General features: G+C 41.5%; 1 protein-coding gene and 2 pseudogenes across 1 annotated transcript; all 3 read right to left on the bottom strand.

Moving 5' to 3' along the window:
- Positions 1-18,434: 18,434 nt before the first annotated feature.
- On the bottom strand, positions 18,435-21,592 carry LOC117720437 (zinc finger and SCAN domain containing protein 4C-like). The gene is made up of 3 exons (XM_034518930.2): positions 21,179-21,592; positions 19,502-19,649; positions 18,435-19,432 (listed from the first exon to the last, which is right to left on the bottom strand). Exons 1-3 carry the CDS (start codon positions 21,572-21,574, stop codon positions 18,435-18,437), a joined length of 1,542 nt encoding a protein of 513 aa, XP_034374821.1. The 5' UTR covers positions 21,575-21,592.
- Positions 21,593-63,303: 41,711 nt separating this feature from the next.
- Positions 63,304-63,853, bottom strand: LOC117720966 (ATP synthase peripheral stalk subunit OSCP, mitochondrial pseudogene; annotated as a pseudogene).
- A 2,608-nt stretch (positions 63,854-66,461) lies between these two features.
- LOC117720802 (peptidyl-prolyl cis-trans isomerase A pseudogene) lies at positions 66,462-67,036 on the bottom strand (annotated as a pseudogene).
- Between the last annotated feature and the right edge of the window lie 274 nt (positions 67,037-67,310).

Below are 67,310 nucleotides of genomic sequence, written 5' to 3'. Positions count from 1 at the left end.
GAGAGAGAGAGAGAGAGAGAAGAGAGAGAGAGAGAGAGAGAGAGAGAGAGAGAGAAAATGGGCTTGGCATGGGCTTTTGAAACCTCAGGGCTTACCCCAGGAATACACTTCCTCTAAAAGGTCACATTGTTGTGTTTTATAAAATGATAAGGAAAAGTTAACAGGTTGGCAAGCCAAGGACGGGTAAGATTCTGCACAGAGCCTTACCTAAGACAGAAGTGCATTGCTTTGGATAATGCATATTCCATGATGGGTAAGGAAGGCATTCTTCAGAATGACCTAAGACAGGCTCAGTCTTGTTAATAAAATAAAAATGGGGGAGGCAGAGAGCCTTGGGGCTGCTTGGCAAGAATTTGACATGGGCCAGGACAAAGAAATGGGCTGCTTGGCAGGAATCTGACATTGGCCAAGGACAAGGAAGTAGGCTTCAGGCAGGAATCTGACATTAGGTTAGAACAAAGTAGTAATTTCAAATAGGAATCTAAATTTTAGGCTAGAACAAGGAAGTAGGCTTCAGACATGAAAATGATTTGGGGCTAGGACAGGGAAGTAGGCTCAGATACTTCGGTCATCCTGATAAGCCCTTAGAAACAGTGATAATGGAGTGTTCACATAATTGGGTTTAATGCCTTGATTGTTCTTTGACTATTTGTGTTTATGTATTGCTTGTTCTTGATTATTTGCATCTATTTTATTGCTAGACCCTCAACCTAGAAATTACCTTAATACATGCTGAAGATAGAAAAAATCATAAGTGATCCCCTGAACCCTACTCTTAAAAGCAAAGACATAAAAACCTATAACTCAAACACTGTGTTGCCTCAGTCCCAGGAAATTAGCTGACCATTTGAACAGATGGCCCTAACTAAACAAACCTTAAGATTCATGGTGTCAGGATGCTATGGGCCCGAGATTAGCCTGCCGGGCTTGAACTAACAGCCCTGAGACAGTTGGTGCAGGATGGCTAAAAGTTTGAGATAAGCCTGACCCCCTTGAACTGGAGTCATGATATATAGTGAAACTAGTTCGTAATAGGCAATTATTAAGTGACACACCATCCATCTTAAGAATTGAGATCAAATGTATCGATGACCTAGTGACCTGTCCCCCTCCTTCCCCCTTCCCTAACTCCACTCTCAGCCTTCCCCCTTCCTAACTCCACCCCCACCTGGTTTGTAGATGCCCCCTTAAAAGCTGTAAACTTCTTTGGTTCTGGCTGAATTCCGCTGCCCCTGCTCGGGCTTGAAGGAAAGACAGCCCTGGCTAGCCAGTAAACATCCTTGAAACAGTGATCACTTTCTTGTTTGTCTTGGCGATTTGCATGTTTGTTTCTGTGAGTGATTTGCGTCTAGTTCTCCACAGATCGGTGAGGTCCTTTCATTTGGGTTTTACAATGCATGTAATCAAAATGGTATAAAACATAAAGGAGGAGGGGGGATGGGATAGGGAGTTCTAGGAGGGGAAATGGGGGGATGACATCTGTATTGCAAATAAATAAAATATCTAATAATAAAAAATGATAAAGAGAGAAGAAATATGTTTGGTGGATGTGTAGTTAGATGTGGGGAAAGGAGTGCCTCTGCAGGCCATGCTGAGGCATCCCTTCCCCCTGAAAAACAGCCACACAATGGTATAGTAGAGTTTATTCAGGGCTTGTGGAGGGGAGTTGAGAGGGTAGTAGAGACAGAGAAAGGCAGAGAGAAAGAGAAGTAGAGGCCAGCCATGAGCATGTGGAGGGAGAGAGGGGAGGTAGATGGGAGAGAGGAAGAAGGAGCAAAAGGAGATAGCAGGGGCAAGAAGGCAAGAAAGCAAGAGAGAGCAGAGAGGCAAGCAGCCCCTTTTATAGTGAGTCAGGCACACCTGGCTGTCGCCAGATAACTGTGGGTGGAGCTTAGGCAAAATGCTAACACACATCACACCTTCTAATTCTGAAACAGTTCCATCAATTGTCAAGGAAGCATTTAAATCCAATAACCTATAGGGGTCATTGTCATTCAGACTGCCACTCACATGCTCACCAAGGCATGTATAAGCTCTCACATGAAACATGTGCGTGCACGCGCACAAACAAGCACGCACGTGCGCACGCGCGCGTACACACACAACACACACACACACACACACACACACACACACACACACTAATTGTACATACATGCATACACAACACCAACCACCCTAAACCATTTATTTAATTCATAAATTCATTTAGTAATACTAAAATGAAAAGCACTAAAGTTGTTTTTAGTGCTTTTCATTTTAGTATTACTACCTGGTTTGTTATTCAAGACTTCTTGACCTTCTTCAGTCCTTTTTGATATTCAAACTGTTATCCTGTTGTATATAATTAGACAATAGCTCCTTCATGTTGCTTAGTCACTCAGTTTCCCATCATTTCTGTTAAAATCATTGTGGCTCATTTACCCGTCTAGCTCATCTCCTACAGTGAGCTTTCTTTCTCCCCAAACTCCTGCCTTAAGAATCTTCTTAACTGTAATTTTTCCTCTGGAAAAGTTTGGTCTCTGCTCTTCTCTACTAACTCCCACTCATCATTCAAATCGAAATGCAAATAGTCCTTCCTAAAGGGGAAATGCATCAGTCAGGGTTTGCATTTATAAGCAACAAGAGCTTCTCCTGATACAAACAGGAAAATTAGAGGCTGCATTAAAAGGAAATTTGCAACAAAGAGATGAGATATTTGTGCAGCTGCTGAAGCAAGCATTAGCATGATAAGTCAGCCTGACCCCATCATGGGCTTGAAATTCATCTTATAGTAAAGACAAACTACATTCATTCTTTTTTATGATTAAATCTGTTTTTCAAGGAATGGGTTATATGCCCCATTTATAACCTTAACTACAAATTGTTCTGTATTGCCTGTTCCAGGAAATAACCACCACATCTTTGTTTCAAAGGGTTATGACCATTTGTGATGACCATGTTGTGATAACTACCTTGTTATAACCACCATGTTATGATCACCTTGATTGGGTGGGTAGTCTTTCTTCTGGCCTCTGTGGGACTAACGGCATTCAGAAATATGTTAGCCACACTCAGAAGCTGGTCTAGAGCAGAAACTGCTATCACAGTTACTATGTGCTACTTGCTGGAGTCTCCCCACCTCTGAGTTCTGTAACTCTCCAATGAGAGCAGCTATGAGGCACCACTTCCCATCTGGAGGGAAGCTGGGAAAGAAGTGTCAGACATTTGCATCATCAAATGTCAGACATTTGATGGGAGGCAGTTTTTAATTCCCACTAAAGCCTGGAATATCAGAAATTCTCTGACTGTTTGGTGTGAACTCAGATGTTGTTTAAAGAAAAAAACAAAACAAACAAACAAAACAAAACCTTTACCATAAGATTTTCCCCGATCTCCTTGGCAGGTCCAGTTCCATTACCAACTGATTGCCATGTGCCATTCTTACAACCTTTTCAACACTGGGAATTTTTATTTGTATTTATTATGCCACAATTCACAGTCCTTATTTCCTTTAATACCCCTGCCTGTCCACTCTGTAGCAGAGAACTGGGCATGTGCTCATTTACCTGTTTATTTTTAATGTTTAGCATAATTCAGATGCTCCAATATCACTTCAAAGAATATTATTGAACTAGAAAAGTCTTCATATAAATAATAGATTAAGTACGTACATATAACAAGCCGGGCATTGGTTTAATCCCATCACCCCTAGCACTCAGGAGGTAGATGGCAAGTGGATCTCTACAATTTCAAGGCCTCATGGTCTACAGAGTGACTTCTAGGACAGCCAAGGTCACACAGAGAAACCTCCTCTTAAAAAGCAAACAACAACAACAACAACTACTACCTTCTTTATTCCACCAGTGGGTATTTGTCATATGCCTTCTCTATTTACAGATCCTAGCTAGGAAAACTCTCCTACTGCTAATTATACAAGGAACAGAATGTATTTGTTTTGTATGTTTGTATGTAGTCACTCCTTAATAGGGTGCAAGACACTTGGTAAACTTTGAAATGTCTTTCACACTGAGCCAGACCGTATCTGTTTGTTCAGTTTTTAATCACTGAAGTAAATACAGTAGTAATCCAAACATAAAAAAAAAATAATAAATAAAAAATAATAATAAAAAAAAAAACCTCTCCTAGCCATGACTCCATTATGCTCCGAATATAACTGTGGTATTCCCTTCTAGGCAGTGCATAAGAGAAGAAAGCCTAGCCAAAATGGTCTGGGAGAAGTACTGGGAGCCTCAATAGACAGATGCTAATATAAGTAAAATTTAGTAGTCATGGTTTCAAGATTTAAAAAAAAAAAAATATGTGTCTGTGTGTGGTATGTACACGTGAGTGCAGGTTCCTCCCAGCAGAGGCCTGATGAGGCCATCAAAACCTCTAGAGCTGGAGTTACAGGCAGTTATGAACGTCCCTATGTGGTGAGTGGAATCCAGGTCTTCTGTAAGAAGTGGTACCTACTCTTAATTGCTGAGCCACCTCTCTAGTCTCAAGTTACTGTCTTGTTTGTTGTTAGATTATTTTTATTTTATTTGTATGGGTGTCTTGCCTGTCTGGGAGCACCATATGCATGCTGGGATTGAGAAATGGGTGCTGTATCCTCTGGGACTGGAATGAAATAAGATTGTAAGCCACTAATTAGGTCCTGGGAATGAAACTCTAGTCCTCTGGATAGCAGTGAATGCTTTTAACCATGGAGTGATCTCTCCATGACCCTTTATTTTTTTTCTCCTTCCCCACTTTCTTTCTTCCTTCCCCCCTCTCTCCTCTCTGTCTCTGTCTGTCTCTGTTTCTGTCTCTGTCTCTGTCTCTGTCTGTTTGTTTCTCTCTCTGTCTCAGTATGCAGCCCTGGCTGGCCTTGAACTAACTACGTAGACGATGATGAAGTCCTTGAACTCACAGATATCAACCTCGTTCTGTCTCCTGAGTGCTGGAGTTAAAGGTAAGCATCACCATGCCTGGCAAGTCCCCTCCCCTCCAAACACACTTAGTGGTCACATATATTAGACTGTAGGTGTTGTTTCCTAAAGACATAAGAATCCTGGACACACTTTAGGTTGAAGGTCTGAGACACTTTAGTCTTATAGTAGTTTTTCTGTGGAAATACACTGTATATTCTTTTGTGAGCCCTGCCACCACTATGTCACAAATGATTTACATGGCTGGAATTGTTGTGTTCAGGGTTCTAGGGGACAGGATCTGAGGTCACATGACCACAAGACTACTCTGTCTAAGCCTACTGTTTCTCTCTTATCTGCTGATAGGCTCAGGCATTCAGATAACAAATCCAGGTCTTCTTTGTATCTTTTCTTGGAGTGACTGGCTCTGTCAACTTTCCCTTTTTTGGGAGGACACCAGTCAGACAGGATTAGGGCAGACCCCAGTGATCTCATTTTTACTTAATTACTTCTATAAAAGCTTTATATCCAGATAAAGGCATATTTTCAGGATGAGGAGGCTGAGATTCCACCTTATCTTTTGAGAGGAAAGACAGGATTGAATACATAACATACCCTAACCTGGAGGCTGGCAGCAGCTGAAAAGACTATCCAAAATTCGGTCTACCGGATGGGATGATTTGTGGGAGCCAAGAAGCTGGCCAGTGACTATCAAGAAAGAATAGCACAGACAGGCTAAGCTCGGCCAGGGGAGCGTCAAACAAAGGAAGAATTGTACCCAGAGCAAAGACTGAGCCTCAGACTGCCCAGCTTTGCTGCACTCCCCCCCTACTGCACATAGAAAGCACCACTGAAAATGTGCCAATTTTCAGACAAGGAACAAACCATTACTCTAATCTTGTGAGATTAGATCTGATACCCATTGGTAAGAAATTAAACAACAGGGACATAGTTAAGTGAACTCAAATATAGTTTAACTCTTTCCTTTCTGAAGACCTTTTAAAGATGAAGTTGTATCTCTGGCTCCATGGGAAACAGACTCGAAAATATCCTAACACGTTGCAATCACACACATTGTGCAATCTTTTAGCCCCATGTGTCTTCATAAGTTAGCACCTGTGAAGGATGAAATTTTATACTTACTTGTATCTGTCCTGTTAAAGTATTATCTATGGACAAGAAATACTTTTGTTATTTGATTTTCAAAGCCCAACATATTTATTTAAAAAAAAAGTATGTGTATGTGTGTGTCTGAATGAGTTTATGCACGTCATAGGCATGCAGGTACCTGTAAAGGACAGAGAACATTGAACGCTCTGGATCTGGAGTTACACGTGCCTGTGAGCCATTTGATTATGGGTTCTGGGAACAGAATTCAAATCATTTCCAGGAGCACTAAGCATTGCTAACCACTGAGCCATCATCTCTCTACCCCATGTTTGATTGTTTCTTGTTTCCAGAAATGATCACAGGGGTTGGGATACAGTATGGTTCCAATAAATGTTTGTTTGTTGTAGGGAAATAATGAGGTTACAGTGCAATAAACTGGCATGTCATCTAGACAAATCCTCATCCAACCATTTATACCTAATAATACACATTAAACTCCAGATACTATGGTTTCAATATGATATGTTTCCCCTAAAAGCTTATGTATTGAAAATTTGATATCCATCTAGTGATGCTACTTTGAGAGGTTCTGGAAACCTTTCGAGGGACTCGGGAAGGACGTCACTGGAGGAAGATATCTGGGGTTGTATTGCTCTTGGCCCCTGTCTGTAGCCCTCCTTGTTTTTTTGTCTGCACTTGCATGAATAGCTTTCCTCTCCCACATGCTTCCAGTGTCATAATGTTTTGCTCCAGCATATGCACTAAGTCATGTGGAGGAAACCCTCTGAGCCAAACAAGTCTCCCGCTTGTAGGCTGCTTATGGCAGTTACTTTGGTTACAGTAACTCAAAAGTAGTTAGTGCAAGTAGGTATAAGGTATAGCTTAAGAAGTTTTTTCTTAAAACCTCCCAAGAAATTTTCCCCTCCCAAGAAGTTCTAAGGGACAGCACATATGCACCTAGATTGCCAGCATTCAGGAGGCAGGTGCAGGCAGATCTCTGTGAGTTTGAGGCCAGCCTGGTCTACACAGAGAGTTTCAGCCAGGAGTATGTAGAAAGACTGTGTCTCAGAAAACAAAACAAAACAAAACAAAATTCTAAAGAGGTTTTAGTAGTAAAAACAAAGAATCATTTCATCACAAAGAACTCAAAGTTTGTTTGTTTAGTATATTATCATTGTTGTCATTGTTACTTTGTTTTCCAAGAACTCATGGTTTATATGGAGAATCAATCAATATTTTTGTATTTTGTATTTTGACTCAAATTCAATACATAAATATAAAAGAATAAGGGCACTGGGGCTATAGAGATGGCTCAGTGGTTAAGAGCACTGTTTGCTCTTCCAAAGGTCCTGAGTTCAATTCCAAGCACTGCATGGTTCTCAACCTCTATGTGATCTGATGCCCTCTTCTGGCCTGCAGGAATACATGCAGATAGAGCACTCATAGACATAAAATTAATAAATAAATCTTTTTAAAAAACGAGTAAGCGCAGTCAGCCACATAACATAAACATAAGTTTCCCCTGTCAGCAGATGGGAACAAATGTAGAGACCCAAAGAGAGTGAGAAACCTTGGAACATTCAGCCTTAACCAAGTGTATCCATCAAAGTCCTCTCCTCTGGGCTCAGGGAACTTTGCAGAAGAGGAGCAGAAAGAGTTTAAGAATCAGAAGGGACAGCTGGGCAGTGGTGGTGCACGCCTTTAATCCCAGCACTTGGGAGGCAGAGGCAGGCAGATTTCTGAGTTCAAGGCCAGCCTGGTCTACAGAGTGAGTTCCAGGACAGCCAGAGCTACACAGAGAAAACCCTGTCTCAAAAAAAAAAAAAAAAAAAAAAATTATCAGAGGGGACAGAGGATACCAAGAAAACAAGGTCCTCTACGCATGATCAACAGACATGAACTCACAGAAACTGAGGCAACATGCAGAGGGCCTGCATGGGTCTGCACCAGGAGTCCTAGAGCTGAAAGAAGTGAAGAGGCAGACCTCCCTCCCCCATCCTTAACCCAGAAGCAATCTCCCATTGATAACTACTTGCTAAGGAAAATTTGGCTTCTTCCAAGGGAGTCTCTGTGTAAACAAACTATGCTTAAGGTTAGGCTGCACTCCCTGAGGTACAACAAAGAACAAAGCCCTTTTTTTTAAATTTAATTTTATTTATTTATTTTTTTATTGGTCCAATTCCAGTGTGATGGGTTTTTGTTTTTATCTTATTGTATTTTATTATTATGTCACTGAAGCCTATTACTTTTCTGATGAGAGACAGAAAGGGGGTGGATCAGGATGGGAGAGGAGATGTGGAGGATCTGAGAGCAGTAGAGGGAGGGGAAGCCATACTCAGGATATTGTTCGTAAGAGAAAAAAGTCGAATTTCAAAAAAAAAGGAAAAAAGTCATTGAACACAAATACAATAACAATAGATGAAAAAAGTGGCTATGAATTTGGAAAAGAATGGGGAGAGGTGTCTGGGAGGGTTTAAAGGGACAGAGGGAAGGGAGAAATGTAATTAAAATAGAATTTTAAAAGTAAACAAAGATGTAATTGACTATTAAAAAAATTAAAAGAATGAGGGCAGAGCAGAAGTGCCCCAGGCAACAGAAGGTCAGAGCAACGTGTGAAGAAAGTGTGGGAAAGAAACATTCGAGGGGCTGAAGAGATGGCTCAGGGGTTAGTAGCACTAGCTGCTGTTGCAAAAGATCTGAGCTCAGTTCTCAGCACTTAACATGGTGGTTCACAACCATCTACGACTCCAGTTCCAGAGGATCTCAGTCCCTCTTTTGACCTCTGCAGGCACCAGGACACATGTGGCACAAGTCCATACATGCAGACAAAACACACATGAAATAGATAAATGTGCTGAGGCAGATCTCCACACCTCTGCCCACCACAGCCTAAGGACTTCTTTGCAGAGTCCTCAGCGCCAGATGAAGATGGGATTACTTCCCTGCCCTAGCCCAAAGTCATTTTCCTGTCTGAAGCCTACTTCCTTGTTCTAGCCTAAAATTTAGATTTCTGTCTGAAATTACTTCTTTGTTCTAGCCTAATGTCAGATTCCTGTCTGAAATTACTTCTTTGTTCTAGCCTAATGTCACGATTTCTGCCTGAGCCTACGTCCTTGTCCTTGGCCCATGTCATATTCCTGCCAAGCAGGCCCATTTCTTGTCCCATGTCAGACTTAAGCTACATTTTTGTTAACTACCTCTTCCCATTGTAAGTGATATAACTATCTACAGAGAGAACAGAAAGATGCATGTTCTGACTAATTGTAGTTGTGCAGAAAATTAACCACTTCTTCTGCTCAAACACCATAAGCAATATGGAAGCTTTTATGACTAGAAAAAGACATGGGATTTTTCTCCACAGCAAGTAGGAAATCCACTTAGCAGGAGAAGCCGACTGAGTGTACTCAGATTTAATTCTGACACAGCCTGAAGATAGAGTCAGATCCCAAAGGAGCCGAATCTCACCACTCTACTGCTCTCATTTCAGATGCCAGCCTAAAGCCTCAAGTTGGTTTTACCTGTGCTTCAGAATTCAGTGCCACAAAATAGCCATCTTAAATGAAAGAATAAGGAGGCTGGAGAAATGACTTAGTAATTAAGAGTACTTGCTGTTCCTTCAGAGGACCTAGGTTTAGTTCTCAGCATCCACACGGCAGCTTCACAGTCAACTATAATTGCAGTCCTAGGGGATCCTATGGCATTTGACCTCCTTTGGCTCCAGGCTTGCACATGGTACACAAACACACATGCCGTTTAAACACTCAAAATTTTAAAAAGAATAAAAAGAGTGTTTATAAATTTGCATATGACACATTATTAAATATGCTCTGGACAAGATGGAACTTTTTTTTGACGAGTCATTAAGAACCAAATCTAAAATTATTTTTAGAACCAAAAAAAACTTTTTGGTGTGTGTGTGTGTGTGTGTGTGTATGTGTTGGAGACAGCATCTTGCTATATCCCCTAAAGCTATTCTGAAACTCTTTGTATAGCCCAGGTTGGCCTAGAATTCAGGACCATCCTTCATCAGGTTCCCATACTATTATAGACTGGAGCATGACCAGGCTCGCCCAAATCTTTTATTGCTACCTTTATACATTTAAAATACACATTAAAATTGAAAGAATGTTTTCCAAACAAATTTCTGATTCCAAACCTTCAGATATTGTTTCTCCTTATCTAATCTGGCCCATGCTGAAAGCCTAAGGCCTGTTCATATGAGGAAATGTGTAGGGTTATGTGGTCCCGTATCTGCTCACCACAGGGCTCAACCACTTGGGGAGGCAGGACGAGGAAGTGACCTCACTTACCCCATGTCAATGGGCCAGGCTGTAGGGCAGCCCCGGGACACTGCTCTAGGAGTGGGGAAGCACAATCTGAGGTGAGAGACAGCTGGATCTGGCTTCGGGGGTGCCCCAGGCCTGCAAGGGGGCGGGGGCCATCTGGTTCTCAGGCTCTCAGACACCCAGGTGCTGCTGGAAGCCATGGAGAATCGAGAAGGAGTGGGGGCCCACTGACTGGATCTAGCCTGGGGTGGGGAGTGGAAGAGGGGGGAAACTCTGTCTGGTCCTAGGAGAGGAGGTCTTGGTCAACAGTGGTGGTGGCTTGAGCTGTGTGATGGCCATGGCTAGGAGAGGGGCAGAGAGGCTTTTGCTAAGGGAGATTAAATAGCGGCTCTGTAGGCGAAAGCCTTCTCTATGGCTCTCCACAATGGATCTTATGAAAAGAGGTCGCCCATGGTTTTAAGGCATTTATTGTCATAGTGTAAAGTGGATGAGTAAAACTGTGCCCCTCTTCTCAGATGGGCCTGAGATTAAATAACTTTTGCAGGAGGAATGTCTGGAAAGGAGGAAATCTTATTGGCTAAGCCCTCCAGTTCTTTAGGTAATCATGTACAATGGAGATCTGTCTTGAGCCTCCATGACTATAGGTCATTAAGTGGAGGGGCTTGGGACCTTGCCCTTAAGTGACGATGGGCCACAAATCTGGGGGGGAGGGGGTGTGTGTGCAGCTGTGGCTAGTGACAGCGGTCTGGTGCCAGGACTTAGCAAAATGCCTACCGTCCCTTCAGGGTCATCAGGGTTTCAAGCCTTAGCTCAACCGGGAACCATGGTGCCTTTCACAGTTCCACAGAAATGACCTTTGCATTGTGCCTCAGACTGGCCAAATCAGCAAAGCAGTCAATAGGTAGAGTCCTGAAAATCATTCCTCCATCACAGGGACTAGAAATTGTTATGAGTCTGGGGATCATTCAGAGATTTACCAGTCTGATTGTGAACAAGTTTTAACAAAGAAGTTTTTATTAAATACATTCCAGGGCCATGAATACTGGCCAAGTCCACACCCGAGACTCTGTTCAGAGAATTGGGCCAAACTACATCAATTGTGGGCTTATAAAAGCAAAACTCATAAGGTTACCTTCTTCGCCTTTCTTCAATCAGAGGTAAACACATACACTGACATACTTCCTGCCTACATGTGACCAAACACATATCCTGTGCACTTGGAGGGCAATCAAGCTTGCTTACAGAAGTGAAAATTCATGGCTTGTTATCTTACATAAAACAATAGTCCTTAGGATTCCAGGAAGTCATCTGTCTGTGGGCAAATAGGGTGTACAGGTTAGAGGTGTTTTTGTGTTATAGAAATCTTAAGCACATTACTTTAAATTTAAAGCATAGCTTTAGGCATTACAAAATACATTAGCTATGCAAGGAAGTGACTATAAACCACTTTAGAACACTATGCTATGCCCATGGTATCTCCAACTTATTGTATTACACAATTTCTGTTAATTCTAAGGACACCCATTCAAGAAGCTTCTCAGAGTGTGGTGGAAGGAAATCTGAAGTGGAGACATGTAGTGATTGATATGGTTTTGTCTTTGAATGGCCCAAAGTCAATGTGTTGAAGTTGCCAACACCTGTTGCTTTTGAGAGATGGTAGAACCTTTAGGTATCTTCTAATAAAAGGGAATTAAGTAAGTAGGGGCAGGACTTTGAAGGGGATATTGGGACCCTGACTCATCCTTTTTCTCTCTTTGCTTCCAGTTGTCATGAGGTGAAAACTTTCTTGTCACATAATCCTTGGCTTGGTGTATTAACCTTATCACAGTCCTAAAAGCTGCATATCCAAGAGACCAAGATTGGAAATCTTTGAAAGTAGGGTCAACATTGATGAGAACATACATCCTATTTAATAATAATTTGACTTTCAAAATACAACTGATCATCTCATTAATAATAAATGGAAATAGTATATGTATTATGACATTTTCATTGTGAGTGAGAAATAATATTTTGCCCAATATTTAGAGTATTTTTCCTTTTGCAAATGTTTTATGCTACACCGAATTGACTTCAACCAAACAATTCATTAACAGATATCATTTGCAAATCATCTCAAATTAGCTATCAGAAAGGACATAGAGATATGGTTTCTGCCTTAATCTGGATTTTTTTTTGTTGTGTCAGAGAAAAAGTCATTTTGTCCAGTGACTATATTTCTGGCACTGAAGTGAGGATTTTGTTTTGTTTTGTTTGTTTGTTTTGTTTTTCGAGACAGGGTTTTTCTGTGTAGCCCTGGCTGTCCTGGAACTCACTCTGTAGACCAGGCTGGCCTCGAACACAGAAATCCGCCTGCCTCTGCCTCCCAAGTGCTGGGATTAAAGGCGTGTGCCACCACCACCAGGCTGAAGTGAGGATTTTATCTAGATTCAAGGAAGATGACATTTGGGGAAACATTTCTAGCTGAATATTGAGCCATCCTAGAACTAATAAGTCCTTGTGAACACAGTGGTGTGAGTGTGGCTTACAATGGGATCTCAAGGATCATAAAGGAATGATAAAGAGACAGAAATGTTAACTCTGATTAAATCAGTACCCATGGTACAAAGATATTATTGAAATGTTATACCTTACTTCAGAAGTATGTATAACTGCTATTGAAGACCCCCAAACTCGGGAGACCATTCCTCAAGTCTCAGGAAATCACGACCATCCCAAAATCACAAGAAACCATACCTGGATGCAATCAGCAGAGGTTTATTGGGGAGAGTTGGCTAGTCAACGGTTAAAACTGCTCATTCAAGCAGGAACAGAATTTTGACAAAAGGCCCACAAGCTGAGGGTTTTGTTTGTTTGTTTGTTTGTTTTGTTTTTTTTTTTTTTTAAATATAGCATAGGTTGGGGAAAGGAAGGCATTTTCTCTCCGTTACACATGATTGGTTATTTTACAAATTTTGAAGAAGAAGACCAAGAGAGGGAGGGGTAACCAAGAACAGTGGAACATTCTAGAGGAATCTAGCCCAAATGATCCAGAGTCATGTGAAAATCACTCTGCACACTCATTTCTCTCAAGAATGTAGCTTTACCACGGTCACTGTGCCCCACCCTGTCATTTACCAACTATTTCAGATTAACTATTTTTCTTCCCTGAGGCTTGAGGAATGTTAATCTAGCAAGTGTCCTCTGATTCAGGGATAATGTCCTCCACCTGGAATGTGTCCCGGGGCAGTGAAGGCCTGAAATCTTATTTTCAGTTCCGAGTTCTGGAACTTACACTCTTTCTGCTCAGGTCTAAGGCAAAGAAAAAGCCTGCATATTTTTTCACAAAATGGTCTTTATAATTTTTCACTCTACATCCCCACTTTTTCTTATTAGGTTATGATTTTCATCATAAAAACTCAATTATTAATAAGTCTATTCTCACCACACTTTTTCTGATGTGGATCTTTAGAAAAGTTTAAATTCTAGTGTCATCATAATTATCATTTTTTGACCTAAAGCTCTATATTGATGGCGCAACACAAAGAGGTGAATAGCACTTATCCTTCCTCTAACAAAAGTTACTAATTTATTTAAAATGTAAGGACCCATGGTTCACAAGTGGTTCAGCAAGGGAGGATAATAAGGTTGTCAACCAAGGGGACTTATTGAATGAACTCTCGAATCAACTTTGCTGCACCTCTCTATCTTTCTGTCTCTGGTCTAACCTTAGCAGCACACAGACTTCCTTCTTTAAGAAACAGCAAGTCTAAACTGCTTTGTTGGCCATAGCTACTCTTCTGCCCATAGCTGTTCTGCTGAAATTAACTGCTCTAATTATAATTACTTGGCTATGAAGAGAAGAAACTGGTAGGACGATGTGATGGAGGTGCAGTAACTGGATGCCTGGGGTAGCTCTCAGGGATAACTTTAGTTAATCTGTCCATAGCCTAGGTTGGGATGATAATAACACCACTGTGCTAGATTGAGATTGAATAGTCTCTCTGCACTTGTTACCATCCTGTGGTCTTGTAGGTGTAGTGGTTGCTGGCTGCTGGACATAGGCTGGGTAGGAAGGCTGGGTGCAATATGCAGACGGAGCCGCATAAAAAGCCTACGTTTTGGTGACTGTAGCAGTGGTAGAATCATAAGAACCAGACAAAAGAAACAACACCTTACTTCCGAGTTATAGATGTCTTCTGCCCACTGCACACTGGAACTCTGGGTTGGAATAAACCCTAAACTGTCTGCCTGAAGGTCTTTTGCTGGTGTATTGTGCTTAAAGGATCCTCTAAACCGTGAAGCCATTTTGGTGACAATGGTCAGAAAGAGTCAACGATGACAGTTTAGTATCTGCTGTGTGACTTTAGGGTCAATACAAACAGTGGATGGATGTACTGTAAAAGCTGTGAATTTCAAAAACGAGGAAACACATAATTAATGTTAAGACAAAGAGACATAAAACAACTGAGATGTGGGTCAGAGTTGGTTCTATGGGTTCTTGACAATATATGTTTCACTGTAGTCCTACAAAGCTGCTTGCTGGGAAGGGGAAATGGACAAAACACCAGAAAAGAACTTGAGGCTATCAAGAAAGTCCTGTGTCTAGGATGGATAAGACCTGTCATAAGATCATGAAAGGCACAGCAATACAACCCGGCTCCCTCTTGGAAAAGCTGGAGTTATTTTGCTTTTTCTCAACTTTTAAGTTTCACCCTGGTGTCTCATTTTACAGTCCCAGAGAATACTACTTTCATGAGAAAATATTTAAAATGAATGACAAGTAATATCAAACTCACAGGGAAGCAATCAAATATCCATACAAGTACCTTGAGGGTTACCTGTTGTGGCTCGAGCTGCTCCAGGTTTGAGGGCCAAAAATGTCTAGGACCTGTTCTGTCAATGTTGGGACCTGCACTGCCAAAACCTTGGGGGCTAAGTGGTTAGAGCTTGCACTGCCCCAAACTGCTCTGGTCCACGGGTCAGAGTTCAGCAAGAGAGAGAGAGAGTGAGGACAACTCGAAGAATGGAGACCAGACAGAGTGTGATCCAATCCCGATTATTCTTCAGTCTCTCTTCTTCTCTCCAAGTCCCTAGTTCCTAGTCCCTAGTGCCTCCAAGTTCCAAGTTATTTCTTCCAAGTACCTTATTCCTACTGACTCCAAGTTGTACTCCAAGTTGTAGTAATGTCTAAGAACTAACTCCAAGTTGTACTCCAAGTTGTACTGTGTCCAAGTTCTTGCTCCAAGTGCCAAGTGCCTAATACCTAAGAACTAACTCCAAGTTCTCTAGCTCAAGTATCTGTTTCCTCAATGCCTAATTCCTACTACAAATGTCTGAATCTCTGTTACTCCAAATTGTTCTGAACTCTCCTGTCTGCCTCTTGCCTTTTATATGTCTCACTTCTAAGCCACGCCTCTAAGTCACGCCTTTAATCATGCCCTTAGGTCTTGTCTCTGAATCTGATCTCTAAATCACACCCTTAAGTCACACACCTTTAATCTCACACAGCCAAGGGAAGATCCTGGGTATCTAAAACATGATGCTATCAGAGTGTGCTCAGCTGTTGTAGGCTGATGTCATCAAATCTCTTTTCAGGGTATATGGCTCAATATGGCTGCAAGGATATATCTGCCTTCTGTCGGCTCCCCACACTTCATAATTGTGCAAATTTTATCAAACATAATGTAATGTCTGACATTTAACCCTATGAACATGTCATGTAGTCAAAATGGGGTTTCATCACACAGGTTCAGAAGCCTACTGTTGAAAGTTGGCCACAGAGTCAAAGATCTGTTCTTTCCCCTGTCCCTGTCCTTGCCTCTGTTTCTGCCTTTGCCTATATACACTGCTGGGATTAAAGGATTGTATCTCCATTTCCTGAGGTTTGTGTGGGTTGGTTTTTTGTTTGTATGTTTGTTTTCCTTTGCTTTGTTTTATTTTTTGTTGGTGATGGATGTGGTGTTTGTTTGTTTGTTTGTTTGTTTGTTGTTTGTCCTTAGGAAAGGTGTCATATGAGCTATGTTGGCATTGTAAACTTCCAGTACCAGGATATGATTGAACTTCTAAGGTTCCTGCTGACAGATTCCATGTGCAAGTATTAAGGAATGCTCCATGACATCCACAATCACACTACTATCAGCTGAATTCTACCTCCAATGCTTACCTGTTCAGGGCTTAAACACTAGCCTAAGAATGGAACTTTATTTGTAAAAGGCACTGAACCTAGTCTACAATTCTGTAGTCATATAAAGGGTAGAATCTCAAAGGATAAAAGGGTAAAATATGTCGATCCCTGGAAAGATATCTTGGTACTTGGGTGGGCATGGGCCTTTGAACCCCGACTCCCCATTGGAGAAAAGGCAGGCTTTCAGCCATGCCCCTAAAATCCAGGTCCCTATGGACAGTCCACATCTCTCATTAACTTGTGCCTTGCAGACATGTTTGGCTCAGTAGCTCCTCCCAGAAAGGTTTTATGTCACCATCTATGGCTACAGATGGAGGGTGTGACTAACAGGCCTCAGCCTGGAGATTTCTATAGTCATGAGTTATCTAAAGGCCTGGGGTATAGCTCAATTAAGTTCCTTTTCTTTCCTCCTCCCTATTTAAGCCAGCTCCCTCTGGCTTTTATGGGAGGGGGCACACCATCCTGACCCATCCACATTTGCCATGAACAATAAAGTTTTGAACTCTTGGACTCCACGTGTCTTCTGGGGCCTGTCACCGAGTTTCCAGCCTTTGGAACCGGACTGTCTAGAATCTATTGGGACCCGAAGTCATGTGGCCAGCATGGAAGACTTCCCGACCCAGCCGCTGGTCCCTCACCAAGGCTGTGTGTATGTGGGACCCAATGGCATGGAAATCCCACCTGGGACCCTGCTGTAGTCCTCCACAGAGCTTGTTCCCACAAAATGATATCCCAAACTACAGTTCAAGAAGTGTTAATGTTGAAACCATGAGAACCTAAATCACCCAATATCACTAGGACAAGAAAGACCACAGACCATGCCATATCCAAAGGGGTTAGAGAACCAAATAATGGGGACTGTGTCCACAAACGGCTTGTTAAAAATAAAATCCTCAGTGAGTAAATGCATAACTTGTGTTGGCATTCAGGCCACCTGAGGAAATTCTAGACAATCAAAACTGAAGCCTTCTGATCGCCTGCTGAAAGGCTGCACCAGGTCCATCAAGGCAAAGTCATAAGGCATCCTCAACATTTCTACCTGATATGGGAACTTAGCTAACTCAGAAAAATCACAAACACATACTCAGACCCCAACAACTCAGTGAGCCTATGCAGCTGTCTTCAAATTTGCACAGAATCCTGTTTCTCAACAGGACTCTTATTCCACTTGACATTCTTAATATATTATTTTTCTGGGAGTTATTCATGAAAAAGACTTGATTTTGTCAGATAGGTTTTGTCATGTGAGGCAAGCTTTCATAAAACCTGCTCCATGACACAAGTGACCAAGATTGGAAATTCTTCAGGTGATGGTGGTATGTGGGTGATTGGTTCTGAAACCAGAGCTATGCAGTGTGTTGAGAAAACCATAAAGGAGTGGGTAGGGGAGGCTCCTCGAAACCACTGTGAGTGACTGCTGATTTTTTATTTTTGATTCTACTTGGGAATTCTTTCTACTAATGTGGAGAAATAGTCTTGAACTGTAAGCAATACACATGAGATGGGAGATGTCTAAGAGGGCATTGCATTCAACTTCCAAGCCTCAGACTTGGGATTGAAATCCCACAGGTAGAGAAATTTAGAAGAAATGGCAGGCTTCTGTCAGGACCACTATACAGAAAGCAGGTAGAGACCAGAGAATGTTTGGAAACTCTAGTGCCAGAAAGACTGGTGCATAAAGCTGGCAATAAGAAGGACACTGGCTACCAGCAAGAACTAACTCAAGAATTAATAGCAAAGAATGCTATTGTCAACTTATGCTGTGGAACTAAAGAAATACAGACAAAAATCACACACACACACACACACACACACACACACACACAGAAACTATAAAATGACATCTAAAAATGTCAACCCACAAGTTGTATGTTATATCTTTATTGGATAAGAACAGTTTAGTAGCTACACTCTTTTTTATTTGCAGATGACATACAGAGGCAGAAACCCTACCAGCCTCTGGTGAGGATGTTCCATAGTTCAGTCAGATTTGTGGATTTTCCTCAGGTGACGGTGGTATGTAGATGATTGGCAGAAACACTTGCTACATAGGGGACAGGCATAAGGCTTCTCTCCTGTGTGAGTCCTCTCATGAGCCTTCAGGTTGGTCTTGTGGCTGAAGGACTTGTTGCATGTGCTGCATATGAAAGGCTTCTCTGGCTTGTGTATGATCTCATGAATTCGGAGGTCGGAGAATCGTTTGAATATTTTCTGACAGGTGACACAGACGAATGACTTCTTATTCAGGTGAGTTCTCTGGTGGGATGACAGGCTACGGGCATATTTGAACGTCCTAGGGCATTTGTCACACTTGTATGGTTTGGGACCTCTACGGAATCTCTTTGGATGACTTTCACGTGGTGAGTTTGCCTCATGATTCTGACAAAGAAGGACAGGCTCAGAGGTAGAGGCAGACTGCTCTGGCCTAGAGAGAAACCCTGTTACCTCCTTAGGGTTTTCTTCAGAAAAAGCTTCCTCAAGTGACTCTGGCTGGCATGTGGATGTTCCTTGACTTTTAGAATCCTGAGGAACCCCATAAGAAACATCTGCCATCTCAGACTCAGGAGGATGCATTCTCTGCCTAATGAAAAGGGAGTCCATCTTGTTCCTGGGAATATCATCACCACTGTTTAATTGAGTATCACTTCTGGAAGTGTTATAGCAATCCATCCTGTCTTCAGAGATGTTTCTTCTGCAGAAAACCATTGGATGTGCCTGCATGGGGACATCTGCAGTAGTAGCAGTACTCAGGAACTCTACATGATGGCTGGAGTTGCCTTGACTTGCTCTTGTGCCACCTTGAGGGAATTGAGAAACAACACATCCCTCTTCACACTCAGGATACTGCTCTTTCTGGATAATAAGAAGGGAGTTGTTCTCATTTCCTGTACAGCCATCACCAACAGTTACTTCAGTAACATTCCAAGAAGTATTGCACTCATTTTCACTGCTTTCTTGTCCTTTGGAAAGAAGACAATCTATGAAAATGTACCTAAAAAAGGATCCCCTGGAAGCATGCCTCTTCTGTTCTGTTGTTACCTACTAACCTGTGGTCAGTGTGATGTCCACTGGCATCCTTGCATTCTCTGGTGTTGGCCTTGTTGCTGATTGCTGTTGTTTTAAAAGCTCGATGACTTCTTTTAGTGACATGTTTTCAGAAAACAAGGCCTCTTGTCCTTGCATGGAGACATGGACCTGCAAACAAAGCCAGGTTCCCCTTGTCCATGAGTCTGTGGATTGAGATACCTACCCACAGCCTGCTAGCACAGGGAGACTGGACCATTGATTAGCCCATTTGTCTAGCCCTCATGTCTAATCACCTTTTCCTGACACTCATAAATTCTGATTTCTAAAGTCACTATAGATACTGCGTTTTCAAATGTTGAGTCACTGTCCCTAGAAAAATACAAAGTTGTGTTCCTGTGAGCTCTGCCTTCCATAGATTCCTCAACTGGTCAACACACTGAAGGAGGAGAAGCATTTTTAAAAGTGGCTATCCCATGGTTTCAGATTGGCCTAATTTTACACTGGTTTGTGTGTGTATGTGTGTGTGTGTGTGTGTGTGTGTGTGTGTGTGTGTGTGTAGTGTCTCAAAGAAGCACAAGGCCTGCTCTCAGGAACATGACTGGATATGAGTGTTGTACTCAGTATGTACTTCCCATCATGACATTTTAAACTTAAAGTAAAACTCAATGGCTACATACAGTATAATGTTTACCTTACAAGGTGTGCTTAAAACATTTAACCTAGCACTTGAGAAGAAGAGGGTGGGTAGTTCCTCTGATTCCAAGGCCAAGGAGGACTACTTAAGGAAACCATGTTGCAAATCACAAATACAAGCAAGCAAGCAAGCAAGCATGAAATGAACCATACAACTAATCCTATAAAAATCCAAACAAACAAAATATCTGAAAGAATAAAAAGGACTTTTAATTGATGTGTAGGAATGTGTATATGGTGTGGTTGAATATTTTCAGCTACTTAGCCATTTCTTTCAATGACTAAAAATTATGCAGATCAGACAAGGCTTTGAGAAAATATCCAACATAATTTTAAATCTATATTAACTCTGTCCAAATTTGAATATTTGGACTGAAGCACCATTATTCATCAAGGAAATTCTTATGGTTATGGCAGTGTTTAATGTACATGTGCCAACCATATTTCAATATCAGAACTTTACCATTCTGACACCTCATTTTATTAGACAGAGAATCATATGATATGTGATAGACAATTTGGGAATTCATCTAGTCTATTTAATCCCCAGTGTTTTGCCATTTAGTTCCTGGGAACCCAGGCTAGTGCTCCAAACCTCCAAACCTTGTTTGCAAGTGTGTGGGACAGGATCTAACCTAATAATCGTGATGACACTGTAAGCAACCTCCTGAACAGGTCATGCCCCCAACACAAGTTTTCTCTTTTACATCATTAACTTCTCCATATATCAATTTCTCAGTCTCTCTGCTAACATGTAAATAAAGGAGGTGTGTTTATGATGATCAAATCTAATAGGTTCCTTTCTGCTGTATGCATGGTAATTTGGAGCTATAAATTTTCTTCATTATACATAGCTTTTGTTCTGAAAATGCAATCTCACTGGAAAAGAAAAACCAAAACCCACAATCGAGCAATGAGTGAAAGACAAAAACAACAACCCCTTACTTTCCCCCAAACACAAATGATTCTGCCTTAACACCCCAGTAAGCCCCCCATGTACTCACCATGACAGGAGGCTTCAAGCACTCATCAGTCACATTCTCCATGAATCTCTCCATGTTGCTACCACTAGCTTTCCACTTCTCCATCAAGGCAAACTTGTCCTTGCAGTGCCCAGTGAGGAGAAACTGCTTCAAGACCAGTTGAGAAATCATCTGCTTCTTAGTCTGCTTTTTTGGTTGCAACCATGAGGTAAACATCTCCCAGAGATTCTGCAGCTCCTGCTTTGCCCAGCAGCCATTGTTGCTTGTTGAAAAGATGGGCTGAGTACTTGGCGAGTTATAGATGTCTTCTGCCCACTGCACACTGGAACTCTGGGTTGGAATAAACCCTAAACTGTCTGCCTGAAGGTCTTTTGCTGGTGTATTGTGCTTAAAGGATCCTCTAAACCGTGAAGCCATTTTGGTGACAATGGTCAGAAAGAGTCAACGATGACAGTTTAGTATCTGCTGTGTGACTTTAGGGTCAATACAAACAGTGGATGGATGTACTGCAAAAGCTGTGAATTTCAAAAACGAGGAAACACATAATTAATGTTAAGACAAAGAGACATAAAACAACTGAGATGTGGGTCAGAGTTGGTTCTATGGGTTCTTGACAATATATGTTTCACTGTAGTCCTACAAAGCTGCTTGCTGGGAAGGGGAAATGGACAAAACACCAGAAAAGAACTTGAGGCTATCAAGAAAGTCCTGTGTCTAGGATGGATAGACCTGTCATAAGATCATAAAGGCACAGCAATACAACCCGGCTCCCTCTTGGAAAAGCTGGAGTTATTTTGCTTTTTCTCAACTTTTAAGTTTCACCCTGGTGTCTCATTTTACAGTCCCAGAGAATACTACTTTCATGAGAAAATATTTAAAATGAATGACAAGTAATATCAAACTCACAGGGAAGCAATCAAATACCCATACAAGTACCTTGAGGGTTACCTGTTGTGGCTCGAGCTGCTCCAGGTTTGAGGGCCAAAATGTCTAGGACCTGTTCTTTCAATGTTGGGACCTGCACTGCCAAAAGCTTGGGGGTTAAGTTGTTAGAGCTTGTACTGCCCCAAACTGCTCTGGTCCACGGGTCAGGGTTCAGCAAGAGAGAGAGAGTGAGGACAACTCGAAGAATGGAGACCAGACAGAGTGTGATCCAATCCCGATTATTCTTCAGTCTCTCTTCTTCTCTCCAAGTCCCTAGATCCTAGTCCCTAGTGCCTCCAAGTTCCAAGTTATTTCTTCCAAGTACCTTATTCCTACTGAACTTATTCCTTCCTATTGTTCTGAAGTCTCCTGTCTGCCTCTTGCCTTTTATATGTCTCACTTCTAAGCCACGCCTCTAAGTCACGCCTTTAATCATGCCCTTAGGTCTTGTCTCTGAATCTGATCTCTAAGTCACACCCTTAAGTCACACACCTTTAATCTCACACAGCCAAGGGAAGATCCTGGGTATCTAAAGCATGATGCTATCAGAGTGTGCTCAGCTGTTGTAGGCTGATGTCATCAAATCTCTTTTCAGGGTATATGGCTCAATATGGCTGCAAGGATATATCTGCCTTCTGTCGGCTCCCCACACTTCATAATTGTGCAAATTTTATCAAACATAATGTAATGTCTGACATTTAACCCTATGAACATGTCATGTAGTCAAAATGGGGTTTCATCACACAGGTTCAGAAGCCTACTGTTGAAAGTTGGCCACAGAGTCAAAGATCTGTTCTTTCCCCTGTCCCTGTCCTTGCCTCTGCTTCTGCCTTTGCCTATATACACTGCTGGGATTAAAGGATTGTATCTCCATTTCCTGAGGTTTGTGTGGGTTGGTTTTTTGTTTGTATGTTTGTTTTCCTTTGCTTTGTTTTATTTTTTGTTGGTGATGGATGTGGTGTTTGTTTGTTTGTTTGTTTGTTGTTTGTCCTTAGGAAAGGTGTCATATGAGCTATGTTGGCATTGTAAACTTCCAGTACCAGGAAATGATTGAGATAGAATAGAGGGCTTCTAGGGAGGGGAATGGGGGAAAGGCATGACATCTGAAACCTAAAGAAATAAAATATCCATTTTAAAAAAGTTCTAACTCAGCCCTAGTTTTGCCTCTCTAATGCAGTGATTGATGGAATTGCTTCCATGGAAGAACATCACCTACTAAGCACACGTCATAAGTCACTATACTGTAAAGACATAATACCACATTGAAAAGAATTCCCAAGTTTGGCATTTATCTTCCATGACTTCTGATTCTGTGTTCTCATATAAGAGTCATTCAACACTTGTTAAAATTTCCTGGTTTCCAGAGAGGTTGGGTCCTAAGTGCTTCAGTGAATTCAGTAGAATACTTGATAGTGGGATCAAACAGGGCTGGAAGTATCCAGACAGTGACTGTAGCACAGTATAGGAATGATGGAGGCTGAAGGGAACTTATCCCTTTTGGTAGAGAGGGACATGCATTGCCTATTAGGAAAACATGGACATCATGTAAGGACTGTGTACTAGGGAGAAACTTAAATTTGAGGCAAAATATGGTGGCCTTTGTTGCCGTCTCACTCTTTTTATCTTTCTCTCATGTTTGCTTTTTTTTTTTTTTATTTTGCAAATATCAATATGGTATTCTAGTCTGCTCACAATCCCACTACTTTGTTCAGAATGATCTTTTACTACCATTTTACAGGTTTTATTTTCTTAGTGCTAACATCACAGACCTCATTACTTTACACATCCTTTTTGTTTTTTTGTCTCAGTTTTGTTTTGTTTTGTTTCATCTTGAAGCATTGTCTTCCCATTTATATAATGGCCCTATTGTGTGGATCAGGTTGACCTGAAATTGATATGTCCTTGCCTCTTACTCCTGAGTGGTGCATTTTAAGGTGGTTGCCTTTGTAAATGGCTTTTTCCAATCATGCTAATTGGTAGGTTCAATTATGACCCCTAAATTTACATGTTAATGTTTTAGCCCCAAAGAGAGAGGTTCTATATCAAGGTTTTGCTGTACTTCAGTACAAAACATAGAACCTTAATTGCTATTGTCCTGTAGAGTGAAAAATTATAAAGGCCATTTTATGAAATATGTGTAGATTTTTCGCCTTACTGAACTCGGAACTGAAAATAAGATTTCAGGCCTTCATATTCCAGGTGAAGGATACTTGCTGGATTACATTCCCCAAGCCTCGCCCAAGGCAGGAAGGCATTCCTGACTACAGATAAAGATGCTACCACCTAGGTGGGGCCATAGCCGTATAGCCGGAAAAAGTAAAGATAGTAATCTGAAATGGCAGGATAGGACACAATAGCATGGTAAAAACCACGTTTTTTGAGAAGAATGAGTGTGCAGAGTGATCTCACATGACTCTAGATCATTTGGGCTAGATTCTCTGAAATGTTCCACTGTTCTTGGTTACCCCTCCCTTGGTCTTCCCAGTGCTATGTTCAAAATTTGTAAAACAACCAATCATGTGTAAGCGAGCAAAAATACCTTCCTCCCCCCACCCCATGCTATAAAAGACCCTTTAACCCATCACACGGGGCCAAAAACCCTGCTCTTAGAGGTAAAGAGCTTGTCGTTTTTGACCGCCGGCTCCTCCCCTAATAAACCTCTGCTGATTGCATCCAGGTATGGTTTCTTGTGATTTTTGGGTGGTCGCAATTTCTGGAGGCTTGAGGAAGGGTCTCCTGAGTATGGGGGTCTTTATTTGGGGGCTCGTCCTGGATATGCGACCACCTTAATCCAAGAACCAAGCTGGGAGTTAAAGGGACACTGCGGTTTTTCTGTCTGGTTGTTGTGTGACCTTTTGTATAAATTGCCTAGTTTTTCATGTACTGATTTCTGGTTTTTCATGTGCGGGTTTGCCTAAATCGTCTGATGTCTCGTGTGCTGTTTTGTCTAGGTTTGTTTAAGTTATTTGGTTAAGTTGTTTGTGCCCGTCTGTCTGAATTATTTGGTTTCTGAAAAGTGCACACTTCAGTTTGGACTGGCAGCTGTTTCTGTCTCGTGAGGGGCAGTAAACCATTTTTGTTTCGAAAGGAGACAAATGAGTGATTAGCAGACGTGCTGGAGAGTCACTAGCTGCTGCACCCCCAGAGACGTTTGGGGGTTCATCTAGGTGCCAGGGAGGACGTGGAATTCCTCTTGGCTGGCACTGGCGATTGAGACGGGTTTTTTTGTTAGTCTTTTTGTGTGTTAACAATGAAACTAGAGAGAAAAGGTCAGAAATGGCCACCGTGGTTGTTATGCTCTCATGGCAGTATGTCTATTTTTGGGTTGTTCATTGCTGGCGTGTTAGAAATCTGGTAGACTTGGTCCAGCATAGGCTGACCACGTTGTCTGAATCTGTTAAATCTGAATCTGTGAAGACTGACCGCGTTGTCTGGTTATTGGAGTCTTACTTGGAAGGTGAGAGGCCTTCCAGAAGGTCAGGGGATCTGACCGTTGGATTTCAGGGGGAAGGCGAGAGGCCTTCCAGAAGGTCAGGAGATCTGAGCGTCAGGTTTTAAGAGCCTGAGCGCTCCTACTTGGGGAGAAGACTCGGAATCCTTCTCCATCTGGGGTCGTGACCAAATGTGGTTAAGTGTTATTTGTGCCACCCATGGCAGGGGTGAGCTATCTGTGTTTTATGTACCACCCGTGAGAGGGGTGAGCTATTTGTGTTGTTTTTTTTATATGTGTGTGTCTTTTCTTGGCAAATCATCTGTGTGTTAGCTGTTAATCTACTGTGTTAAACATCTTGAGTTAAAAATAGGTAACATGATTGCCGGCAGAGAGAGGAATGAAGCCGTCAGTACAAGAATACAGCTGCAGAAAGGCGGGCAGGTCCTTTAATAAGGGGCAGCTACCTCGGTTCGTGCTCTCGGTTCCTGTTCCTACAGCCCGCCTACTGCATGTAGGGTATGCTCCAGGTAACAGCACATGGAAGGTGCCCTTGCCCAGCCTGCACTTGGCGGGTGACAACTCATGGTTCCCCAGCACAGCAACAGCGTGCAACAGCTACCTAGTTTGGTATTCCTGGCTGTACTGGGTACCTTGAGGTCACTAGTGCAACAAATCAGTGGTTTTCCACCTGCCGCCTATGAAGATAGATGAGAACCCAGGTGATTAAAAAAAAAAGAAAGAAAGAAAGAAAGAAAAAACCTGGCAGTGGAGCCAGGACAGCTAGACAAACAGCCGCAGCAAGATTGTTCACCTGAGAGTTAATTATTTAAAAAAAAAAAAAAGAGAGAGACAAGAACTGGTTAAAACTGCTTACTTAATTTAGTTTAAAATTTACTTGTGAGGCAGTCTTGATTTACACAAGAAAAACTGACAATTCGCCCTGCTCTGTGGCCAGGAGAAGGGCACCAGCAGAAAAAGAAAGTTGATAATGATTTTTCCCAGTTTAATAAGTAAAGGAGTGCTTTTTTTTCTTTTCTAAAATTACAGCTTAAAAGTTACAGGCTGTCCTGAGTCAGAAATATATATATATATATATATATATATATATATATATATATATATATATATATGCTTCAGTTTTGATAGATTTTCTAGCCATTACTGTTTGAGACAATTATTTATATGAGATTTTCATTAAGATTTGGTTCAAAGATGAGAGTTCTGACAAGATAAAATTGAAGAAGTGGTGAAGACTTGTGCTCTTATGTTAGACATAAAAATGTTTACTTTATTGTTCTTGTTATATATCACTTCTAAAATAATATTCTAATCAGAAATAACTCTTTAAAAGGTTTTTATAGAACTATGACCAAAGTTTCTATTTTGTCAAAAGTTAAATTCAAATAAGTGTCATCTTAATAGTCCTTGCTGTGAAATACTGTGGATAAGGCTATTCATTCTGATTTGGTTTCCTTCTTGGAGCTTCAGGGGTGAGCTCACATTACACCTGTGGACAAGGTACTGTTTGTAGACTGAACTAATTGTAGTCTCTAGTGTGATATAAACAATAGTCATGCAGCCTCACAGACACACTAGTCTGTACAGAGTTCTAAGAGACTATTTACTGCTTTACAGGTGATCAAAAACAATAAATAAGATAAGAGCCTTTCTTTCACAAGACCCTTGCAGGTTCTGGTCTTCAGAAGTGAACAAGAGGGGACACCGGAAAAAGAATGTTCCCTCAGACATGGAGACATAGGGGACCCCATCAATTGATCAGGCCGTGGTCAGCAGCGGATTGATTAGGACCAGACGTGACTGAGACCTTCATGTGACAGAAGGTAAGGGACACCCAAAGGCCCACGCCAGATCCCGCTGATAGATCTTGAGAGAGAGAGTTACATGAGACCCCACTATTTTCATCAAGGTTTAGTAAGTCTGGAGAAGAAGGAACAGACAAGATAAAAAAATTTAGTGTAAGTTGCTAAGTAAGTCTAGAAGAGAGAAATAGAAATGATAGACTAGAAGATAAAAGGTCTAGTGTAAAGTTTACAAAACCAAAAATTTTGAATGTTTAAACCTCAAGCTGCCCTTCCTCTTAAGGAAAATCTCACCACATATCAAAGAAAGCACTACAAATTCTTCAAATAATTTAGCCATTTGTTACAATGATGATTGACTTACCATGTAAAAATGTGTGATTTGTTTTAATTGCTATTGATGATGTTCAGTATATTAATGAATTAATCTAATATTAACAGGAAGAAGCATTCAGATGGAAGTGTTTCTTTTTTTCATGAAAACAAAAACCATTTTACTGTTGTTCACTATTTTCTTCCTGCATGTGAATTTCAAAGGACACAATTCAGTTTAGGAATTTGACTACTTGAAGGAGGTTAGAGGCTTTAATCCCTGCCACACCCTTAATCCTAGATCAGAAAACAAATACAGAAGGATCTCACAGTTTGAGGCTAGCCTGGATTTCAAATAGAGTTCAAAAACATCCAGGCTTGCATAAACAGAAGGTATCACAAAAAAAACAAAACAAGGAAAGTAGACAACAACCACGACAACCACCACCACTACAACCACAACAACCACAATGACCACAACAATCACAACAACAACAGCAACAGCAACAGTAACAGCAGCAACAACAACAACAGGATGCTAGAATTAGTAAGGCTGCCCTGAAACTCCTAACACTATGGAGGTAGAAGTCATGATTTTAAGTCTTTTTTTTGCTGCTGTTGTTGGAAAGGATCCATAATCCTAGCTTGCCAATATAAAAGACAAACAATCTAGCTATTTTATTTACAAACTCAAGCCTACATAGGGCAGATTTACAGCTATTATAACTTATTCACCAACAATTTAGTCCCTTGTTACTTGCTTTTTCTCTGTGCCAAGAGTTCATATTTCATCTCTTCCCATGGCAGCCTCCTACACTTAAGTCTCCTTGGTTCTTTCTCTCCCTCTACCAGCAATCTACTCACTCAATCTTCAAGTTTCACCTTTCTCACCTTTCTCCCTCCTATGACCAATCATAGCAAGTTGCTTTTTTTTTTTTTTTTTTTTTTTTTTTTTTTTTTTTTTTTTTTTTTTTTTATCAGTTGAATTGGGAAGCAATGATCAAATAGCATCACCTGGTAAATGTGTGGATCTGCACTTTGTGGACAACTACAGTTTGAAAAGCCAATATTTAGCATTATAATACAAGCAGCATCAGAGCAACCCACTGCATTTTTTACTCATACTAAGAAGTATAATTGGCCACCTGCCTAGGAGCACATAGAGAGGGACCCATGACTCCAGTTGTATATGTAGGGGAGGATGGCCTTGTGGGCATAGGTAAGAAAGAAGATCCTTGGTCCCATGAAGGCTGGACACCCAGTGGGGGGGGGATTCAAGGGTGGGGAGGTGGGAGTGGGGCAGTAGGTGTAAGTACATCCTCATAGAAGCTGGAGTAGGGGAGATGGAATAGGGAGTTTCTGGGCAGGTGGTAATGGGGTAAGGGGATAACATCTAAAATGCAAATAAAATATCCAATTTAAAACAAAGAAGAGCGAATTGGTGGATAAAACAGCAATTCTTCTTTTGTATGAAAAGGTATTTTATATGAATAGAGTTAGTACAACATGAGAACTTCCCTAAGAAAAATATTTTTAATGGCAACAAAATTAATAACATAAAATAATAGGTCTTAAGAGTGCATTACTTTTAGAAGGAAAATTATCACAATTTAAAATATATTTTATAAAGCAAAGAAAAGTGAACATATATGCCATGTTCTTCAAGTAAAACATCAGCGACACAAACATGACATGTTTCAAAGTTATAAAGTAATGTTATAAAGTAATATAGATTACAAATATCACTCTCTTGCAGTTTGTCAAAAATACATAATTCATAACAAGAATGAAATAATGTAGTTCAGTGGCAGAGTATTCATCTTTCATGCACGAGACTCTGGTTTCAAATTTCAGGTCAAATAAGACAAGAATAATCATGACAATGTTAATTATTTAATGTGAGTTTCACTGACTATTAGAACAGCAGTGAATATATAGTAAAATTCACTATGTAACCATAGTCTTTTTAAAAAATTGGTTTGTATTTTAAATTTTAAATTAGTATCCATAGTATTAAGGTTCAGTATGCTATTTTCAAACAAATTTATTTTTCACTCTTGTCTTACACTTTGTCTTCATTCCCCTGACACACCCTTACAGGTGTATAAATGTTTTATTATCCTTTCTCTTTAATGGCACATTTGTCCTATTTGACTCCCACTGATTCTTCAACAACTCTTTTTTTTTTTTTCACTTTTTTTTGTTGCCTCCTCTGGTTTCATAAACCATATTCACATTTTTTCACATTTAAATATGTATGGACATTGTGATTCATATCCTTGTTTGAGACAGAATGGTATTCAAGACTATGTCTGGGTTCTCAGTGTCTGAACTACCGACCAAAGAACATACATGGGCTGGACCTGGGCCTCCCTCCAGATATGGAGCAAATGTGTAGCTTGTTCTTCATATGGGTCTCAAACAGAATGCAGAATCAGAATCTATCTGTTAGAAATTGCAGCTTGAAGAAAGGGAAACAAAGAAGATTCACTGCTTGGAGAAAGTCATTAATAATGGAAAACATTTGTATTTATAATAATCAGGTGTTAGATATAAATATGTGTGAATTTAAGGTCAACTTGTTCCACATATTAGTTCATTTATAGACAGCATTACACAGGGGTGCAGTGTCTTAAAAAACAAAACAAAACAAAACAAAACAAAACAAAGGAAAAGACAGAGAAACAAAGAGGATGTTTGAAGTAGTGAGGCAGCTCTGGAACCTTAGCACTGAGGAATTGGAAGCCATGGGATTGTAGTGCAGGATCATTCTGACCAAATTAGTGAGGTTGTGAGCAACCTAGGCCATCAGACAGCCATTTGGAAAAACAAGTGTGATGGCTATTTCTTGTTGTTAACTTGTCTTCATTTGGAATGAACTACAAGCTGGAAAATGGAGAGCACACTTGTGATCCAGATCTTGAGGTTCAAATTGTAAACAAGCAGCTTTGGTAGAAAATTGCCAGCCTGAATAGTCATAGACCTTGGGTAGCCTTGGTGGATAGTACCAACTTAGATAAGGACAGTGAATCATAGGCAGAGTCATAGTGATCTGTCCCCTTAAACTTCACCCAGCTGATACTCTGTTCTGGAAGATATCTGTACTCCCCCTGAACACCTACTCTCCTGCTTCATCCCCTTACCCATATCCTGCCTTTTTGTGTATATAACCACTGTGTGAAAAAGTAAAAATTACGGTTTGATTAGCCTATAGATAATAAGCCGTGATTCTTTGTTTCTTTACCTGTTTCCCCTGCTCTGTTTCAGGTGACCTCCCCAGACCCCCTTTTAATGCCCTGCTGGACAGGACAAAGATTAACCTTCTGCTGGAGGCCTGCATAAGGACATTGGAAGAAGGAAAACTCACTCTTCTTTGCGTACTTGACAGCATATCTTTTGGTACCTATGTCTTAAGGAAGTACAGATGAACAGGTGAAATAACTATCCTTGTGGGACTGAGCAATTACCATATTCTTAGACTTCCCATTCACAGATGCCCCTTGTGAGATTACTTGGCCTACAGCCCGGATATCATTACAATAAATTTTCTTTATATACAGAGACATTCCATAAGTTCTGTGACTCTAGAGAACCCTGATAAACAACAAACCAACACACAGACACACACACACACAGACACACACACACAGAGAGAGAGAGAGAGAGAGAGAGAGAGAGAGAGAGAGAGAGAGACGGAACAGAAAGAAAAGAGATGACAATATCTACCCTACTTTTACCTTTTACCATACTATAGTCCTCATGTGATAACCATCATGTATCACGTTTTCCCCAGTGAAACTCAGGCTCTTCTCTACTGGTACAGATGAGCTTTTTCATTGAGCTTCTGTCTTTTCTGTATAGTGCTACTGATACATCCTGGTTGCCTCCTGACTTCTGCCTGATTCTACTGCCAAGGTTTTGACAGTGTTCACTGAAACAATATAATCTACAGCCCTCTGGAGACTAGGAATTTTTATCAAATTTGGAAAGAACCATTTGAAAGAACACAGGATCAGAAGTCATGGGAAATACATTTTAATCTTGCATTCCTTTTCAATGTGGTACTGTCCCTTTTCACTACAGTGCTTTTCCATCTTTGCTCAGGAAGTATTTTCCTTCCAGGGAGACATCAAGCAATCGAGCATTGCCAAAGAGGTACAGAGCTGGGGCTGAGTTTGGTTTTCGTCTCTGGCTCAATTAGCAGAAAAAGGTGTCTTTCCTCTGTATTATGTGCTTGCTTGTATTTGTTGCTCTAGTTAGGCATTATTTGTTCTCATAAGCTGACCTTGATCCTCTTAGGCTACTTGGCTGTCCTGGGCCTAGAAATTTTTGAGGTGCCTTAACCAGACACAGGTGATCCGAACCAATCACAATTAATTAGCATCTGTAACTTATTCATTGAAGGAAGACACTCTAAGAAGATGCCATTTCAAACAAACCCTCAGATGAATCATAGAAGAGGCCCAGACACTTACTACTTCCCAGTGCTTCCAGGAAACACCCTTGAAATTCACTGAAGATAGAGGTAGGCTCCTCTTTTATGCTCTTGAGTATGGAAATGTGTGTGTGTGTGGGGGTGATAGGAGCTTGAGAGAATTTTCATCACAATTATGGGGAGATCTCAAGAGCTGATTAGGTTCCTTTGAACAACATTTATGACCAATGGATTTAATTTTTTTAAACCATGAATGCAAATGTAAGCTGACAACCATCTGTATATGTGTTTAAGAATATATCTTTGTGACGGGCGTTGGTGGTGCACGCCTTTAATCCCAGCACTTGGGAGGCAGAGGCAGGCGGATTTCTGAGTTCGAGGCCAGCCTGGTCTACAGAGTGAGTTCCAGGACAGCCCGGGCTACACAGAGAAACCCTGTCTCGAAAAACAAACAAACAAAAAAAACAAAACAAAAAAAAACAAAAAACAAAAACAAAACAACAAAAAAGAATATATCTTTGCTTCAATGTGATTTTGATATTGCTATTCATTCATTTTAAATATTTTTGCTGTGTTCTTTTGATAGATCTTCCCATCTGTAAAACAGTATATTTTTCAGTGTTGAGTGAAGTTATGTTCTATGTTATATATGCTGTTTTGTCCATTTTCTCTTTCCTGGAAGCAAGTATAGGACTATGATGAAGTGTTTACTGTCATTGCCTTGCTTGTTTTTTGACTATTTGTGATTTTTGTCTTGCTTGTTCCTTGACTATTTGCATGTATTGTATTTCTAGTTCCTCAACCTAGAACTGACCTTAATACTTGGATGTAATTAAAATGATATAAAAGCAAAAAAGTGGATGGAGGATGGGACAAGGAGTGTCTAGAGAGAGATAATGGTGAAAAGGGATGACATTTGAAATGTAAATAAATAAAATATCCAATAAAAAATAAAAAACTAAAAATAATAAAAAGAAAACCCTGAAACCATCTGTAACACAATTCTGTTGATTTTTGTGATTCTTGTTATTATTGTTGTTGTTGTTGCTCTTCTTCTTCTTCTTCTTCTTCTTCTTCTTCTTCTTCTTCTTCTTCTTCTTCTTCTTCTTCTTCTTCTTCTCCTTCTTCATCTTCTTTTCTTCCTCTTCCCCTCCCTGTTCCCCTCCTCCTCCCCTTCCCATTCCTCCTCCTCTTCCTCTTTCTCCTTTGCCTTCTCCTTCTCTTTCTCCTCCTTTTCTTCTATTCATAGGTCTCACAGTACATCCACCCATTGTTGGCACTGGTCCTAAGGTCATACAATAGATACCAAACTGCCATAGTTGAATCTCTTTAACATTGTCACAACAATGATTTCACACCTTAGAAAATTGTATAATCTAGAGTCACTACCAAATGATCTTCAGAAAGACAATCTCGAGTTTATTCCAATTCATGCTTCTGCTGCAGAGTGGGGAGAAGATACCTGTAACTCATCAAGTACTCAACACAACTTTTCTCCAGGCAACAATGACTGCTGGGCAAAGCCGAAGCTGCAAAGACTCTGGGAGAATTACTTCTTATGGTTTCAGCCAGAAAAACAGAGCAAGGAGCAGTTGAGTTCTCAAATGGTCTTGAGGAAATTTCTTATGACTGGGAACTTAAAGGACAAGTTTGCCCTCAGTTGAACCCTCTGAAACACTTACAGTAATATTGACAATGAAGTATAACAGTCACAAGCCCCTAACTGTCAACTTGAGAACTAAACATATGACTTTTACATATAAGAATCAATCACTTAACATTAGTAATTTTAAATGATCAAAATGTCCAAGCATATTCAACTTGAAAATAAATACTTAACCATGAGAAGATACATACATAAACACCATAAGTGACGTAAAAATCCCAACACAGAATCAAGAATGATTTTTCATATCCTCTCATGATACCATGCTACTTTACTTTGACAAATTTTGCCTTCAGACTGTGTAATAAAACACATTTTTCTTCTTTGAGTAACATTTATCAGACATTTTCTCACAGAATCAACAACAACAAAAATAGATCTATAAATAAATTTATATATCTATTTATTATGTGTGTATCTTTGTATCTGTCTATGTGTATAGCAATATGTAAACCCTCAACAATTTAGGCTCATGTTATATTTTATTCATTTCTTAAAACTATATGCTATTTAAATTGAGTTTGGAAATGTATGAGTTTGGGACAAAGGAGGTTAGAGAAGGGATAATTAACAATAAAGATGATAGAAATTGTCATATACAATGTGTGTGTGTGTGTGTGTGTGTATTCAGTTGTAGTTAGCAGCCTGTACAAAGGGTGATCCTCATCTCCGAAACCACAGGTGGCTAACTACAATGCCAAATATAAGATCCTTTTCTGTTTCTTGTTGGTCATAGTGTCCTGTGTGGGGAGCCAACAGAAGGCGGCTATCATCCTTGCAGCCATCTTGAGCCATATACCCTGATAAGAGACTTGATTACATCAGCCTGCAACAGCTGAGCACACTCTGATAACATCTTGCTTTAGATACCCAGGATTTTTCCCTTGGGTGTGTGAGACTTAAAGGTGTGTGACTTAAGGGTGTGACTTAGAGATCAGATTCAAAGACAAGACCTAAGGGCATGATTAAAGGCGTGACTTAGAGGCATGGCTTAGAAGTGAGACATATAAAATCCAGAGGCAGACAGGAGAGTTTAGAACAATTTGAAGGAATAGAGAATAAGACACTTCAGAGAGTAATTAGGCATCAAGACAGAACAACTTACAATACAACTTGGAGTACAACTTGGAACTAGGAATTAGGTTAGATAGTACAACTTAGAGAACAATTTGGAGTAACGGAGAATCAGACACTTCAGAGAGTACAACTTGGAACTAGGAATTAGGTTAGACAGTACAACTTGGAGTTAGTTATTAGGCATTAGGTAGCAGGCACTTGGAAGAGAACTTGGAACTGGAAACTTGGAACTTGGAGGCACTAGGGACTAGGAACTAGGGACTAGGAACTCAAGACTTGGGACTTGGACTCGGAAGAGAGACTGAAGAATAAACGGGATTGAATCACACTCTGTCTGGTCTCCATTCCTCAAGTCTGTCCTCTCTCTCTTGCTGAACCCTGACCCACAGACCTGAGCAGCTTGGGGCAGTGCAAGCTCTTACAATTTAGCCCCCAAGGCTTTGGCAGTGTGGGTCCCAACATTGACAGAATGGTCTGAGACATTTTGGCCCCCAAACTTGGGGCAGCTCGGGCCGCAACAGTCCTGGGTATCTCCCAATTTATAAATATTATTGCAAATATTTTTGCTTATCCAAGAGTACTTGATGACAAGACCCAGCTTGATGAATCCAGCACACACTTTGGACATAAAAAAGCAAGTTCAAATCAACCAAACACCTTCATCCCTGCTGGTTAACATTCCTGTCACCTGAGATGCATGCAGGATGATAAAAGGAGAAAGTCAGTAATAAACCTTACTCAGCTGTGAACACGGAACTACAGTCATGCCTTGTATAGTAAGATACTGCCATCAGTAAATTGGTGGCAAAATTATTATTGGGGTAACCGGCAACTATCTGATTGTATTTAGGGATTGTTTCACAGGAAGCTTGCTGGGGCAAATCTGGTCAGAAACACATAATTGGGGAGCACACGGGCTCCTACTGTTATTATGCTAAGTAGACATGCTAATGTCAAACAAACATTTAAAATAATATGTCTTTATGTCTAGAATATTGCAACATTCAGAACTGACAACAGACGATACTTTGTGAGATGAAGATGGATATTACACTGATCAATCTGCAGAAAAATAAATGCCTGTGCAAAGATCTGTCACAAATGGGATATATGTATCATCCTCCTCAAGAAAGAGCCAGCTAACTCCATTGGAAATGGGATGAAAATATTTTAAGAGCCAGATATCAGGTAGGATCAAAAGAAACCTATATCTGCTATCTATTCCAGGGCCATTGCACACATGAAGTCAAAATAGCTGGGTTGCCTGCATAAAAGCTATACAAGTTCAGGCTACTCAATTATTTTAGCATGAGGCACAGAGGTTACTGAGATTCCCCTGGCCATAACTGAGGATCTATTCACAGCTCACGGTATCTCTGAAGTGAAAGTCAGATTTCCTTAGGGTTGTAGGTAAAAGGATGTGTACTTTATCAAAACACATTATATGTATATATAAAATTTTTAAAACATGAAAAAATCTTAGTAATAAATGCTGTCTGAGTTTTCAAAAAGAACTGTGTTGACTTGTGTTGGATGATGAAGTCAGGGAACCATGGGAACCAATGAAACAGCAAGACTTCTCAGTAACTGTCAGTAATCTCTACTAAAAATTTCTTCCTGAACCATAGGACTCCCAGAGCTTAAGGATCATGAAATCTCAGTGACTCAAAACACTTTGCTTTTTGGAGATACAAGAAACTCTTGAGTTGTCTTGTTAATTCACAATTTAAAAAGATTTCTTAAGTGATCTTTTCTGCCAATGCCAGGATTGTGATTGCCATTGCAGGTTAAATGAAATTTACAGTTTTGGAGGGAGATGAATTCATAGAATCACTAGACTTTTATCTCAGACTTGAGCTGCCTCCTCTCTCAAAGTGCTTGTTATTATAAAGTTAGGATCCATATACTTAGCAGTGGCAGAAAGCCAGGTAAATATATTTGAGAGTGTGCTGGAGAGCCAGCAATGAAGACATGTCTCTGTAAGTACTCATGTCTGGTTATGGTAATTTGAGGTAGAAACACAGCCATGGAGTAGACAGAGAATGGAGTAGAATAATCCCATAGCTAAGAGGTGACTGAGAAAGATAAAAGTGTTCCTCATCTTGTTCCACTCCCTGCCACACAGTCTCTATGTGAATATATGTCATACAGAATATTAGTATAATGTAAGTCCCCCAAAGAGGGTGCCTGTGGGTAACAGCAGGCTATGCAGTTCTTCAGTGAATGTGCTGAAGAATTGTGGTAATAAGTCAATGTGATAACTCACTTTATCTTACATGCTATGTAGACTAACTTCACAATTTTATTATTATAGGTGAAGTGTGTGTGTGTGTGTGTGTGTGTGTGAATTACAGTAAACAATATAATGGATCTACAAGAAGCACACAACCCCATGAAGGTACAGGATGTGAAATTGTTTCTAGCATAAAACATATTTTTATGCAATACTTCATTTATGAGTTAGAGAGTCAGTAACTAAGTGAGAATTGAATGCCCAGTAGGCCAGTGACTGGTTTGTAAATTCCCTCTTGAATTTAGGAAGGTGACACTGAAGGGAAGATACAGTATAAGTATCAGGCAATGATAGCTAAAACCAAATGTGTCTTGAGTTATCTGCTCTGGGATTATGAGGCTGCTTCACAGTACCCAACTGTAATTTGCCTCATGCTTTAGGAGAGGAATGGTTTTGCCAGCTTCACATAGTTTGTGTGATTGTGGAACGTTTGAAATTCTGAAAACTTTTCAGAGGCTCTATAAATGCCAGGGCCATGATAGATGGTGTTGGCAGTTGTTCGTTCGTTATTCAGAAGTGTTGTTTGCAGTTTGTTGGTAGTCATGGTCAAACAGGAAATAAGATTCAGGAATCTCTCTCTCTCTCTCTTTCACTTCTATCCTTATTTCTCACCTATCTAGAGAAATAGGAGCGAAACTTGGAGGGTAAAAAATAGGAAACAAAGAACCCACACAGTAACAGATGCTGGATCACCCTTTCTCACTGTTTTTCCTTGTTACTAATGCAACAGGAAGCCGTGTGCATGCAGTGTCAGAGGTCTATCCTTCAGCAATGCTTGCCAACACACTTGTGTGAATACAGTTTAAGTTTTCACATTTTTCAAATTCCTCTCTTGTATCTCCTGTCTTTGAGTGCATTACAAATTTTATTACAATAGATTCATCATCATAATAAGCAATAAGTATGTATAGAATTTTAAATGAAACATAAGAAATGTGACTTTCTTCTCATGCTATTTCAGCACATTGTAGTATTTCATGTTTGTGACTGTTTGTATATGCTTGGCCCAGGAACTGGCACAATTATAAGGTGTGGCCCTTTGGAGTAGCTGTGGTCTTGTTGAAGTAGGTATGTCACTGTGGGTCTGGGCTTTAAGCCTGGAAGTCAGGATTCTGCTAGTAGCCAACAGAAGAAAAGGTGGAACTCATGGCTCCTCCTGCACCATGCCTTCCTGGATATTGCCAGGTTTCTACCTTGATGACAATGGGCTGAAACTCTGAACCTATAATCCAGCCCAATTAAATGTCCTTATAAGAGGGGTTGTTTGTTTGTTTGTTTGTTTGTTTTTGTCATGGTGTCTGTTCACAGCAGTAAAACCCAAACTAAGACAGAAGTTGGTACTAGGGACTGGGGAATTTCTGTTGTAGGCCACAACATGCTTTTGTTTGAAGGAATGTAGATTTAGGGACTTTAGATTTGGAAAGCAGTGGAATGCTTTAAATGAGACTTAATGGGCTCTCTTCGTAGGAATATGGAAGACTTTGTTACTGAGAATGATTTGGATAATGTGGACCAGGCCTAGAATGTTTCAGTGGAAAAGTTCAATATGTGGCCTAGAGATTGTTTTTCTGGTAGATTGGTGAAGAATGTGGCTACTGTTTGCCCTTGTTTGAAGACTCTGCTTGAGGCTAAGGTGATAAAACAAATATTTAAAAACAAACAAACAAAAAAGAATTGAATCAATACTGTTTCTTTTCACTTTCAAAATATAAGAAACAAAATAAAGAGGAGCATTGCAAGTTTAAAATAAAGACTTTTCCTTTTGACAAAAACAAAATAAACACAAAACAAACAAAACAACAACAAAAACAAAGGAAGTTTCAGAAAAGCACCTCATCCACTTAGTTATCTGCTTAAGTCTCAGGAAGAGCATTTTAATCAAGCATAGTAAACTGAGAAAGGTAAAGCATAAAATGTATGGTTTGAGTATTAAAGGGGCACCAGGAAGTGAAATGGAGCTAAATCATGTCTTCAAGGATATTAAATTGAATTAAATATAGGGAGTCGTGACCTTGGGGCAAGATCCCACCCAGGTAAATTTAGGTCTAGGCCTGGTAGTACAAACTTTTAATCCCAGGAAACAAAACCAAACAAATCTCTGAGCTCAAGGCCAGCCTCCAACAGAGCAAATTCTAGATGAAGATAAATTTATATCCAGGTGTTATAGACTACACATTTAATCCCAGTGTTTAGGAGACAGGTATGTAGATCTCTTGACATCAATCTATGGAGCAAGTTCCAGGACAGCCAAGATTACTCAGTGAAGAAATTGAAAAACAGACAACTGGTGATAATATAATAGAACAAGGGGCCATGTTCCAACTCCAGTAGCAGCAGAACTCAGCAGCTTTGTCCACGTGGCTCTGCCTTTAGAGTCCAGACTAGAAGGGACTATGGGACAATTGATGCTGGTTAGCTGGTGCTAAGAAATTAATGGTGATTAAAAAGAGACAGAATCCCTTAGGTGAAATCTTCTGGGAAGTGTTTTCTGAGAGCACAAAGAAGCTGAGTTCCAGAAATAGTCAAGGTTGTACTTCCTGCTGCAGCTGTACTTGATAATGTGCAAGCAATACCCAGGGGGTACTGGTTTTGAAGACATGAAAGCATCATGAAGAGTTGCTGAGGCTTGGCACTGTGAGAGTCCATGGAAGGCCTTTGGTGAAGGTGCAGTTTAAGTTGCAGGTGACAGCTCAGGACTGAAGGTGTCAGGCAAAGGATTTGAGGCTTAGCACTGTGAAGAGAGCCTATGAGAGGCTATTGGTGAAGCCTAGTTGCAGCAGAAGAACCTAGTACATTGGAGATCCCAGTACCATGGGATGATCACCAATAACAGCAGCAGCAATAGAGTAGATCAATCTGAGCTTAGAGTGCTACAGAGGACAGAGCTGAAGAAGTGATGCCAGCCTTTTGGTGGATCCCAGAAGTTGAAATAAGGAGCTGTAACATTGAAGTTGTCTTAGAGACTCAAAGATGTTCAAGATGCTAGAGCTGTGGGCTATCTGCTGAGGAAACTTGTTAACAGGGCATGGAACCAGCCAAAGAGAAAGTTTGTTGTAGTCATCAAAGAAGAAAAGGGAGTTGGAGATATGAAGACCACTTTGATATCAGAATTGCAGTTGTAGAGTTTGCTTAGCTAGTTTCCTGTCTTTTCTTTGGGAATTACAGTTATGTGATTGGATGACTCTCAGAAGAGACTTTGAACTTTGGACTTTTAACATGACTGAGACTGCTATAGACTATGGGGCCTTTAAAATTGGACTAAATATATTTTGCATTATGCTATGTTTAGGTATGGCCCCCATTGGCTCATGTGTTTAAACAAGCCTATGGTGAGCAAAAAAATGGAATGTGATTATTTGTGTATGTTTGGCTCAAGGAATGGCACTATTAGAAGGTGTAGCCCTGTTTAGTGGGTGAGATCCTGTTGGAGTAGGTATGTCACTGTGAGTGTGGCTTTAACCTGTCTGCCTGAAAGTCAGGATTCTGCTAGCATCTTTCAAATGAAGATGTAGAACTCACAGCTCCTTCTGTACCATGCCTTCCTGGATGTTACCAAATTCCTACCTTGATGATAATGGACTGAACTTCTAAACCTGTAAGCCATCCCCAATTAAGTGTCCTTATAAAGAGTTGCCTTGGTCATGGTGTCTGTTCACAGCAGGAACACCCTAACTAAGACAATGTTTTGCTTTGTGTGGAATAATAGTGTTAGTAATTCAACTGTAGTTAACCCTAGTTTTTCACTCCTCAACAATAACATTTCCAGAAATATCACAAACATCATGTCTGTCTTCTACTTGTAAAATGAAGCTCAGAGCTGGGACAGCCTTCAATCATGTCAGACCATATATGTATATATCAATGCATTTTAGTAAAATCTTGACAACCTTATTTGCACATAGTATTGGCCTGTAAAATAAGCTGTTATATCAAAATGAAAATTTGTTTTGAAATGATTTATGTATTAACTATTTTGATTGTACATGAATATATTGCTTTCACATATGCATTTGTGTGTGTGTGTGTGTGGTTGTGTGTATATGGACCATGAGAATCTACTGCCAACTGGATGATAGGAAGGGTCTGTGAGTGCCCCATAATAGGAGTAACAAACAGGTATTATGGGAGACCAGGGAGCTAAAGTCAGGTCCTCTGCAACAGCAGCAACTTTTCTGTATAATGCAATATCTCTAGTCCCCTCATTTAAAAAATTTCTACAACCAAACACACACAATAAATCAACAAAGTGAACAAAGTGCACAAAATGCACAATGCAAACTACACAGAAGGCTAGACCATGTTTGCGAATGTTTTTGATGGCTTTGCAAGTCCACACTGTGATGACTGTAATTGGAACATACTAGTCATCTTCAAAATCTTCCTGTCTCTACTCTGCCTCTAAATGGCTTTTGCAAATCCAGAGTCAATTTCCTCATGTGTCTCTATATTCTCATCTTGACAGTGGAAATGCTGTTATTCTCTATGTCATATAATTATAAAAATTAAAGAAGGTATCAAGCTAACAATATAGCAATAACTTGTAATATAAAAACTATGGACGATTCTGTAACTGATCTGACTACATTGCAGAGTTTTCAGAACAGGAAAGGAAGGCATCTGTCATAACCTGCCTCATGAAGTTACTGAAAATCTGTCTGATGTGAGAACTTTGGAAGCAGAGAAATTGGTGAGAAACTTTCCTTGACAGGAACTATGGACATATAAATCAGTATAAAATAAATTTGTCCCTGTCTGCCTGGCTTTGAGGAGTGTCTAGTTAGGGATTTACTGCTGTGAAACAGATGCCATGAGTCTTTACAAGGCAACTCTTATAAAGGACAACATTTAATTAGGCCTGGCTTACAAGTTCAGTCCATTATCATCAGTGTGGGAACATGGAAACATCTAGAAAGACATGGAGGTGGAGGAGCTGAGAGTTCTACCTCTTGTTCCAAAGGCAAACAGGAGAAGATTGGCTTCCAGGTCTTTAGGATGAGGGTATTAAATTCCATGCTGGCAGTGACACATCTAGTCCAACAAGTCCATACCTACTCAAAAAAGCCAAACCTCCTGATAGTGGCACTTTCAGGTCCAAGCATATCCAAACTATAACAAGGAGTTAATAGGGACATGTTATCATTTCTGGCTAATACATCAGTGAATATAAGGGACTGAAAGAAGATAGAAGATGGTCAGGCATGATTAAGAGAGACTGACACATGAGAGACAGTTTTGTTGTCCAGTTCACTGAGTGGGACAAGACTGTTTTCATTGTTGTGTTAAGAATGAATCAGATGTTTGTCTTTAGGTCTTGCGCTGATCCACACCAAGAGTCATAAATGTGTAAGAAAGACTGTGGGACTTGAAAGATACAGAACAGTCTACATAAAATTAACATATATGAACCTTTTAAAAATTATGTTTGTCATTATTCATTTAACTCAACAAAGTAGAAAGAACTGAATATTTACCAGTGAGAATGGCATTTCAGTGGATGTGACAAGAGTGACACCATTGCCACTTTGTTCAGAATGCTATGGCTCTGAAGAAGTAATAAATTTCCATATTTTGGAACAGTAACCTCACAAACATGAGCACAGGAATGGTCTCACATGGCTATGCACACTGGTTGCTGTTTCTTTCTTTAACAGTGCCTCTTACTTGACTATACTGGATGCAGGTGGAAAACTAAATACTGAATTCGCAAACACGTTGTACATATATTTCTTAGTCATTGTCATTCAAGGAGTTTTAATTGCCACAGCATCTGTTAGGATGAAGCATCTTGTCAATAATTGCAGTTTTCCCAATCCTCACAGAGGCAGCAGGACAGATCCACTGGTATCATCTCCCTTGGAATGTGTATGAACTCTCAGTCACCACAACTCTGTGTAAGTAGAACTTTGAAAAAGCTTCCAAGAATGTTGGCTTTCCACCAGTCCACTGTTGGACCCTGTGTATGTTAAATGTTATCATAATTCCTATGTCTATGATCATCATATGAAGAACTTTAGTTCCTAAGCTACCTGTTGTGGTGGTACATGCCTTTAGTCCCAACACTCTGGAGGCAGATGCCTGAGGGTATCTGGAGTTTGAGGACAGCTGGGTATACATAGCATGTTCCAGTACTGCACTGAAATATTATGTCTCAAACAAACAACAGCGAAACAAAGCAAACTGAACCTGCACCAAACTGAAGTATCCAACTAAACAAATAGACTAGATTCCAAAGACAGTGATGGTTTACTAGTTCTTTGTGTGAAAATGTGCATCCTAATCAATTCAACAGAATCATATTTCCTATATGTATAATTGTCAGACAGATCAACAAAAATATAAATAGAAAACAGCACTGAGATATGGTTGTGACATCATTTCAGTGAATCACACCACAGTCAGCATCAGTGTTCACAAATATTGGATGATGTCTTTTAAGATTATGGTTACAAACTATGATTTAATGAGTTTCATGTACAAATATTATTTTTCTCTCTCTCTCTAACATACACACACTCTCATTCTCTCCTGTTTGTCTTTCTGTCTATTTTCCTTCCTTCCTTCTTTCTTTTTTTCCTCCCTCCCTCCTTCCTTCCTTTCTTCCCTTCCTTCCTTCCTTCCTTCCTTCCTTCCTTCCTTCCTTCCTTCCTTCCTTCCTTCTTTCCTTCCTTCCTTCTTTTTGTGGTGGTTTGAATATTCTTGGCCTCTTGCAAGTAGACCTTTTAGCAGCTGTTGCTTTGTTAGAGTAGGTGTCACCTTGTAGAAGAAAGTACGTCACTGTGGGTGTGGAATTTATTTTATTTTATTTATTTATTTATTTTTAATTTTTATATTTTATTTACATTTCAGATGCCATCCCCTTCCCCCATTTCCCCTCCCTAGAAAACCCCTATCCCATGCCCCCTTTTCCTTTTTGCTTTTATACATTTTTTTTAAATGTTAATCAAAGGCTTTATAAGTTTGGTAATGCTCAGTCAGAAGTGTAACCCAATACCCAACCTGCTGCTCTTTGTAGAATAGCAAGTGACCTTGAGCTAAACAGCAGGGGGTTGTTCTGGATGTTCTTCAGTTGGCATCAGGCACAGGTGGTGTTGGTGAACTTCAAGGAGGTCGGATGGTCACCAGCGCCCAGAACAATCTCTTAGAAGCCTGAAAAATCATTTCTCACACAAGAAGGGACATTCTGGGTGTGGAACAAGGACAAGGGACACTCTAGCCAGCGCCAGTTTCCGAGGGCAATTTAGTTTTAGGGTTCTGTATATTCTCCTTACATGTCCTGAGCTTTGGAGACAGTATAAACAGTGGAGCCTCTAATTAGTCTCTAATATCTCTGACAATTCCTGACTTACCTTAAAAACAAAAGTAAAACTGCTATCTGATCTAATTATCTAGGACACCCGAAACCTCGGGAAGGTCCCTGTTCTAGGCTGTTTTCTCCTAGGTATTTTCTTACTTACTCTAAGTCTTATTATTTCTCTGGCTCAAAACCTGAGGTCCCTTATATGCTTTAAATCTCTTGGCTGCTTGGTTGCACTCATATCTTAAGAGTCCATCTGTGTATTTAGCCTGGTAAGTCTTTTGCTTTCTGGGGAGTATAGTTCTCCCTTCTTGTGTGCACCACTGCCTCTTTTCCTCTAGATAGTAGCTGGCAGGATGGCTAGCAATCTGAGTTCTTTCTCTTACTCTGTATTTTAAGGCCATCTCTTAGGCCCAAAACTGGGAAGGGCTCCTGTATCAAGCCACTTGATCTGTCCAGTTATTGCCTCAGGCCACTGAGTCTCCTCCCTTTTGGTGTCCTGGGCAATTATTTATAGCTGCTGGCTTCATCAGGGTTTCCTCTCTTGGTATATAGCCCTGCAGACATGGGCTGTGGCAAAAGCATACCTGCTTGTCGGCCCCAGGTTCCAAGGTTGCTCTCTGCACCGACGATCCCAGGGGTGGGGAGTCAGCCCAGATGATATTTGTGTCCACCACAGTAGCTCTGGCTTGTCTCTGACCAGCATGGAGAAAACTGCTCCCGTCTGTAAAGCAGGTTACCTCGGCTCCCGGCTGGAGTCAGTAGGAGAAGCCTTTCCTCTACCCATGAGTTCTTGTCAGCTAGTTGCAGCCCGTCGGGTAGGAAGTGTTGTATCTGGACCCCCATCCTAGAGAGTAAGTCTCAACCCAACAGAGGATAGGAACAGTATAGGATGATCATAAATGAATGGGATACCCAGCCCATCTTTTAGTCCACCATTTTCAGGTAGTCCATGAATACGTTTTGGCCCATTGGCCTGGAGGAGGACCCTCTGTCTATCAAGAGTTGGGTGGCTCCAAGCCACCCCATCTATCTCAATAGCTGTCTTCACACAGAGCTAATATCTTCGCCACTTGGGGTGTTTTTCAAGGCCTGGGATTTCCTGGCCCTGGCTTCTAATTGTTAGGGCCCTCTTGGACCCCGAAGCTGGCTCCTTTACTTGCAATGTGCACACTGGTCTTTTTCAAGGAGTTTCTTGTCTCCCTTTGATTGGAGTCCCTCTTCTCTGCTTTCTGTAAATTCTTTTCCTGTTACGTTTCTTTTTCTTCACCTCTCTAGACTTTCTATCTTCTCCACTCTTTTCCTCTAGACTTTCACAGCAACTTACAGTAAACCTTTTATCTTCTAGTCTCAGCAACTTATATTAAATCTTTTATCTTCTCTATTCCTTTTCTATAGACTTACACTAAGCCTTTTAATGACTTATCTTGTTGTCTCTCTAGCCTCTGAAGCCTTGCCTATACTGACAGAATGTCTAGAAAGGCTGTGGGCAACTCATCTGATCCCTGCTTAACCTCATGTGCCTTGGTGAAATTAGTGGGGTCTCATGTTCTTACATAAGATCTATCAACGAGATCTGGCGTGGGCCTTTGGGTGTCCCTTACCTTCTGTAACCCAATGTTGACCACAGCCTGTTCAATTGATGGGGTCCCCATGTCTGAGGAAACATTCTTTTCCTGGTATCCTCTCTTGTTCTTCACTCCTGAAGACTAGAACCTACAAGGGTCTTGCAGAAGAAAGGTTTTTATCAGGGGGGAAGGGTATTCCTCCACTAGATTTATCTAGGTGACTATATTGGGCACTAGATCTAGGTGTCTGAGGGATCCTGACCTATCTATTGCTTTGATTACTAACTTACTTTTTACTATAAATTTGTATCTGCACCAAAATGGAGGCCTATTCTTTTGGCTCTCTGACTCAGGACAGCCTGTAACTTCTTGTAGTAGGCAACCTGCCTGACCTGTCTGATCTGTCTGCAGGCATTTTGTTGGTTCAGCGTTAAGCTGGAGTCACATCACGTGACTTGTCTCAGTGCTACTTATTTACTTTTCCCCTTTTTTTTTTTTTTTTAAATCACTCACTATATTTTAAATAAAAATATATAATTATAACTCTCAGGTGAATAATCTTGGGGCTGTTTATCTAGCTGCCCTGGCTCCACTGCCAGGTTTTTAAACACCTGGGCCCTATCTATCTTCATGGGTGGCAGGTGGAAAGCTGCTGATTTGTTACAGCAGTGACCCTGAGGGCCCCAGTACAGCCACGCACACCAAACTAGGTAGCTGTCGCATGCTGTCGGCCAACTTGCATGGCTGGGTAGTTCGAGGTGGCTGTGCTGGGGAACCATGAGCTGTTGCCCACCAAGTGCGGTCTGGGTGAGGGCGCCCTCCATGTGGTGTTACCTGGAGGATACCCTACATGCGGTAGGCAGGCTGTCCGATCATGAACCGTGAACTGCGAACACAAACCGCGGTGGGTGCCCCTTACTAAAGGACCTGCCCACCTCTCTGCTCTGCAGCAGCACTCTTGTACCGGCGGCTTCATCTCTTTCTCTGCTGGTGATCATGTTATCTCTTTTTAACGCAGGATGTTTAACACAGTAGATTAACAGCTAACACAGACAATTTGCCAAGAAAACACACACACACAAAAATAACACAGATAGCTCACCCCTCTCACGGGCGGCACATAAACCAGGTGATACAGACAGTTCTTACCCCTGCCATGGGTGCAGAGACCAAGTTACACAATAAGGAAGGGCATCAGAAATCCGCCTGCCTCTGCCTCTCAAGTAAGACTCCAATAACCAGACAACGCGGTCAGTCTTCACAGATTCAGATTTAACAGATTCAGACGACTTGCTCAGCCTATGCTGGACCAAGTCTAACAGATTTCTAACACACCAGCAATGAACAACCCAAAAATAGACACACTGCCATGAGAGCACAACAAGTGAGAACACAACAACAGCTGCCCTAGGTTGTAATGGCCATTTCTGACCTTTTCTCTCTGCCCCATTGTTAACACACAAAAAGACTAACAAAAACCCATCTTAACCACTAGTGCCAGCCAAGAGGGATTCCACATCCTCTCCAGCACCTAGATGAACCCAGTGCCAGCCTAGAGGGATTCCACATCCTCTCTGGCACCTAGATAAACCCCCAGACGTCTCTGGGGGTGCAGCAGCTAGTGACCTCACACCATGTCTGCTAATCACTCCTTATCTCCTCTCGAGACAGAAACGGTTTACTGCCTCTCACGAGACAGAAACAGCTGCCAGTCCAAACCGAAAGTGCACTTTTCAGAAACCAAATAATTCAGACAGAGGGGCACAAACAACTTAGAAACCAAATAACTTAGACAAAACGGCACACGAGAAATCAGACGATTTAGACAACCCAGCACATGAAAAACCAGAAACCAGGCAATTTAGACAAAAGGTCACACAACAACCAGACAGAAAACCCCGGTGTTCCCTCACCTCCCAGTGGGGTTCTTGGATTAGGGTGGTAGTAAATCCAGGATGAGCTCCCAAATGAAGACCCCCCAAACTCGGGAGACCCTTCCTCAAGTCTCAGGAAATCACGACCACCCCAAAATCACAAGAAACCATACCTGGGTGCAATCAGCAGAGGTTTATTGGGGAGAGTTGGCTAGTCAATGGTCAAAACTGCTTGTCCACGCAGGAACAGAATTTTGACAAAAGGCTCACAAGCTGAGGGTTTTTTTTCCCTTACTTTTATTTTTTACTTTTTTTTTTTTTTTGTTTTTTTTTTTTTTTTGTTGTTTTGTTATTTTTTTTTTTTTTTGCATGGGGTAGGGAAATGAAGGCATTTTTCCACGGTTACACATGATTGGTTGCAGTTTTCCACGGTTACACATGATTGGTTGCATTTTCCCACGGTTACACATGATTGGTTATTTTACAAATTTTGAACATAACCCTGGGAAGACCAAGGGAGGGAGGGGTAACCAAGAACAGTGGAACATTCCAGAGGAATCCAGCCCAAATGATCCAGAGTCATGTGAAAATCACTCTGCACACTCATTCCTCTCAAGAATGTAGCTTTACCACGTCACTGTGCCCCACCCTGTCATTTACCAACTATTTCAGATTAACTATTTTTCTTCCCTGAGGCTTGAGGAATGTTAATCTAGCAAGTGTCCTCTGATTCAGGGATAATGTCCTCTACCTGGAATGTGTCCCGGGGCAATGAAGGCCTGAAATCTTATTTTCAGTTCCGAGTTCTGGAACTTACACTCTTTCTGCTCAGGTCTAAGGGCAAAGAAAAAGCCTGCATATTTTTCACAAAATGGTCTTTATAATTTTTCACTCTACACTATGTGCTAATTAAAAATGTCTCAGAGATTTGAGGTGGAAATGGTGACCACCCTGATTGATCATTATACCGAATATCAAAGTACTACTCAGAAAAAGATGAATGCATGTCATTAAGATAATAATGGTGAAAATAAGATTAAAATAAGCTAGTTTTGTTCTTCTTGAAGCTGAACATTGAGAGTAAAGTGGAGGTTAGTACCTCATGGACATTGTGGGCACTCAAGTACCCTCTGATTATGCATCGGCGACTTTAAAGGTTACCGTTTCATCTTTGAAAGAACGTCTAGCACTTGGGAACACTCCCAACACACCAAATTCTCTTTCTTCAGAGTCACAGTTCAGACTCTCTGACTTGCTACCAGATAAAACACGGGCACTGTGCCCACGCTGTTTGTGAGAAGCAAAGAGAGGTTCCTCACATCCTAAGGGAGCTTTCATTTTTGCCCAGGACCTATAACAGTCAGTATATTAAACTCTCAGTCTTGGCCGTAGCAGGGACTTTCCCCATTGGATCCAAGGTGGAGCTCCTGGCATAGAGTGGGCACCACGACATGGCTGCTGCCAAGTTCCCTGCAGCAATTAGTGGGAAAAGCAGCAACATGGGCTTTGCTTTTTTATCAGGCCACGTCTGTTGTGAGTTTGGTGCTGTGTTTTGGAAACAGTCTGTTTTGTCAACCTTTCCAGCAATCCTGAGAATTTTGAATGTGATTTGAATAAAGACCTTTTCCTGTCATTATGCAGTTATCTTCTGTTTTGTACAAGAAGGAAGAACCCTGCCCTACATTCCTTGTGTGGGCGGGGCAAACGGGAGGCCTTCCAAATGGCATTTATAATCAGATGCTTTTGTCTTCCTTGTCCCCTGAGGTACAGAGTCATTAAGTGACATGGCATGGGGCTGACTCCTTTGATTTAAGTTACTACTGTGGTTATAAGGCAATAAATAAATAAATAATAAAAATCCCATGAAAGGCTGTACAAGTCTACCCCTGTAACAAAATGTCTCAGACTGGATGGCTTAACGAACAGAAACTTATTTACCCACAGTTTGGGGACTAAGAGTGAGTTTAAGCTAGACTGTCAGCTGGTTTGATTTCTCCTGAAAGCTCTTCCCCACTGGTTTGCAGATGACTCTAAGTCTCTAGCAGCCGTCTTTGCAAGTGGCTTCTGGTGTTTCTTAGCAGTGGTGGAACTCTGTCTTCAAGGAATAAGATATAACCAGATTGAGAGCCACCTTAAGATAATTATTTTCCAGCTGCAATGGTGGCGCACGCCTTTAATCCTAGAATTTGGGAGGCAGAGGTAAGTGGATCTCTGTGAGTTCCAGGCCAGCCTGGTCTACATAGTAAGTTCCAGGGCAGCCAGGGCAGTGAGAGCCTGTCTCAAAATTCAAAACGAACAAAAAAAACCCTTATTTTAACTAATGAGTTCTGGGAGAACACTATCTTCAAATGTAGTAACATTCTGAGGCCCTAGAGGGCTAAGGCCTCAGTGTATGAGTTTATTTTGTGGAGAAACAATTTAATTTATGCAATGGCTATTCTTGGTTGTCAATGTGACTCCATTTAGAAATAACTAAAACACAAAAAGTAGAGAGCTCACCTGTGATGGATTTTTACTGGTGTACTAGGTCAGAAACATAGGTGGACAGTTCTGTGGCTTTCTACAATGTCCAAATTTATTGATTAATGATAAATTCTGAAGGTTTGTGTTTTTAATTGGCAGTAACTTCTGTGTTAGCCTTGAATTCTCTTAATAACCGACCATTGGCAAGCATGGATCCTTTTATTCTCAGTTACTAATATCAGCTCTGAGATCACTCATCACACAATAGTGATATCTACATATAACTGTGTATGCGCAGGCTACAAATAGTTCTGTAGAGTGAAAAATTATAAAGGCCATTTTATGAAATATGTGTAGATTTTTCACCTTAGACCTGATCAGGAAAAGTGCAGATTCCAGAACTCGGAACTGAAAATAAGATTTCAGGCCTTCACATTCCAGGTGAAGGACACTTGCTGGATTACATTCCTCAAGCCTCTCCCACCTATGGGTGGGAGAGGCCCAAGGCAGGAAGACACATTCCTGACCACAGATAAAAGATGCTGCTACCTAGGTGGGGCTATAGCCGGAAAACAGTAAAGATAGTTAATCTGAAATAGTTGGTAAATGGCAGGATAGGACACAATGGCATGGTAAAAACCACATTTTTGAGAAGAATGAGTGTGCAGAGTGATTTTTCACATGACTCTAGATCATTTGGGCTAGATTCTCTGAAATGTTCCACTGTTCTTGGTTACCCCTCCCTTGGTCTTCCCAGTGCTATGTTCAAAATTTGTAAAACAACCAATCATGTGTAAGCGCGTGAAAATGCAACCATTCATGTGTAAGCGTGCGAAAATGCCTTCCTTTCCCCACCCCATGCTATAAAAGACCCTTTAACCCACCACTCTAGGCCAAAACCTTGCTCTTGGAGCTAAAGAGCTTGTGGTTTTGACCGCCGGCTAACTTCCCTAATAAAGCCTCTGCTGATTGCATCCAGGTATGGTTTCTTGTGATCTTTGGGTGGTCGTGATTTCCTGAGACTTGAGGAAGGGTCTCCCGAGTATGGGGGTCTTCAGTTCCAAATGGGTTAGTGTTCAGGGACTCCAAAGACTTCAGGGAGGCTGTAGAGGAAGCAGAGGCAGAGCTAGAGATGGAGAACAGGTCTGATGGGGTGATGCAGGGACTCCTGCTACAGCGTGTCCATACTGTTCTTTGGGTAAGTTCTTGCATTTAACATAATAAGATACTCTAAGCTCTTCTTTTTTTTCTGCTCCAAATCTGGTGTGGCCATGTTTTCAAACAAGTAGTTTTGAGTAACAACGTTGACTTATGTTTTGAAGTTAATGTAAGAAAAGTTTCATTTACCTAGTAGCTTTAGCTGTAAAACTATCTTGGGGGAAGAGCTCATGACATGACTCAGCTGCAAGTGTCTTGCAAACATAAGGAATTAGAAGGAAGGGTTATGTTTGTGTACGTAGCTACAGTGAAGATAAGTTCCATGGCGTACAACAGAGGGGAGCTCATTTCCTTAGACACATAGAAAACAGTTGGAGGAGCCCCTCAAGGGCTGTTTGTGCAGTATGGTAAGGACTTAATTCAATCCAACAGTGGCAAAAGCAACAAACAAGAAAGTACTGGAAAGGCTAAACAACCCCACCCTGCCTGCCCAGATGAAAACTTCAGCTGCAGCAGATCTGGTTTGAAGATAGAACAAAGAGATACCATTATCAAAATTATATATATATATATTTATATATTGGGTAAGTTCTTGCATTTAGCATAATAAGATGCTCTAAGCTCTTCTTTTTCTACTATATGTTTTATAGTTATAGTTATAAATATATATTTGCTGGGGCTTAAGATAGGTGTGTGCCCTTTTAATGCAAGTAGAAGCACTTTGGGGGTCTGTGTGCTTTTGATGTGGGAGAAGGCATCTGCATTTTGAAGACACATTTGGCTATCTTGAGTCATAAGGAAGAAGCAGGGGCCAGGTGAGAAAGGAGGACTGGAGTCATAAGAGACTTAAGGGTCAGGACAGAGAAGGAAGTAAGGTAGTGAACTTCATTTTTATCTGATTTTTATCTGGTTGAACTGGCTGTGGCAGGTTACCCATCAGCACTATGAAAACAAAGACAGAAGGAGTGTTGCAAGTTAAGACTCTATCTAGCTCAGTATAGACAGTGAACTCCATGCCAGTTGAGAACACATAACGAGAAACCGCCCTTTGCTCAGTCTCCCCTCCCCCGATATTGGATTGACCCACTGAGCAGGAAAAGAAGCTTGAACTTGGAATCTAACCAGAACTTCAGCTCTGAGAAGGTACTTTGCAGTTCTAAAGTTTGTATCGGTGGGAAAAGAGCCCTAGGAACCAAATAATACCAATATAATTCAAAAGTAATTTGTCACTTAAAAGTTGTCTCATGTTCATCCAAAAATAATTTAAATAATGAGTAGTTTTAAAGATCATTAAAACGTTAAAATGTGTACGACTATATTTAGCAAGATGCCTTGTAGCTGAGAGATGATAGACAAACTGGCGCAAAGCATACCATTAGATTTTAAACGGCAAAGAGGAAAACAATGGACTTATCAAACCAGACTAAGGAACATTCCCTTTAATGAGAGAGAGAGAAAGAGAAAAAAATACTTTTCATGGTCTGTCAGTTGATTATGCCTTTCAGTTAATATTAATAATGTGGAGGGATTGTTTTGACAAGACTAATGTTGTAAAGGCAGCTGCAGAATAGTAAAAATAGCCCCGATGTCCCACACAGAATGACAGGCATCTGTGCTCCAGCTCTGTCCTCTTCTTAGCTGTGAGGCTCAAATGTGATGGCATTGGTGAAAGAGAAGGTCTAACACAAAAGGAGGATGTTACTACTAAAGGCATCTCAGAGACGTGATGGAGTGGGGAGTGTAGGAGGCAGTATCACTCACCGATCAGAGAAGAACAGATAGTTCACTCTGAAATAGCAGGTAGAGCTGCAAAATGACACAGCAGCAGAAGGGACCACGACTCTTGGTATTCATACACTTTGTTGTCTTCTCCCACACTGCAGTGGGATGGACTCTGTGGCTGTGATGGTTTGCATATGTTTGGCTCATGGGAAGTGACACTATTAAGAGTTATGGCCTTGTTGAAATACGTGTGGCTTTGTTGGAGGAACTATGGTGCTGGGTAGGCAGGCTTTGAGGTCTCCTAGTGCTCTAACTCTGCTCAATGTGGAAGAGTCTCCTTCTGGCTGCCCTCAGATCAAGATGTAGAACTCTCAGTTCCTTCTCCAGCACCATGCCTGGCTGGAAACTGTTATGCTTCCTGCCATGATGATAATGGACTGAACCTCTAAACCTGTAAGCCACTCCCAAGTAAATGCTGTCTTTTATAAGAGTTGCCTTGGTCATGGTATCTCTTCACAGCAATGGGAACCCTTACTAAGACAGTGGCTAATGGAACAAGGTAGGAGTAACAGTTTATCAGTAGCATATTGCCACTGAGATTAGTTTAAAAGGATACTGGCTTCCTCTGGGCTTATTCCAATGTGCATGCCTCTCTCCTCATCTCTGTTTACTTATCAGGAAGTCTGTTGTGTTGTGGACTACCCTATACAGAATCTCACAAGGTAGAGAGCTAAAACCACTCATGAAACCTGTGTGAACTTCGAATTGTCTCCTCATGTTCAGTCAAGTCTTCAGTTTCCTTCCACCACAACTACTTGGAACACTGTACAGTCAAGTAATCTGGACCCCTGTGGCCTCCCAGAGACTGAACCAAAGAGTGAGCACAGGCTGAGCTTAGGCTCCCTTAGCATATGTAGCAGATGAGAAGCTTAACCTTCATGCAGGCCCCCCAAACAACTGGAGCAGGGACTGTTCCCGAGCCTGTCTACCCGCTTGCCTATGGATCCCACACACCTAAACGGATAACCTTGTTTGGCTTCAGTGGAAGAGGATGTGTCTAGTCCCATAGCAACTGGATGTTCAGGGAGGGGAGGCATGGGGGAGTAGAGTGTGTAGGAGGGTTGACACGCAGAAGAGGGCTTCCCTCTTTAAGGGGAAAGGGAGGATGACTTGCATGAGAGGGTACAGGAAGGAGATAATAGAAGAGGAAGGGCTGCTATTGGGTTGTAAGGTGAATCAATAAATAAAATTTTAAAAAGAGAGCACGTATTCCAGGGAATCCTCATTTAGTTCCTAGCACCCACCTTGACACTTTACAACTACCTGTAATTCCAACTCCATACCTTGGCCTCAGAAAGGGTCTGAGATTGGGTAAAAGAGATGAGCCATGGGCAGACTGTGCAGACCCTTGTTGCCTAGATCAATTTGTTGTAGCAACAAATGTAAGAGATAAATAGATCAAAATGAGCAAAGTTTTGCTTGGCTCATGGCTTTGGGCTTTTAGACCATGGTAGCTACTTCTATCACTTTGCGGTCTCTGACAGGGCGAGAACATCATGATGGGCAGTGTGTAACAGAGAAAATTCACCATGTGGTCACCAGAAAGTGAGAGGGGCGATATGTGGGTGTCTCCTATATCACCTTCCAGGACGCTTCACAATGATCAAATTTTCTCCCCCTTAGTCTTTAACTTTTAAAGATTCTACTACATCTCAGCCCTGGTTGACCAGACTTTCAACGCATTGGGCCTATGGAGAACACTAGAGACTGAGACTATGGAATTGAACAAGTGAAGAGTCTAGTTTTGCGAATAACGAGAAATTGGGTCGAGGTAATTCAGTTGGCAGAGTGCCTGCCTAGCATGTATGAAGCCCTGGGCCCCATCCTCAACACTTTATAGATGAGGTATGGTAATGAGAAGATGAGGCTGACTCCACGACAGGCTTCAAATAGACAGTCCAGGAGACTAGGCCTAAGAACTTGACAAGTCTAGACAAACCCAGGCAAGCCAGTTACTAGAAAAAACCCACTCCAACTTCCCTCCACTCCCCCTTCCCCTCCCCCTCCCCCAATAATGGTTCTGAATGCCTAAAGGCAGTGTAAGATAAAGCTCACCTATCCTGGGATTCCTCAGCAACAGTTTCCAGCCTCCACACTCCAGTGATGATTCTAAAATGTCTAGAGATAGAGTAAGATAAAGCTCACCTATCCTGGAATCCCCTTGAATGGGCTTTAAATCAGGCCTACAAGCTTACTTGGTGGTCTTTCCATCCTGGTAACGGGAGATCCCGGCATGCTGGCCTTCTGCAGAATAAAACCCTCGTTGTGTTCACATACTATTTGAGTTCAGGGTATCATTCTTCAGCAAACCATAGACCTTTACATTAGCGTATACATGAAATCCCTGCACTCAGGAGGTGGAGGAAAAAAGTTCACGAGTTAAGGCCATCCTTAGTTCTATAGCAAGTTGGAGGCCCACCTGGTCTCCCTTACATCCTATCTCAAACAAACAAACAAACAAACAAACAAAAAATAGGAGGGTTAGTGGTACGGCTCCTAGGAAAACAAAGCTGGCTGCGTAAGCACAGTGACCTGATTTTGATCTCCAGAACCCATGTAACGATGGAAGTGTAAGAATAAATTGTAAAAATGAAATTTTAGGTCTCAACGTGAGAGTTTCTTAGGTTCAGAGTTTCAATTTACACTCAAGTGTTAGCTGCCCCTGGGGTGCATTCCAAGGGCTTGAATAAACATTTCAAAGGCACAAAAGACCCAAGATAGAGGCAATAAAACACCTGGGTAAACGGAAGTCACTTGAAAGGAATTCTCCCAGGAGCAAGATACAAATGTAAATTAGGATAATTGGGATGGGGGCTAGATGGAAACCAGGCTTGGGAACGTATGTTTGATATATCCAATCATATGTAACCGCGCCAAACTTTCCTGCTCTCCCCAACCCCTACCCGTAAATATCCCAAGTTTCCTGGGCTAGTGGTCGGAATCTCTATCTCCTGTGTCGTGAGCACTTATTCCCCTAGACTGCCAGTTGGTTCTGACAGGAGGTGCCCTTGGGGTAGACAATAAGGCAACGAGCAGCCGTCAGACTGGTTTTCTAATGCTTTAATTCCACACTCGGGGTCACACACAATTGTTGTGGTTGAGGAGCGGACCTCCTCTTCCACTATCACACACAGACAAAAGAATGTAACTGCTGTGGCTAGTATTCCTAACAGAAGGATAGATAACATGTCATTACAAGACCTGACCAGCGCGTCTCAGGCTCGGGCTCCGACGTCTCTCGGGATCACCTCTTTGCATTCAGCAAGTCTTGCTCCGATGGCTCGGGTCAGTTCTTTGGGCCCACTGATGATCAGTTGGTGGTCTGTATCTCGTTCATTCACTCGTCGGGCTGAGTGGAGTCCAGACCGGCGTGGAGTTCACAGGCAGGTCATTTTGGACCGACTTTCCTTCTCTGGTCAGGGTTCTTATACTCTATTCTACCCTTATCCATCCTTAACACTTTACTGCAAATGTCACACTTCTTAATCTATACACAGGGCTCCTCTGCTGGTTATCTCCTCCCAGCCTTGGCTGGTCTGGTCTTATCTTTTATCCAGATGTCAGCTGCTTCTCCTAGCTGCTTCTCCTAGCTGCTTCTCCTAGCCTGGCTGTCAGTAGCCGCCTTCCATGCTCATTACATCCTGCGTGAGATATATTCCGGCCTGAGGGCCTTCATCATTAAACCTCCTCTGCAATTGCATCAAGAAGGTTTCTCGTGTGTCCTTGGGTTCGTGCAGGTCCGGACTTGGGTGAGAGTCCCCTTTTGGGGTCTTACAGAAGAAGATAACCAACTTCACAAAGATGTCCTCTGAGCCTCCACATGTATGACCTGATACACATATGTTTGTGCACGCACTCAGTCTCTCTCTCTCTCTCTCTCTGTCTCTCTGTCTCTCTCTCTCTCTCTCTCTCTCTCTCTCTCTCTCTCTCACACACACACACACACAATTGTGGGAGTATAAAAGTAAATACTTTGAGAGTTTTTCTTTTTGAATCCAATAATCCTGTGGTCTGGACATTTCTGACTGTTCTATGGTAGACTGGGAGACTCTACACTGCATTGTGATGGGACACAGAACGGACTTGGGTAACTCCTGAATTCAGCTGAGCACATGACATTCAAGGTGTGTAATTGGAGCTTCGGTGACTGATCAGAGTGGTGTCTGCCCAGGGGTGATCATCCTCCTACTCCGCCAGCACACAATGAACGGTAGTGTGTGAACAAGAGTCAGAATGACAAGGCCTTGGATCAAGGAGAGTGGGAGGGGCTGTGGGAAGGACAGGGCTGCCATCCTGTTCTCCACTCACAAAAGGGAGGAAATTAAATGTCCAGAGCATATAACTCAAGCAAAGAACAGCTCAGCTGGTAAGCCAGAAAATCTTAATGAAGTTGATGTTTTTTTTTTTTTCTACAAAATAACAACTTTCAAGGTATGATCTAATCTTTTAGTAGCTTCACAATTCAGAGGGCAGGCTATGCAACTGGATGGGTGTGAATTCAATTCCAGCCACCAACCCTTACAGTTCTCCCAGTGAGAGGTTCTTCTCCCATGTCATCTCTGTGAACTTAGCACTTAGCTACAGACAACAGCTCCAGGTACTGTTTAAACAGCCTGCATACTTTAAAAGGGTCAAATCTTTCTAGTATAGTTGCCTACACTCGTGACTGTGTTTGCGTGTACGCTATGCTATTTAATCCGGTGTGTTGCTATTTAACAAGGTGTGTTGTCGGTGGCTCTGTGGTATTCCAAGTGACAAGACATGCTTAGAGAACTCGCATAACCTGTCTATAAACAGCAAGAGTCTGGGGGAAGTGCTATAAAAGGAAGGCTCTTTCTACTAAACCACACTGTTCCTTTCAGACACCTCAAATATGAAAGATGAATTTCATCAAGGGCTTCACTTCCTCTTCAGTTTAAAGAGTAAATATAGGTTGTATGTGTGGTTGTGCTGCATACCTTCATGATGTATATTTGAGCCTTCAAAAGCGTTCCCAGGAGAGGCAGGGTACAGGCAGATGGACAAACTAGTACCTTAGCCAGACTTGCGTATGTTACATCTTGACACTGAGAAACTTATCTTTACTCAGTGCTTCCGTTTCACCAGCTTTAGAACAGAGCTAAGAACTCTGTTGTTCAGATTAAAGTATTTACTTTGTCTAAAGCCACAAGTCAAACACACAAAGCACTTACTATGGACTGGATGGCGGTCTCAGAGCTTTCTCTGGAATACCTCATTTATTACAACATCTTCCTGAGATAGGCTTTGTTATCATTTCTGTCTTGCAAACGATACGACAGAAGCAAAAGTAGCTTGCTCAAGTAGTGCCCTTCCATACTGCTTGGGTCCTAGAACTCTGACAAGGGATTGAAGAGAGGCTAGATGCACGTATAGAAAATCTGGAGTCAGGTAGCGTGTGCACAGGCTGATGGAACCTGCTACCATCCCAACAGGGGACCTCAGCACAGGAGGCCGGGTTGTCTACTCTCAGTAGGAGGTCTACAGAGGCAAGCAGGGCAGTGCCCTATGAACATCTGGGAGGAGAAAGAAACTTCTGTTGTTAGCTTTTGTACAAACTGGTCAGTCCCCAGTAAGCACTCATTCTTGAACAGTGGAAGGCTTTGTCTTTCTGAACCTGGCCCATTCAAGGACTGGCTTTGCCAATTACTCATGAATCCAAGGCCTGCCTCAATAATACACATTCACTCAGGACTTTACTCACTCTTCCTTAGCTCCCTATGCTGAAGGTCATCTTGTTTAAAGCAAGCTCATTTGGCTTTGGAGTTGACATAGTCTGCTTAAATAGACTGACTGCCTGTCAGGCATTCAGCAGAGTCCATGGCAGAATTCTTGCTTCGTATGCGTCAACTGTACAGAGGGTCTTAGGCTTGTAATGGTTTAATGTACAGTTCCTTATTTTAGAGCCAGGCAAAAGCAATGTGCATGCAATTGAAACCCTACTTTGAATTCAAATTCTAATTTGAATTTTTCCAGGCTTGGAGTATCTGGAATCTTACTACTCTCAGCTCCCAGTAATCCACGTGACCTGAGGATCAAGCAAAGTTCTGCAGTTCACCGAGCTGCTCAGTTGTGCCGTTTAGTACATTAGCCACATTAATGCAGATTTGATTTATAACACTTAAGGCTATGGAAGTCAAGGGGCATCTGTATATGCTGTCAATATTCTTTCAGTTGGCCTGCCTTTGTTAAAATACATAAAGCATGCTGCTGTGCAGGTGTGTGTGTGATTCCACACTTCAATTCCAGTTTGTGAGGACCATATGTTCACGAGCCATGGGTCACTTAATGTACTTCAGTGTGTACCTACACTTACAAATGTGTGCCAGGCGCCTGACGTTACCTAAAAGAGAGAATGAAATGAGGGACCGACGTATGCTAAGCAGAAAGTGAAAGTGAAAGGATTTGGGGAAAAGATTCTACTTTTAACATAATGCTTTTTAGAACTGGAGAGACACATCAGCGGGTTCTCAGAGTTCAGACACCAGCATTGTCGTCATGTAGATAGAGCATAAACTCCTGTATCTCCAGCTCCAAGTGATCCAATGCCCTCTTCTGGATTCTGGGGGCATCTACATGTACATGTACATGCACACCCACGCCTAAGGAAAATACAGTACAATCCTCACAAGGTTTTTTTGATGTTGTTTTTGGTTTTTTTGTTTGTTTGTTTTGTTTTTGCCTGGTGTCTGTGTCTTTTTATTTTGAAAAGTTTTCCTGTGTTCTACACTGTTCTGAAAAAGCTGTGGTATTCCAAAAGAAGCAATATTTAAATAAACATATATATTATAAACTCTTTGAAATAGAAACTCATCTGAACGTCATTTTCCCCAATTAAGATCCTATTAGTCATGTGCTTTCGTATGAGCAGTGGTGTGGTTCTCAGACATACCATGGATTAGTCATTAGCAAGTGGATAAAGTCAGTGTCTGTCGAATTCATTCGCATGTAACCAGTGACTAAGTCAGAACCAGCATACAGGAAACACACTCTAATGAATATATGTATATATACGTATATGCTTTAGGCTTTAAATTATTATTATAAGACAGTATACAAACTAAGGTATATCAAGGCTAAAATCAAAGACATATATTTTATATGTGGGTTGCTCACAATCTAGAAGCATTAGCAAGGTGTTAATCAACTTTCTGTTAGTATAAGAAAATACTTAGGACAATTATCTTAAAGATTTCAAAACATGGTTGGATCACTCCATTGATGTAGGGTGCAGATAAAACATCCTAACAGGGAAGGCATGGTAGAGCAAAGCTGCTAATTTCACAGTGGCCAGAAAGCAGAGAGATAAAGGAAGAGGATGGGGTGGAATATCTCCTTTAGGAACACACACACACACACACACACACACACACACACACTGACCTCACTTCCTCTCACCATGCCCATCCACTAAAAACTCCATTACCCACGAGTAGAGCCGTGGACAGATGGCCAAGCTTTTAGCACAGTGGCCTTTGGAGGACATTTAAGATCCAAACCCTGACAAGGAGCTTTGGGTAACATAGTAGGAATGTAAATTTCCAGTGCTCAACTCAGACCCGTGAACTATGACACTGAGCTGACAGCGAGCAATCAGAATCTTAAAGCTTCTTATCTAAAGGATTGTGCACTAAAGTTGGTAAAGTCCTTGTGTAAACTACACTGAAGCATCTCTGCTGCACACATGGTTTTTAATTACCAAGTCTGCATTCATCGTCCCTTAAGCAGGAGCAGTAACGCATCCTCTTGAAACATTCAAAATATTCCTACAGTTTGCAGCAGAAAAACTCATGAAGCAAGGCTAGGTTCCTGGACGTTTATGAAACAATGCACTCTTTAGAGTTTTCATGAAGTATTGGCTAGAGGAACACAGGACGGCCCAAGATCAACAACACCATGGAGAGTTTCTGTCCTCATAGAACTCGATTAGCTTGCCTGATAATGTTGTAAAATTCACTTCTTATTTGGAACTTATGACTTCTCTGTCTCACTCTTTGTGACCAATCCCAGGTTTTCTGATTACTATTTTGTAATCAAACAAAAAACAAAGACAGACAAACAAACAAACACCCCAAAACAAAACAAAAGAAACCAACCAACCAACCAAACAAACAAAACCCCGCCAAGCCAGAACACAGATGGATAAGCATGGTTAGGAAACTTCCAAGCACAATTCTCTGCTTGGGGCATATACAAGAAAACTGAGAGCTGTTTTAGCAATCAAGATGCCGACTCCCAATTAAATGTGTTGTGGATATAGCAAGATAAACAAAACCAAACCTATTTTAAAGGTACTAAGAGAACTCTTGTGGCCAAGAATAAAGGATAAAGGATACAGGCTCTCAGAAAGAAGCCTTCTGTGAGGCAAAACCTGTAGCTGTTCACTAGGCTTGCACATCCTCATCAGTATTGCATTCCTTCCTTATACCCCTCCCCCCTCTCTCTGTCTCTGTCTCTGTCTCTGTGTCTCTGTGTCTCTGTCTCTGTCTCTGTCTCTCTCTCTCTCTCTCTCTCTCTCTCTCTCTCTGTCTCTCTCTCTCTCTGTGTATGGCTCTGTCTCTCTCTCTTTGCAATGACTCAGACTCTGTGTAGGTGGTCCTAGATAAGAGAGATTTCCCCAGTGATTAAAGAAATAAAATTGAGACTGAGGATAAATCCTAGGGCAGGAGTTCTAATGGGAAGGAAAGGGGATAGAGGAGAGGGGGCCAGTGTTGATCGTGGGAGACTCAGCCTGTCAGTGACAGGGAAGAAACCAGAAGTCATTGGGTTGTTGGAGTAGTTTGTGGCATGCTGATGAAGAGGACAATGTTGTTTTGGACATCTCTGCCTATGTAAGATACAAATCAGGGTCCTGTTAATCCTTGTAATAACTCAGCTTTGTCTTGTATCTGGTGGGCTTTGTGTGTGTGTGTGTATGTGGTGTGTAGTGTGTATATGTATCCGTGTGGTATGTGATGTGCAGTATGTGTGTGTATTTGTGTGTATGTGATACGTGTGTATAGTGTATAGTATATGTATGTGTGTGTGTCTGGTATGTGGTGTATAGTGTGTGTGTGTTTGTGTATATCTGGTGTGTGTATGTGTGTGGTATGTGTGGTATGTATGAATGTGTGTGGTATGTGGTGTATATGTGTGGTGTGTGTGATATTTCAAAAATGGACAGGCACATCCTACACATTGTTAATAAGGGAGTGTTATGGGTCCTGGTGTCCATTGTCTCTCTTTCACTTGTACTTGTAGGTGAGCACTATTACTAAGCTGCACTGTGTTTGACTGCCAGAGTTAAATAGATTGCATCCCAGCAATGGGCCTATGGATGAACCGCGATAGATTGTAAAAATGTGTGAGCGTCAAGAAATGTGAACTGGAAGAAGTGAGTCCAGGCTTTGGCATAAGAACAAAAACACTTTCTCGTTTGTGAAGAAATAATCTAAGATCTCTGGTCATATATGTGGAGACATTTAAGAGATCAGCTATAAACAAGCAATAGCTGTGGGAAGTGGGAAATGCCCAGGGCTGATAATGAACTTTGTTATCGGCAGGCAAAGGGGAAAAGTGACTACTGACCTAGGAAAGGCGTGGGGACCACATTCATTCCCTTATCAACTAGGAAGTAAGTCTGTACTGATCGCCTGGGGCTGAGGCCCAGGAATTCTTGCTGATGGATGTCAATGTATGAGTCAGGATGGAAAGAGGAAGGGGGTGTGAGAAAAGAAAACACTTTCTCTTTCCTCTGGATCTCCAAGAGTCAAGAATTCCAATATAACTGACTAAATTGCTCCAAACTCACCCAGACAGAGATGGCTCACTGTCTAAGTGCCTTCATAAGAGCACTAAAGCAGCTAACCGTTCACGATTTCAACTCTGGGTGACCTGGTTTTACCTGTACTGATACTCTGTCTCATCTGACCTCTTCAATGCCTCTCCTGAAGCACTGAAAGGAAAGATCACCGTCTTTCCTTTTTGTTGTTGTTCAGGAAGCATTTTATTGTTGCTCCAAGGACAGGAGCTCACACAGGTGACAGTCTCTCAGAGCGACTCCTGCATGGCCTTGCTGAGTTTCTGAATCTTGCTCTTTGCAGACATATCAATGTACTTCTCCCCAATTCGGACAATCATCCCACCCGTGAGTGACAGTTCAGTCTCGACCTCCAGTTTCAGTATTTACCCTTGACTCAGGAAGCTCTTCAGCACTGTCTTTAACTCAGAGAGAACAGCTTCATCGAGTGGAGATGCTGTGGTCACTGTGGCCGGCACTTCTTTCTCCACGGTGGACACTCATGATGATGGGAAAGTAACAGAGGTAACACCCTGGGTGTTGCCTAGGTGACCATTTTGTGGTGATGTCATTCAGGCTTTTCACTTTGATGAAGTGCTTGACATAAGGATTCAGAACAGTAAGTGACACCTCGGGATCCTTCAGAAGTTGTCCCACTCACAGCAGCTCTTCTCCCCCTGGTCCAGCTTATTCTCTATAGACCTGAACAAGGGGCCTTATAAGCTTGGCAAAGGGCCTGACCACAGATGAACTGAAGCTCTGAACCTGTCGCAACAGCCTGGATGATGCTGGGGCTGCCATCTTTTCCTGGGAGGCTGAATCTTGGGTCAAACCCAAGTGAGAAGAGATGACCAAGGTAACTCTTATAAGGACAACATTTAATTTACAAGTTCAAAGGATCAGTCTATTATCAAGGCAGGAACATATCGGCATCCAAGCAGGCATGGTGCCGGAGGGGCTGAGGGTTCTACATCTTCATCTGAAGGCCGATAGCTGAATACTGACTTTCAGGCAGCTACGGTGAGGGTCTTAAAGCCTATGCCTATAGTGACACATCTACTTCACCAAGGTCACACCTCCAAATAGTGCCACTCCCTGGGGCAAGTGTCTACAAACCATAACAATCACATTTACAAAAACAAAATGTTTAACAGTCAAGAAATTAACCAGCTAATTATCTAAATTACATTTAGTCTTCAACTTTAATCCACGAAGTTTGATTAATTATCAGGCTTACCTATCAATGACATTGTCTGAACAATGTAACTTTAAAAGCCACAAAAACAGATCTGTGGTTGTTGTTATAACACTCATGTGTAACTGCGCGTGGTTGCAGGCACTTGTACAATTGAGAGATAGAAGCAAAAAGATTGGAAGGTCTATGTCAGTCTCAGCTGTGTAGTGAGTTCAAGTCCAACTTGGGCCACAGGGGACTTTGTCTCAACAGCAAGAAAACCAAATACACAAGTTGGGCCTGGTGTCACAGACCTGAAATCTTAGCTATTTTAAAGGCCATAGGGAGGTAAATTGGAAGCTGAAGGGCTGGTTTGACTGCTGTGTAAGTTCAAAACCAAGCTGGGCAAATTGGTTGGACTCTATCACAAAATAAAATGTACAAAACAGAGCAAGGGAAAAACTCAGGGGCAGTGTGCACACCTTGCATGTGTATGGCTCTGGGCTCCACCTTTACTACTAAAAGGGATAGGAAGTATATGTCTTGCTTTGCATCTGCGCTGCCCACTTTGTCTCCTTGAGTGGCACTTCTGTTGGCTTTCTGGTGTCAATTCAGTTGGTTTTATACTGACTGGTCCTGAAATTTATTTCTGTAACTATGGCTGTGTCTGAGAATTCCTTAATCTCTTAGCCAGCAGCACGAGCGGATGCTTGAGAGTGGTTTCTTTTATAAAGTCTGTGCATATAGGCAGTCAATTCTTCCAAGTTCAGTACACACATAAACAGAGAGGGATCTCAGATGATCATTAAATAACACTGAGTACTTACAGCAAGCATGGTGGGACAGAATAGGAGATCCACCAGCAATTCACACTAAGAGCAAATTCCTTGCATGTGTGAATTTCAGAAGGTGGAGGTCTCTGAGTTTAGAGGGGAGGGTCTCAAATTAAGAAGATTAGTGAAGGTAGGTACGTGAAGGTATCAAGATATCAAGTGGTTTGGGGAATTAACTGAAGTGTTCCACTCTCCACAGGGACCGTTACCGGGTAGTTTATGGGAAGTTGTAGATAGGACATAGAAGGTGCTCTCCTCTCCTCGGAGCAGCCTCTGTGGTCTAACAGTTCTGCTGATAAGAAAGATATTCTAGCTGGTATTTGAAGGCTTCAGGCTGAGTGGAGCAGTGTGCACACTGGTAGACGAAACCAAACGCACTCCAACAGCCCACCTAAGGACTCAGATACTGCTTTTGTTTTCTGGGTGGATTTCCCTTTTCATGGTATCAAGTGTGTCTCTGCTTTTCTGGGTGTAGAAGCTAATGACTGTAGTGCTGGGGGCGGGACTCTAGTTCCAGGCAGCTTCACTTCACTCCCTCAGGTATGCCTGGTGTTTATCTCGGTACAGTATTAATAAGTGAGATCTTTTCAAGTGGAAATCAGGGGGAACCTTCCTGTTTGACTGTCCCTCAGTGTCCCTGGTGAGGCTGGGACCTAAAGTCTCACTCTGATCTTCCTGGTTCCTGAGTCTATACATTCTTCAAGTACTGAATCGAGGCACATTGGGTCCTTAGACACTTGACTGATTTTCTTGTCTCAGTTAGGTTTACCGTTGCTATGATGTAACACCATGGTTAAATGTAAGTTTGGGGAGGAATTTTTTTTTTTTTTTTTTTTTTTTTGGCTTTCCACACCATACTTCATCATCAAAGGAAGTCAGGGCAGGAACTTAAGCAGGGCAGACACCTGGAGGCCAGAATTGATACAGAGGCCATGAAAGGGTGTTGCTTACTGGCTTCCTTCTCATGACTTGCTCAGCCTGTTTTCATATAAAGCCTAGACCATCAGTTCAGGGTAACTACTACCCACCATGGGCTGGGTACTATTCCATCAGTCACCAAATAAAAACATGCCCTACAGACTTACCGATAACCCCACATTATGAAGGCATTTTCTTTCTTTCTTTCTTTTTTCCTTTCTTTCCTTCTTTCTTTCTTTCTTCCTTCCTTCCTTTCTTTCTTTTGGTTTTTGTGGGTTTTTTTTCTTATTTAGTTTTTATTCATAATCATAAACTTAACTTTGCAATTCAGCTAGACTTGAAGGGGAATGAGGAAAATATGGAACCCGAAGAACTTCAGTGAGAGCAGAGATTACAGGGTATTGCAAGCAGATGGGGTGGGGTTGCTCTCCTGAGCTACAGAAAGAATGGTTTGAAGACTAAAACGCCCACAAGTCAAAAGAAATTAGAGTTGTCCATGGTCTGAAATGGTGATCTTCTTGCTGGTCTTGCCATTCCTGGACCCAAAACGCTCCATGGCTTCCACACTGTTCATGCCTTTTTTCACCTTCAGCAAGACTACATGCTTGCTGTCGAGCCATTCAGTCTTGGCAGTGCAGATAAAAAACTGGGAACTATTTGTGTTTGGTCCGGCATTTGCCATGGACAAGATGCCAGGACCTGGATGCTTCAGGATGTAGTTCTCATCCTCAAATTTCTCTCCGTAGATGGACCTGCCGCCAGTGGCATTATGGCGTGTGAAGTCACCACCTTGGCACATGAATCCTGGAATAATTCTGTGAAAGGAGGAACCCTTATATAGCCAAATCCTTTCTCTCCAGTGCTCTGAGCACGAAAGGTTTTTTTGCTGTCTTTGGAACTTTGTCTGCAAACAGCTTGAAGCAGACACGGCCCAAGGGCTCGTCATCGGCCATGATGTCGAAGTACACAGTGGGGTTGACCATGGCTGCAGCAAAAAGTGATAGTGGCGTCTGCAAAGCCTTGAAGGCGTTTTTTTAAATTGAGATTCCCTCTTTGCAGTTGACTTTAGCTTGTGTCAAATTGACATAAATCTAGCCAGGACATTTGTCTAGCCTAATGTCTTCTCTCTCCTCTTTTTGTCTCTTTGTTTTATTATATATTTATGCCTTTTGTCCTTCACTTCACTAAACTTTTCCTTTTTTTTTTCTTGTCATTTTCAGAGCAACATAAATTTAGGTTGTGAAAAAATGAATATTTTCATATTCAAATATGAGAAATCTTAACTTTTATTGGCTCTGCCATATAGGAACTTCAGTTACCTTAGTTATATGAA

The sequence above is a fragment of the Arvicanthis niloticus genome, chromosome 15 (genome assembly GCF_011762505.2).
Source record: "Arvicanthis niloticus isolate mArvNil1 chromosome 15, mArvNil1.pat.X, whole genome shotgun sequence".
Lineage (NCBI taxonomy): Eukaryota > Metazoa > Chordata > Mammalia > Rodentia > Muridae > Arvicanthis > Arvicanthis niloticus.
Note: the sequence above shows the minus strand (reverse complement) of the source record. Positions and strands in the feature narration are given on the sequence as shown.

Bases quoted from the DNA above. Each gene is read 5' to 3' on its own strand.
- LOC117720437 (XM_034518930.2), bottom strand. From the start codon at position 21,574: ATGGCTTCACGGTTTAGAGGATCCTTTAAGCACAATACACCAGCAAAA. The intron at 19,650-21,178 runs GTGAGTACATGG...CTTTGTTTGCAG, and splicing joins GCTTGAAGCCTCCTGTCATG to GTCCATGTCTCCATGCAAGG. The intron at 19,433-19,501 runs GTTAGTAGGTAA...ACATTTTCATAG, and splicing joins GGACATCACACTGACCACAG to ATTGTCTTCTTTCCAAAGGA.